The 70,323-nt window shown below is 41.1% G+C and overlaps 5 protein-coding genes across 10 annotated transcripts in view; 1 reads left to right on the top strand and 4 right to left on the bottom strand.

Annotated features, from left to right (window-relative positions):
• fam20b (FAM20B glycosaminoglycan xylosylkinase) overlaps positions 1-9,472 on the top strand; it is a 12,423-nt gene extending 2,951 nt beyond the window's left edge. For all 3 annotated transcript variants that reach the window (XM_069694775.1, XM_069694777.1, XM_069694776.1), the window contains exons 6-9: positions 2,839-3,010; positions 5,691-5,882; positions 8,279-8,338; positions 8,428-9,472. In XM_069694775.1, the coding sequence (XP_069550876.1) occupies positions 2,839-3,010; positions 5,691-5,882; positions 8,279-8,338; positions 8,428-8,659 (656 nt within the window). In that variant the 3' untranslated portion in view covers positions 8,660-9,472. The remainder of the gene's footprint in view (positions 1-2,838; positions 3,011-5,690; positions 5,883-8,278; positions 8,339-8,427) is intronic.
• Positions 9,473-42,412: 32,940 nt separating this feature from the next.
• On the bottom strand, positions 42,413-44,438 carry faslg (Fas ligand (TNF superfamily, member 6)). The gene is made up of 4 exons (XM_069694616.1): positions 44,148-44,438; positions 43,545-43,590; positions 43,397-43,456; positions 42,413-43,292 (listed from the first exon to the last, which is right to left on the bottom strand). The coding sequence occupies exons 1-4, from the start codon at positions 44,424-44,426 to the stop codon at positions 42,874-42,876; spliced, it is 804 nt and encodes a 267-aa protein (XP_069550717.1). The 5' UTR covers positions 44,427-44,438; the 3' UTR covers positions 42,413-42,873.
• Positions 44,439-46,291: 1,853 nt separating this feature from the next.
• On the bottom strand, positions 46,292-48,689 carry LOC138618704 (uncharacterized). 3 transcript variants are annotated; one of them, XM_069694613.1, is made up of 5 exons: positions 48,590-48,689; positions 48,340-48,380; positions 48,181-48,255; positions 47,893-48,094; positions 46,292-46,892 (listed from the first exon to the last, which is right to left on the bottom strand). In XM_069694613.1, exons 1-5 carry the CDS (start codon positions 48,654-48,656, stop codon positions 46,342-46,344), a joined length of 936 nt encoding a protein of 311 aa, XP_069550714.1. In that variant the 5' UTR covers positions 48,657-48,689; the 3' UTR covers positions 46,292-46,341. The 3 variants fall into 3 exon arrangements, with proteins under 3 accessions (XP_069550714.1, XP_069550715.1, XP_069550716.1); XM_069694614.1 differs by having other exon boundaries at positions 47,905-48,094; XM_069694615.1 differs by having other exon boundaries at positions 46,822-46,892; positions 47,898-48,094.
• A 2,043-nt stretch (positions 48,690-50,732) lies between these two features.
• On the bottom strand, positions 50,733-54,375 carry caiap (CARD- and ANK-containing Inflammasome Adaptor Protein). The gene is made up of 4 exons (XM_069694611.1): positions 53,205-54,375; positions 52,906-53,089; positions 51,573-51,795; positions 50,733-51,482 (listed from the first exon to the last, which is right to left on the bottom strand). The coding sequence occupies exons 1-4, from the start codon at positions 54,373-54,375 to the stop codon at positions 50,733-50,735; spliced, it is 2,328 nt and encodes a 775-aa protein (XP_069550712.1).
• Positions 54,376-61,625: 7,250 nt separating this feature from the next.
• jun (Jun proto-oncogene, AP-1 transcription factor subunit) lies at positions 61,626-63,689 on the bottom strand. Of its 2 annotated transcripts, XM_069694774.1 has the most exons (2): positions 63,531-63,689; positions 61,626-63,299 (listed from the first exon to the last, which is right to left on the bottom strand). In XM_069694774.1, exon 2 carries the CDS (start codon positions 63,246-63,248, stop codon positions 62,373-62,375), a length of 876 nt encoding a protein of 291 aa, XP_069550875.1. In that variant the 5' UTR covers positions 63,249-63,299; positions 63,531-63,689; the 3' UTR covers positions 61,626-62,372. The 2 variants fall into 2 exon arrangements, with proteins under 2 accessions (XP_069550875.1, XP_069550874.1); XM_069694773.1 differs by having other exon boundaries at positions 61,626-63,689.
• Positions 63,690-70,323: the final 6,634 nt, after the last annotated feature.

The following is a 70,323-nucleotide window of genomic DNA, read 5'->3' as shown; positions in this document are numbered from 1 at the left end:
TGTATAAAAGAAAGTTATGTTTGTGGTTTTGTCTGGCAAAAACTACCGGCCTGATTTTCATGAAACATGGTGGAAGAGTGTGGGAGAAACCATAAGATGATCATTAACATTGTCAGATTGGACATTTGGCTTTCAAAATGGCATATATCTTGAATTCCAATAGATGCAAGCAAAGTTCAAAAGGGCAAAAACATAGGCCATTCTATAAATACAATGACTTCCCATCACAATCCACATTCACGGGCGTCATCGTCTACACGCGTACTTGCTTGAACTTAATGCAGCAAGCAGTCTTTGTGGAGCGTGAACAAATGTGTTTTGACATCATCCTAAAAGTTTTGGAAACATTTTCAGTCATACGTCGTGGTCGCTGTTGGAGATTTGCATGTTATAGAAGAGTGGACGGTCTGCCTTGTTGGAGGTCTGCGCTCTCTCGTTTATCCTGTTATAGCTGGCTCGTCGTTAACTCGTTGTTACGTCACAGTGTGATAACATTGCCACCACAACGACAGCAGAGTGAGGTTACTGTCTGGTTGCATTCATTGTACTGCCGTGACTAGTAGCTCCCAAACACCGCCTCCCGTTTGAGTCGTCTTGTAGATGTGTTCAGATAACCACACACCACAGTGGAACAGGCTTCAATGAAGACAAACTTCAAAGGGTTGGTTCACCCTAATCCAAAACCAAAACCTGCTTTTATATGCGGATGGTCATGCACGAATTTTGATTTTATTTGTCCAGATTTACAAATAGCTGACGAGTAGCTGACTTTCTCTGCTAGCTTGAGAGGAACTATTTTGTCCTGAAAATACTTCTGAAAAAAACCCGCTGATAACCTGTGGTGCAGATTATCCCGAGCACTTGTGAGAAAATAATTCTTCTGTAATGTGGGTAAAGCAAAGTTTTAAAGCTGCATTAGCGAACACGAGCCGTTGTTCACACGTACACACTCATTAACACTGATCATTATCTTGAGCATTCAAAGTTCAACAAATGTAGCGCTTCTTCGTGTCACAGCACATAATAAATCTTAACTTGTTTCGTAAGAGAAGCAGGGCTTCATGTAAAAAGCCCGTTTCAGAATAAGCTTAATAAAGTAAATCCGCTGTTTGAGAAAGTAAACTCTGAGCAGACTCGAGTCGGGTTTATTTCATTCATTTGAAACGCAGACACGAGACATCCAGCACCATCAGTTCACAGTAGAAACATACATGGAGACGGAGAACTTTAGATTTCATATATTCTTTACCAGTAAAAAGAAAAGACGACGGTAAAATTGAACAAAGCCACTGAAGTAAAAGAAGCAAAAGAGAAAGCTTGGCAGCATGTTGAAGAGCAGCAGGGAGCTCTGACCCGACATAAGAGGAGATCAATTCAGACTTTGAACTCCTCCATTAGCTCTGTTTGCTGCAGCGCTCTCCTCGTTAGTTAGTCTTTGTGGGTTCGAGTCGGACGCATTAGTTGCAGCATTACATGAACCAACCTTGGACCATCAAAGACAAGTGATTTTATTTCATAGAAAGAAAATACAACAATTAACATTTTCTAGTACCTTCAAGCCTGTGTAGAGCAGTGATGAATGTGTGCTCTGAGTTTGTCATATCACAGAAAAATGCGTAAATGTTTTTCTGTGATGTGAGACAGAAAAATGTGTAAATGTGAGGGGGAAAATGTCTGTGTCATATCACAGCATCCTCTCTGGAATGTTTAAAAAAATTTCTTCTGAGAAATCTCTATGTACGGGGAAAGGCCCAATGGATGGCAGTGATCTTCAGCCCCTCAGGACGGCATAGCATTGAAACCAGACACCATTCTCGTGGAAATCATTGCATGGGCTCAGGAACACTTTGGAAAACCACTGTGTGTGAACACGGTTCATCACTGCATCCAGAAATGCAGGTTAAAAAAAAAAAAATCAACCATAGAAAGAAGAAACCATATAGAAACACGATCCAGAGATTTTAATCAGCTGAATTTTGTAATTGGAAGAAGAGCCTGCAAATGGTGAAAACACTTCTTGACATAGTCTCCGATTTAACAGAATTTTCCGCATGTTTATAAACAATCTAGCGGTTAACCCTAACCCTAACCCTAACCCAACCGAGGGTTTGTCCCTCCTCGGACCGCTGCCTGTCCACAGGCTCCCCACGAGCCTCGCTGTTTCAGAGCTCCAAAGTCATTCGTGGCTCGTCCAAGTTCCGTTCAGGTCTTTACACTCGCTCATGTGGCCCACGGCTGCTTTAACGTTTATCACTTCATTTGGTCATTAACGTTTTGGCTCACCGGGGTACAGTGACGACTTCACAGGCAGCCTTTATGCCTGTTCCGCTGAGTCAATAATTCCAAGTTGTTGTAAGATATTAATACCCACAGATTCTGTTCTTTGGCGAACTGAAGTGATGTGCTCTGCTGTGTTTTTGTCACCACTTTCAACCAGTGCTGAAATAATTTTGTTACCACCAGCCAATTAATCACTCAACAGAAATGAAGCAGTGACTGTTTTCAAAACTGATTTCAGTTCCTTGCAATGAGCACACGTGTATGTTTGTTTGACCTCGCCAACAGTTGATAACTCGGTGTCCATGTATGTGCGACAGTGAGAATGCACTCTCTCTGTAGTTCACATTTTTCACTCTTCACACTATCGTTTTTTTTTTTCCCCCTCTCATCGATGTTCATAAACATCCTGTCCCTCGTCAGAATGCTGTGTTTGCATCATTCGCTGTATATAAAAGTTTGGTTCGACTCTCTTTTATATCTCGGCGTTGATGAGACGTCAAGTTCAACTGATTTCATTTTATTACATCCCCCCTTCTCTCTCTCTCTCTCTCTCCTCAGGTAATAACACATGTTTCTACGGAAAGTGTTACTACTGTCGGGAGAGCGAGCCAGCATGTGCAGAGGGAGAGATCATGGAGGGGTCCTTAACCCTTTGGCTGCCAGACGTCTGGCCGTTGCAGAAACACAGACACCCGTGGGGACGTACCTACAGAGAAGGGAAGCTGGCCAGGTGGGTGTTGGGCATGAGCCCAGAGAAGGATCTCCGCAGTTTGTTTTTAAAGTGAGGGGAAATCCTGTTGAACAGCTCCTCCCCAATGAAAAAAAAAAAAAAAAACATTTTAAAAGTTAAACAAAAACAACAAAAATTGGCCTGTACTTTCTAATTTTGAACGTTATAGCGCTCCGCCCATTCCTTTTTTCTGAGAAACACTTCCTGTCGGGGTGAATGAAGGAGGGGGTGTGTGTCAAACATCATTTGATGCAATCTATTACAACTTGTAGTGTGGCAGCACTGAATACTTGTTTTTTGTAATTTATAGACCACAGAAGTGAGTGTAAAAGTTAAATTATGAACACATGGTCTGTAAAAGATGTTCCCTCCGGTTGCATTTTAGGCTGATTCGATGCTTTGATCAGATGACCGACAGAACCGACAGGACAGCCGTCTGATTAGCTCGATTTAAAAAAAAAAAAATTTTTTATCATAGGTAGTTCAGAATTTTAAGTTTATTTATGAATGTATTAATTTTCCTTATTACTTTTTTCATTAAAATATATATTTATTTGTTTTATTGGTCATTGTATTAGTTGATTAAAAAAAATATTTTAAAAGGAACACAGGTTTTGTAAGGATTTATTTCATAGGTCCTTAACTTAAAGATTTTTCTAGTAAAAAAAACATTTGCAGTTTGTTATTGATTACAGGGAACAAACAGTCAGTAATGCAATGATGCTTTTAGTCTATGACAGGAAGGCAGCTGGACATGCAAACATGTGAATTTTATCTATGAATTTAATTACCAACATGTAGGAGCAATAACATTTCCAACAATAAACATTAACAATTAATAAACATTAACTTGAGTTTAAATGGACATTTCTGTTTCGCTCATGGTTACTACTAACTTCTGTTGCTGTTTTAAGGAGACTTAACAGAAAATGGTAAAAGATTACAGGCCTATAAAACACTTCATAAAAGAGCTGCAGCGAGTCGACGGAGCAGCTTTCTTTACTTCCACACACAGCATCCTGCTGACATGTAGTCCTTCAGGGTGAAAAATGTGTAGTTACCAAAGTTTTGGGCTAAAAAGCTGATGATGATACTGAAACGGACAACAGTGTGTCATCCTACGGTTAGATCAGCTGCTCTCGTCGCCACAGTGAACATTTCACAATCGCGTCTGCGCATTTGCTCGTGTGTTATTAGGTTTCTCGCTAAACTCAAGTAGTAAAAGACACTTCGGTCCACCTGCTGTTTCAGATTCCAGATTTGTTTTCTTTACGAACTCATCCTCATTTGCGATCTAATTTTTCTGCTGCTGTAAGACTAAGTTTTCACAATTCGGCAGGGAAAGATGCATAAATGTCAACACTGCGCACACAGCTGCTTTCGCATCTTCAATACAAAGAAACCATCAGCACATTATATTGGCATCCTCAGAGAAAAGTTGCCTTCAGCGCCACAATTCACTCTCACCTGTCATTAAATATTAAGCAGACGCTGACTTTACAGGATACATTTTTGGCAGAATTTCACGCAAAGACTGATTCAGCTTCTTGTCACCTGCTGAGTTAAAGCTGAGTATGTGTGCGGAACAGATGTGTGACAGGAAAAAAAAAAACCTCTGCTCAACCCAGCTGCAGTGATGCTCCCCTCTTAACATCATCACATTTACAATTGCTGAAGTTCAATTGTAGAAATCGCACACACAAAATCACACGTGCTATTTAGCCCAGGCAAGCATTCATATAAATGTTTCACTGAAAATCTCAAAATCTATTTCAGGAAAAGACAGTTACACCAGTGGCTTCCAACCTTTTTCCCTCTGAGAGCTACTTTGACAAGATTAAAGCATCCGAGAAGTACATGAGTAGCTCTCGGACACTCTTAATATTTATTCACATGGCTAGGCTCTACTCTGTAATATTTATTCACATGGCTAGGCTCTACTCTGTAATATTTATTCACGTGGCTGGGCTCTACCGAACCAGATAAATATGCTACTTTTACATGAACAACACAAATTGATACTCCACACACATATATTTAAACCACTACCTACTGGTTGGAGACCCTTGCATTACACATTACAGTGCCAATATTTTAGTTTTCATGCAGTTTAGAGTGGGAAAGTCTAAACAAAGGTGTTTTCTGTAGCTGCCAATCACACACTTCCCTTAAACACTTCACATTCAAGCTTCTGGTAGATGCCGACATATTCTCAGACAAGTGTTTGACCAAAAACAGTTTAAAAAAAAAAAGACAGAAATAAGGTGCTCTGATTTCAGATTGATGTCATATAAGTGAGCCCAAGTAGAGCCTACGAAAAACACTGATGAGATACACTCCTGCACGAACATAACAAAAGTTATGCCTCTTCAAAGGAAAATGTTTTCATGTGAATCTATGTTTGGTGTCGAGACGTTGTCCCGAATAACAAGGCATTCTAAGTTACTGAAGTCTGAGCTTCATTCAGACAAGCGCTTTGATTTCGATGTTCAGGGTCTGTGACTTGTCGTGTATTATTGGCACCAACCTTTCTAACAATTGTGGCTCCATGTTTACCTGCCTCCCCTTTATTTTCTCTTTCTGTGAAAGGCTGTGGGTGGCAGCTGCGCGTATTCATGACAGAATCAAGGCAGATTGTGATCTGATTTCTTAGATGTGCGTGTGTTTGTTTAACCTCCAGGTGGGAGTATGATGAAAGCTACTGTGAGGCAGTGAAGAAAATGCCCCCATATGATGCAGGGCCGAGGCTACTGGATGTCATCGACACGGCCATATTCGACTATCTCATTGGGAATGCTGATCGGCATCACTACGAGAGTTTCCAGGATGACGGAGGCGCCAGCATGCTCATCCTGCTCGACAATGCAAAGAGGTGAGTAATAATGGGAAGGGCACTCTCACATTGTTCCCAAGGAAAAGAATTCGCAAATAAATCGGTAGCCCACACTTACTGGAAAATGCTGCGATATTAACCGACAACAAAGCCTTTCTTTTTCCAAGTTCACTCTTTCATCTTACAGTTGAAGTCTTATTTTTTTTATTTTCGTTTTCAATTACAGTTTGTTTTGACATTTTCCCATATGCCCATCTGTTTTTCAAGAAATCATTATCACCATTGAAACTACTTTATAACTGACTCATGATAAACACCCACTTCCAAACTGTTAAACCGTCTTTGAAGTCGGTTTGGTTTTTTTCTGATCAAAACCCAACAGTGGAAAATCTTCTCTGTAACATTTTTCACATTTGGTCAAGTGAGAAGTGAAGCGTAGGAATAAATTAAGCTTTTGCTGAGAATAAATGCAAAAACTGCCCAAATCTCTCTCACCACTTAATCTGAGTCGTGTCTGCTTGTGCAGGAATTTATTTCCCTTCAATGCTGTCGTTCGGCCCAAAGTAACAACTGATTATTTGATTTCACTCAGAGGAAGTCCAGTCTGAGAAAAAAAATCAACGGCCTCTGTCTGTAATGTAATTTATGTCATTTATTTGCAGTGTTGGAGGCTCAGCGAATTAGAAGTTCTGCTCTGCACGGTGGAAACCCAGTTGTTAGACAAGCCCATTCGTACCATCTGGTCTTTCCTGTGTTTCCTCAAAGTTGTAGCAAGTACAGGAAGTGAAGTGGATATGATAGCATTTCGATGAAACAAACATTCCCTTGATCAAAAAAAACATGTCTCCTTAGTTTAAACATTGTTTGAAAAATCTGGGATAATGTAAGTACACAGCAAAAATATGTAACATGGTTTCCGCTCGTTTTCAGACGTGCTCGAGCGGGAACATATTTTCCTTTTTAGAGCAAAGTAATCCATAATTAATGACCCACAGTGCCATGCGTGACTGGACTAGGTGAAACTCGAGACGATCTGGAAACGTGAGCAGAAAGGACCCAGAACCAACCAAACACTGGCAGGAAATAGTCCTGAACTTTTGAGAGGAAATGGCAGCAGTGTGTCCCATCACCTGTAAAACCACCCTGTCATATTTGAGCATGATGAGTCAATGTCCGAGAAGTAATGACAGAAAACTGCACACAAATGACCAGGACATATTTCAGACTCACTTCATTATGTTGCTCCATATCCTTAAACGTGCTGTAGGTGGGACGAGCCATTATCCTCGTTTTTCATGCTCCGAGTCTGTACAGACAATTTGAAAAGAGGTCCACGCTAATTGTAACCGCTCGGAATAATACCAAAAAAATTCAACTCATGTTGTCATATAATTCAACCCTAAATTAATTCCCTTCCAATGTGTAACAAAACAATGTGACTTTTCACATCATCTCCCACTTGACGTTTTGAGCTTTTCCCAAAATCAGCCTGAAGGCTTTGCAACAAATATTATTTCATGCTCGTAGTGGATGTTTTTGTCGAACTGAAGACTCCTCAGAGGAAAATATGCCATGTGGAAACTGCTGTTGTAACAAACACAATATTTATTGTAGGTCTGGGTAAATCAGAGAGGAACGCTTCTGCTTCCGTTCCGACTTTCAGAGCATACTGTGTGTGTGTGTGTGTGTGTGTGTGTGTGTGTGTGTGTGTGTGTGTGTGTGTGTGTGTGTGTGTGTGTGTGTGTGTGTGTGTGTGTGTGTGTGTGTGTGTGTGTGTGTGTGTGTGTGTGTGTGTGTACACAGTGGTATGGCCAGCAGAGTGTGGCTAATGGATTTTGATGGATTTCTCTAAATCGCAGTACAGACAGGCCTCTGGCTTTAAACGCCTTACTTTTAGTTTTTGTCTGGATCACAACAGCAGGGCGGCCATAAGAACGCAAATCTCCGCGAGGGAGGGAGCGATCGATCAGAGTCGAGCGAGCGACGGTCAAAGTTACGCCATTGCTCGGATGGATGCTGCGACCTCCTGTTTTCGTTTTTTTTTTTTTTTTAATGAAAAGCTCATCTTTTGCATCGTCTAAAGCATCGAGTAACTCAGGCGTTTTGGACCACTTTAACTGGCTCCTCTCAGTACCAAGGAGGAGTGGCTCCACTTTGAATTCCTCCTGGATAGCTGAACTCCTCACCCTGTCGCAGAGACAGAGGCCCACCGCCCTAAAAAGAAAACTTCAGCTGCTTGCATCTGCAGTCTTATCACTTTGGTCTGGAGTTCATGATCAGACGAGAGTGAGGGATGAAGAGCGCCTTGCACTGCGGATCGGCTCCCTCTTCACCACTACAGTCCGGTACAGCGACCGCGTTACTGCTGCCATTGAAATGAAAAGGCCTTTTCGTGTTTGACTCAGTCTCGTTAATTGTTTGTTTTTCTGGTGCAGCTTCGGGAACGCAGCTCTGGATGAGCGGAGCATCCTCGCACCGCTCTATCAGTGCTGCATGTAAGTCAGGAAATGATCAAATCTCAGCCGTTGCTCACGAGATTTCTTTCACTTTAACCTCCCTTTTGTTTTTTTTCTCTCCCCGTCAGGGTCCGTGTGTCCACGTGGAACAGGTTGAACCTGCTGAGAAGCGGAGCTCTGAGCTCAGCTATGCGGCAGGCCCTGGCCTTCGATCCCATCCACCCAGTCCTGGCCGAACTACACCTCGCAGCCCTGGACAGGCGTCTGTCTGGAGTCATAGCAACCGTAAAGCAGTGCATGGAGACACAGGGCCCCGACAACACTCTCATAGAGGACCGAATGAACCTCCCACATCCCTAGAAACAAGGGAGAAGAAGAAGTGACAAAAGAGCAGCCAGGACTTTACTTCCCAAGCCTGAAGAAGAGGAGAGGGACCACACAGATCCGCCTCGGTGTTGAAGGAGGAGGTGCAGAGCGAGTGAAGAATCGACAGGGTGGAACAAAGATCTTGTACTTCTTCGCCCCTTGTTTGTCACTCTGAAAAGACCAGAGTGGTTCTCTAAAAGAGTTGGAACTGTGTCACCTTCAACCGTACAAACTTTCTCTCAGGACTGTTGTGCACTAAAGGACAGTATCTGCTGTAAGAACCCCTTCGTCTATTACTACTGGTTTTAATGATACTCCTACCTTGTGCCAAATCCTCCCTCCAGGTCACGCTTTTAGTTAAGAGCCAGTGAGGGAGGGAGGAAGGAAGGAAGGAAGCAACCCACCCACCCGGGCAGATGAACACGCTCGGGAGAGGAGGAAAGCTTAAAATGAGCCACCGATGTCTCGATGAAAGACGCTGCACAGCCCAGTTAAGGCTGTTTGGAGCTTTCAGTCCGAGAAACTGCAAAGTCGGGTGCTGTTGAATTAAGAGGATTTCTTTTGTTGTTGTTGTTGTTGGGTTTTTTTTCTTCCTCGAATTGAAAAACAGAATAGAGTCAACTCTGCCCCATCAGTGTGTACATATTTAACTACGTAGTGACATAAAATTACGAGACGAAAGAATATAATTGTGATTATGATATTAAAATAAACCTAAGGGGTGTGTGTGTGTGTGTGTGTGTGTGTGTGTGTGTGTGTGTGTGTGTGTGTGTGTGTGTGTGTGTGTGTGTGTGTGTGTGTGTGTGATGTGCGGGCGAGTGCCATCTTGCGCCGTAAATAAGAAAGCTACTGACATGAGAGACTTGAAGCGCAGGGGACACGGAGGTTGAGTGTGTGTGTGTGTGTGTGTGTGTGTGTGTGTGTGTGTGTGTGTGTGTGTGTGTGTGTGTGTGTGTGTGTGTGTGTGTGTGTGTGTGTGTGTGTGGTTTCGTCTTCAGCATTAAACTAAGATCTATTTAATTGTGCTTTCTCTCTGTCTATCTTTTCTTCTGTGCGTTCACCACTTTAAAGGACTAAAGTCTGTTGTCAGATGCGCCAGTGCCAAAAACGTTGCGATGAAAACATCATTTGGCTTTGTGCAGTGCAGTTTTCATGCTGGAAAGGGCTTTCATTTTACTCTGATTTGTTTGAATTTTTTTTTTTTTTTTTTTTTTTTTAAGTCAGACTTGATGATGTGTCACAAGTCAAATCTGGAACATTGGCGAAAGCAAGCACTGAGTTTGCAATAACAAGTTTTATTTTTCATCGTTTCTCATCTCACTTTCGATAAATGTTGGTTTTGATCTTTCCAAATATGAATTTCCTCTAATGCCTTGAATGTAGTTTAGATTTATGGCACCCGAAAATGTTTTTAGTTCCACATTAGTCAAAATAGAATTTATGTCTCATTGTCTGATTTTCGTCTACAGCTTTCACTAAAGGCTGGTTTCATTAATGTTGTCAAGAGAAGATTTATATAGACACAAAGGCGGGGGCCAAGAGTTCAGAGACTGTTCCTGCCGTGCATGAATGGAGCGCAGCGCCGTGAAGTGGAGGGGGGGAACTTTGACATGTTTTTGTGATGACTGTTACGTGTGCATTTGCAATTTCACCGTGAACCGAAAACTTGAGCAGAGAGTGCACATCGGGGTTTTGTCCTTTTTTGGGGGGCGGGGGGGGGAAAGAGTGAGGGGGGCAGAAAGAAACAGAAAGAAAGTCGCCGGGGGACGTAGATGTATGTGGTGAGTCGGGGTGGTGTCGACAATTGCGTTGTTAAGGGCAGGAAACGAGTGTTTTCATTGCATTGCGAACAGGCTTGTTGTCATGTTGCAGAACTTTTGTGCAATGGCGTAACAGTTCGGGTCGTTTGTACCGAATGTTTTCTCAGAGCGTCGCAGTAGAAATCGGTGTTCACAGTCTGAAAACCTTCGGGAATGAATTCATGGGCGGCGATTTAGGTTCTGATGTTGACGGAAAGATGTGACTTGGAATATTTACTTCCATTTGTTATAGCCTCTCCCCGCTCTTAGTGGTTGTGTAGAGCAAGTGCCGGAGCAATTTTCACGTCAAAACAAAAGCAATATACACTTTGATGATCAAAGTGGCGGGAGACTTTCAGTTGTGGTTGGCACACCTGCGCGTGAGTCATCATCATCCAGCTGTCAAAAGGTCTGATCCTTCAGCTTTGTGAAGATGCGAAAAGCAGCTGACTGCAAGCAGGTGCAAAGTGTCTGAATCTTATTTCAACTCTTCACCTTTTTCATATTTCAGAAGAGAGCAAACTTTGATCTTGTGCCGAGCCTTTGTGACGTCTTTGTAAAAGGATGTGTGTGGGCCACAGCTCATTAACCCGATCACACTTCCTTCCACTAATATCCTGACGTATCCGTCAGCTATAACTAAAATACCCAGCGTGCTGTGACAGTACTTCTTTTGCTGGACTTCCCCCATTGAAGCATGAGCTTCTGTGGCAGATCATCTTTCCACCACCGCAGCTTGTCCTTATCATTTGACATTTGCTTTATTTAATTTTTTTTTTTTTTTTTTTAAAACCCCTGGCAGTGGTGATATCATGGCTACAAAAAGCGTAAGCTCTTATCGTCCGCTCTGAGTTGTGTTGCGGCACCCACAGAGAGGAAGCATCATTGTGAAACCATGTGGCAGGTCCCCCCCTTTCCCACAGGCAGATGTTCACTCAGCCGCCTGCTTGTCTTGCTGTCACATCCAGCCTGTTCTGTGTTCATGTGGGGTAGCGAGCCAGATGATGTAGGACACCTGTTTCGTTTAAGCTAAGCAGGTGTTTTACTTGGGACATGTACCAAAACATTGAAACTCATATGAAAAACGCAGTGTTTATCACGTTGGGGCATGTCGGGTCATGTCAGAGTAAATACTGAAGGGGCTTGTTCGCAGGGGCAACAGTTCCCTGATACCTTCATTTTGTGTTGAGACGGAAAAAGCACAAAAGGCACAGAATTTATTTTTTGTCTCCGTAGCAACCGCCGCGCCATGTAAGGTTGGGCTTTTCTTTTAGGAGTAGGCTTTGTTTTCTTCCTGTGTTTACGCCAATTAACAACACCCTCCGATGGACAGCGGAGCAGTGATCACGACGCAAAGTCACCACTGAATGCGACAGATTCTGCAAAAGTCCCAACGCTTACAGGAAGATGAAACCCTGTTTGTGTAGGAGATCAAGATAAAGCCATGAAATGTGACACGGCGAGTGCTGACTCACTTCAAAGAAAGAACAAAGAAATAGAATATAACATTCATGGTTATGTTGTCATTGTTGTATAATCTCATGAAAGTAAGACGGGTCCTCTTCCACCATGTTGTCACTATGTTTCTACAGTAACCCACAAGGGACAAACCAGACACTGACTCTTGAAAGATGAGTTTTGCAAGTTTCCTAGCCACCGCAGGTTCTCTTAAGTCGCAAAAAAAAGCATCAAAAGCCAGCAGTTCAAACCGAAGTAGAGACAGTTGCTGCTGTGGAGACGTTATATTGTCTCATCTGGTTGCTTTGGTGTAAACTGGCCAGGTTTTAGAATGTTGCAACTGTCAAATCGCCTCGTTGCCCATTTGTGGTCAAAACCGGGACTTCCATAGTTGGAATGAGGTGTTCAGTTGTTTGCAATGTGCAACCTTACCACTAGATGGCCCTAAATCCTACAAGCCTCTTCTAATTAAGCATTGGGCTATTACAGTAGTTTAACTTGGTGCTGAGGAATAAAATCCACCTCCCAGCACCTGTGAGGCTCTCTTAACTGAAATGCTACAGTTCACTGCTTTAATCTGTAATCTAAGGCGTAAAATCGACAGATGGTGGTTTGAATGGAGTCGGTCGGTTTCGAGCTTATGCTCCCAGGTATTCTGTATTCGCCCGAAGCACCCGTGTGGAGGATTTAGTGGCACCTTGTGGCGAGGTTTTAGATCTGTGCCGACTGAACACCCCTCACCGTCATCTCCCAAGTGTGTACGAGAATCAAGAGGCAACCAAGCACGGCGTCGCCCGTCGCTTTACGACCTGCTGTTTTTAGCCCTCGTGTTCGGCATTTCGTCCCATCACCATCTTCGGTTTTTAAGAGTCAGAAGTGAACATATTTGGACGTGCGGGTGAGGAGCGTGGATCTGAATGGTAAACCTGAGTACATTACACCCGCCGTGTGCCTGTCATGTCAGACCCCCCCCCCCCCCAAAAAAAAAAAAAAACAACAACCCATAACTCTCTTTGAGGCCTGATATCTAATCAACGATGGAAATATTTTCTGAAGAACCGCCAGAACACTGATCAGGAGTGATTTAGCAAATTCAATTCAATTCAATTTTATTTATGAGGCGCCAAATCACAACAGGTTATTTCGTGGCACTTAACACATTAAAGTCCTTACAGTGGAACTTTACAATATTACACAGAGAAACCCAACAAAACAAAAATTCCCCTCGGGGGTTAATAAAGTAACTACCTAACCTAACAATACAACAATTTCCACATAAGCTTGGAGGGAAATAAAACAAGTCTTTAAGGGAGAAAAACCTCCAACAGAGTGAAGCAAGAACTCCCTCTTAACAGGAAGAAACCTCCCGACAGAACCAGGCTCAGAGGTGGGCGGAGGTATCTGCCTGGACCGGTTGGGTGAGGGGAGAGCAGAGAGAGAAAAGGACAGCATAGAGATACAAGACATGAGCTGTTGGTGGGGACGACAATCACAGCAGAGACGTGCAGCTCCACGGACGGGAAATGTGCAAAAGAAAGAACAGAAACTATGCAAGCGAGGGAAAAGAATGGAGATGAAACAAACAATAAACAAAAACTGCGGGAGAGAAATTAATGAGATGTAATGGTGAGATATGAGTGTATAGAGAGTTAAAGAGTGACATTTATAAGCTGTGGTGGCGAGATATGAGTCTATAGAGAGTGAACGAGTGAGAGGAAAGAACCTCATCTAACGAGGTCCCCCAGCATCCTCGGCCTATGACCTCATCACTGTCCAGCTCTAACTCTAAACTTTATCAAAGAGGAAAGTTTTGAGTCTAACCTTAAAGCTTGAGAGGGTTTCTGCCCCTCAAACACAAACTGGGAGCTGGTTCCACAGGAGAGAGCTGGTTCCACAGGAGAGGAGCCTGAAAACTGAAGGCTCTTCCTCTCATTATACTTTTGGAAACTCTGGGAACCACAAACAGATTGTGTGACTTCCTGGATTAACTGGATTTTATGAGACACATAAAAATCCCACTGATTAAGATATCTATAGCCTTCCGCAGAAACAATAATAGCGGCAATAATACATCATCTACGGTGGTACAAATAGTTTAGTCTTTTAGACCTAGAGGACCTGACCTTTTTGTTACCAGCTGACTGAGCCACTTTACCTCGCTCCCGGTGTTTGTGCCAAACTATGCGACCCATCTGTCGGCTACAGCTCCACACTTGAGTTGTGCATGAGATTAGTTTCAATCTCCTCTTCCAACTCCGGACAAGGGAATAAATGTTGTTTTGTGTGGTTTTTTTTGTTTTTTTTTAACGGTCAAACAACTCCTTCAAATAAGTTCGATTTGCCAGATTTAACCAAAATCATCCTTCACTCGCGCCACCCCGGCGAAGGAACGGTGAAACCCGGATGGTCTGCGCTGCAGAACCACTCGTGTCTCCGGTGTCCCAGAAACGGGTTGTCTTTCAACCTGTTCTTCACACCTCCTGATGAGTTTTATAGGAACAGCGTCGTCAAAAAAAAAAAAAAAAAAAAAAAAAAACAGTGACAGAGAGAGGCCCAGCCGACATGATGTAGGAGGTTTCACTCGATTCGTGTGCGCCTGTCGCCGCGCTGCAGAGCAGACTGAAAGCCAATCAGCTCCCGGTGCGCTGGTTTCACTCCTGCTTTTCTTTTACGCGCGCGCATCTCTTTATGTGTGTACATTGCACGAACTCGCTGCAATCCCCCCCCCCCCCTCCCTTCCTCCTCCTCCGCCCCCGCGTCCTCCCACCCACACACAAACACAGACCAAATAAAATGCAGGTCATGAGCGCATTCTTTCTAGTCACTCCCCTGCGTTCACGCTGAAAACCTGTCGCTGAGCTCCTACAGGATGCTCAGAGCACTGATGGACCAGAGGAGGACGGATGCTGAGGGAGGTCGCGTGCTCCACCAGGGCAAGCGCGCGAGGAAGCTCGCAGTGGTGGTGGCCGTGCAGAGCGTGCTGGTGGCCGCGTGCCTGTTGTTCACTCTTCACGTTTACTGGAAGTTTGACAACGAGGTGAGTGCTGGGCAGACTTGTACTTTATTATTATTATTATTATGTAAAAAAAAAAAACGGAATTCTTAAATCAATTTTATGCAACTTGAGAGTTGTTAGAACAAACTCTCAAATACATCAACGCTGTGTAGATTCATTTCATGCAAGTAGCCTGCACTTGATGATTCAGACAATTTTCTCTGCTTTTATACAATGTATTTAACATTTGCTGTTAAAACTCTCAATTAATGTTAGATATCCGGCACACATTTTTATTTCCACAAAGACGAATTACCTGACATTTTTTGTCTTAATAATGTCTTTGTCGTGCATGTGCTCACAAGAGACAGGAGGCTGCAGAAACTGTAAAGCTGTAACTAAAATATTACACTACAACAACAACAACCCCTGAAATTGAGAAAGGACCAAACTCTGACCAAATTAGATTATCATTCAGAGCTGGAAGTTAATCCAAGCTGTTTTTTTTTTTTTTTCTTGAACTTGTCATTTAATGGGGGCTGTTGTTTTTTTTTCACTGAGGGAACTGAGTAAATTATATGATTATGGCAATATAAAGCTTAACATTAACTTGTGCTGTTGTGAAACAATCAGGGAGGTATTATATCTTAAGTTCCTGCTCACTCACAATACAGATGCTCGTATCAGGCGCTTACTGTTGCAGGACGTTCAGCTCTGAGTTTTTGAACCCATCACTGTGATTACATTGAACTGCCTTTTAAAAGAGCTGTGTTTAATTTTGATTTTAAATCTTTATCTTAAATTTAGACTCAGTAGATTAAGGGTCCATTTTAGAAGGCTGGATGACTGATGATCTACACAGACATATGCGCAGTTACAGTATAATGATGATTATTTTAATGACTAACATTTGTTCTACTTTTAGGCTGTACCTATTGCCTGTCTGCTGCTCTCACTACAGATATTAATCATCCCACTGCGTGACTTTCCCTAGTTTCTGTCACCCTCTCTGTTTCCACACCACATTTCTTAACCACTGCAGCAAACAAACAAGTTAGAGCTTCCCAGTCGAACATCAAGGTATCGCAGAGCAGAGCTGTGACCTTTCAAAAAAAAAAACAGAGATCAACATTTTTAACATTAGTCACACTAGCAGTGAAGACTAGCTAACACCTGGGAAGCTGCTGTAGGAAGTCAATAAACAAAGTGTCTAATGTTTGTTTGTGTCTTCTCTCGGCAGACGTCCTCTCCTTACGAAGACTTTGTGCACATACAGTTTGATGCCATTAAAGGTGAGATAAGACCTTCGAGTTCTGATGTGATCACGTGCCCCCTTTTGTTGAAAAAAAGAAAAAAAAGAAGAAAAAAAGGCTTTTGAGATTCATATCAAGCTAAACAACAGACTTTTTTTTGTTGTTGCACTTTCCACTTCCTGTTTCACACTCCTCTTTTCATCCTCCAGTCCCTCCAGAAAATTCAACGCTGAAGTTTGCACACACTCGTAGCAGTGCTCAGATTGATCTGAACGAGAATAAAGACAAGATCTACATCAAATGCACCGGGCCCTACGTCTTGCATATGGACGTGTGCTATAAGAAAGAGAAGATGGAAGGGATGCTGCAGCTGCAGGTGGTGGGGCGGGACGCTCCCGTCAGCACTTTCCCGCTGCAGGCTTCCCATGAGGTCTGCAGTGGGCTCCACAGTTTAGCTTACCTCCGGGTGAAGGAGGTGGTCAGTCTGCACTTGTACTGCAGACAGTTGTGCAACATCAAGAATGTGACTGTGGGCCTGAGCTATCTGCTGGGGAAGAATTGTGCATATTGATGATGAGGGCCATTAAACGCTCTCGGAAGACGAAAGATCCAGAAGCGCTCGTCTGTGTTCGTCTATCGCTAAGACAGCAGACACACTAAGCCTGATTCACACACGTGGTATGACTTGTGTTGGCAGACTTTTTTTTTTTTTTTTTATAGTTTGTTTATTACCTCAGCCAGGGTCACTGTGCCTTATAATTTGACCGGCAGTGAGAAATCTCAACAGCTTGTGCACATTCCTGGGCGAATGATTACTTGTGTGTTTCGGTTCTTTTTGATTAAGGCTGCAACTGACTATTATTTTCCATTTGTTTATTTCTTTACTAATCATCTGGTATGGAAAGCATCAGAGATGCCCCGGTGCCAAAGGTGGCCTTTTGAAATGGCCTCCGATTGTCCAAAGATATTCAGCTTACTCCTATGTAAGACGAAGGAAATCATTTAAAAAGCTGGAACCACTCTTATAGCAAAAACATCATTTGTTTTCCACATGGGACACGTGTTCACGTGGATGACACATCAACATGTTTACTACATGTTGATAACATGGGATTCTAAATGGGCTTCACGCCACACACAAAATGCTTAATGATTTATTGACTTTATGGGGTTTACAAAAGAAAAGAAATCCAAATTACTGCTTTGTCAGAGTTGAATGAGTGTTTAACTGAATGTTATCCAAAATAATGTAACTCCTGGTTTGCATTCAGGCTGCTGCTTTTTTAGGGGGTTTCGAAGCCTCTGCACTTCTCAGGTGCTCTCTGGTTTATATACATACATACATACATACACACACACACACACACACACACACACACACACACACACACACACACACACACACACACACACACACACACACACACACACACACACAGCATCTTGTTCAATACTTTATTTCACTATAATTTTTTGTGTTGTACCTAATGAATGTATTTGTTATTGGTGCCTTTATCCCCCTGTTAAGGTCTGATCTGAGTCTCATGAAGTCGCATGTGTGCCGTGCAGCTGCCAGACATGAAGTTTTACTTCTCATGGCTTAACAGACATTAGACAATAATATGTAGGTGGCCAAATTTCCTGACCTGTGCTTTCTTTACCTCACATGTTACTGGACATGATTGGATTTGCTTGGTGCTGGTGTCTCTGGAGTTAGACACGTGTCAGACAGGCTTGAAGCTCCTCTGACACAGAGTGCGCACAGGACAGACCAGAAAGGAGATGAGTGAAGTGGGAGTTTTTACTCTTTTGATTGTATCTGCACTGACAGTATGTACATTTCTTTTTAATGTTTTAATAAGTCACCTTTTGACACGTGTTATTTTAAATTATGCATACAGTTGTACAGCATCAACCAAGTGCTTACTGATCCCCTTTCTTTATGCTGTATTTGTTAAGCTATGAGGTTGTCAATGAAAAGTCATGTTTTGATGATTGTGGGATCAAACTCTTTAAAGAATGTTGTGAGGAACATTATACTGTACTGTAACACAGGTTTACCGTCTGGTCCAGTGTTTTAAACAATGCAATGTTCTGTGTTATTTCTTCTTACATTGATTGATTTGATGACTTTGATTTTCAAATAAAACCTTTAATACACTGTAACCAAAGTAGTGTGTTTTAATTAGGAGACATTGCATTTTGATTTTTCATATGGTCAATGAAAACATAAATTTCAGTTCTGCTTTGAATGGTCGCACTAAAGGACTTTATACAATATGCCAATTTATGCATAACTCAGGGATTGTACAGTGTTGCTCACCTGTTGGGATGAAAGTTCAATTAAAATAATTTTCCATTTCGCAATAAGCTTCTTTTCTTTGTTTTTATTGTTCTGACTCTCTCTCTCTCTGTGTGTGTGTGTGTGTGTGTGTGTGTGTGTGTGTGTGTGTGTGTGTGTGTGTGTGTGTGTGTGTGTGTGAGAGAGAGAGAGAGAGAGAGAGAGAGAGAGAGAGAGAGACAGACAGAGAGCGAGAGAGACAGAGAGAGCGAGCCAGCAGTTTCATCATCATTGCCTGATATGTCTAACATGGTCTAACAAAAAGTGAAAGTGAATGGAGAAAGGATCCCTCATACGTCACACTTATTCAACCACTTTACACCGTCAGGCTGCAGTTTCTTTCACACTCACTTAACCACTTAAGCCCAGGACCATTGCTGTGTTCCAAATGATAAACTTTACTTACTGTATACACTAACAATTAGTGCTCTTATATGTCAGGACTCTTTATTTCTCCAGAAATAACCGCACCATGATGCACTGAAGCACACAATTGGTTCAGGATGTGTTGAATAAATTGCTAAATTGCTTACACACACACACACACACACACACACACAACTATGTTTTGGCACGAGGGATGAGAATCAATTGCTGCAGCAAGCTCAAACTTGAACGGTGAGAATTTCGCCCACATCAACGAGTTTATATTTAGTGAGAGGGTGTGAATTGTAAATGAAATGAAATGACATCAACACCGGGGCTTGTCAGATTTGTCTTTTGAACCATATCCCATTCCACATAAACAGGGATTGCCGATGAGATGCTTGAAGAACTCAAGAGACTGTGTCATAAAATGACATCTCTAATTAATACACGTAACTAGATATGTGATTTATTTGTTCAATTTTTTTTTTATCAAGACCTAAATAAACCTCGCTAACAGTAGCAGAAGAAAAAGTGGACACGATGTGGACTCGAGTAGAATGAACTCGCTCCTGGTTTACGCTCCTAAATACTCTTGACAAAGCAGAGAAATCTGCAAGTTGTACCGACTCACGACTCACTTGTGTGTATGTAATGTAATGATATATGATCTGAGTTAGCTTAGCCCTCCTGTTAGCTCCAACCAGTTTGACTGTTCTCTTCTGACCTATCTGATCAACAAATTACTCATTAAAAACCCTGCAGCTGATCCAAAATGCTGCAGCAAGAGTACTGACCGGATTTAGCAGAGAGATCATATTTCTCCAGTTTTAGCTTCTCTTCACTGGCTTCCTATGAAATCAAGAATAGAATTTAAAATTCTCTTGACGATTTACAAAGCCCTACATGACCAGGCTCCATCATATCTTAGAGATCTTATAGAACCATATAATCCTAGCAGAGCACTTCGCTCTCTGTACGCTGGTCTGCTTGGGGTTCCTAGAGTTTACAGAAGTAGAATGGGAGGCAGAGCCTTCAGTTTTCAGGCTCCTCCCCTGTGGAACCAGCTTCCAGTTTGTGTTCGAGAGGCAGAAACCCTCTCTAGCTTTAAGATTAGACTCAAAACGTTCCTTTTTGATAAAGCCTATAGTTAGGGCTGGCTCAGGTGGACCTGAACCAACCCTTAGTTATGCTGTTATAGGCCGAGGCTGCTGGGGGACCTCGTTACATGCTGAGCTTCTTTTCTTTCCTCCTACTCTTTAACTGACTCATACCTCACCATCTTTTTCTCTCCCATATATTTTCCTTATTGTCTGTTGTCGCCGTTCAGTTCCCTCGCTCGCGTAGTTTCTCTTCTTTCTTTTGCAGATGTCCCGCCATAGAGCTGCATGTCTCTGCCCTGCGCTTGTTGTCTCCACCAATAGTTCTTCTCTTCTATCTCTCTGCTCTCCTCTCACCCCAACCGGTCGAGGCAGATGGCTCCGCCCACCTCTGACCCTGGTTCTGTCGGAGGTTTCTTCCTGTTAAGAGGGAGGTTTTTTTTTCTTCAGTTAAATTGAATTTAATTGAATGGGGATAATCCAGGAGATCAGACCGGTTTCTGAAACACTCAAGCCAACCTTTCTGGCACCAACCATCATAAATTGTTCAAGAACAATAAGATTACAGATCCTATCAACAAAAAGCTGCCGGCCTAGTAGTAAAAGGTGTTTATGTTGGTTTTCTCCACTCCTTTCTAGATGGTGAGCCAACGTCATAAAACATCATCCAAGTAAATAATTTTACAGTGAGCTCAAAGTTCAGCAGGTTTGTGTGCATTGCAAGAGATATGAGAAAACATGCATGCTTTACACCTGCAACTGAATTTGATCAAACTACAACTGTATTAGGCAAATGAGAAACATGGTAAAGTCCAAATAAGTATTTGTGCTTCACACAAAGCAACAAATTAAAAACCAACATTTCCACAAGCAAATGGAAGAACTTACAATCAAATAATATACTTTAAACTTTCTATTTAAACTAAACAATCTTTACCAAAGCTGGTAAACTTTCCATCCGGGGACAGCACATGCATCGACTGAAGCATCTTCTCATTTCTAGCTGATGACCGTTAATTTTATGCACAAAAATTTCAACAGTCACTGGCAAGTCTTTTATGTCTTAATGTGTCCAGCTGACTCATTTCAAAACCCCTGAAAGGATCTTAAATATCTACTCAATGGCTATATACATCATCATGCTGAAATACTGAGGCTATCGCTGCATTTCATAAATTTTAGTATTAAATTGTCATATATGTTGAATTTCTATCATGGAACAGATCATGTGCCCTGTAGTACCTTCTGACTGATGAGCATTTTTATGAGAATTGCAGTTACTGAACTCTGAAACCTTATGGTGATACTGCTGTGCACTTCAGTTTTGAGCCGTGCAAGTACAGGAAGTACAAAGGACGGCATATAAAAGCTGAAAGCCGCTAGAAGACAGAGTTTTACAGTACTGTGTTGCATTTTCCTCCGAAACATGGAAAGACACTTGCTGCTAACAACACTTTCGCATTTCTACATGTTGCTGTACACTGTCTGATCATATTTAAAGTTACCTCTTGGCGTATTAACTTTGCATCATGCCACAGTAATCAGCCACGTTTGGTAGCGTGTGTAAAATTGGAAGTCTTAAAACAGACAGGCTAAGTTAATTATTATTACCTTCCTGATTAATTACAGCATGCTTTGTATCATACTTATTCAATACACAAGATGGGTAGATCTGTCAACAGCAGGTATGTAAAAATCACTTGATCACTTTGATCCTTTTGTATTCGATGTGTTTGAACGCACAATTATCCTGTGATAGTGCTGTTCTGATAATTGTGGGAGTGTTGCTATACAGTAAATAGTCTAATTCAACAGCTCTAGTAATCCATATTATGGAAAGAACTACTCAAGCAAGTAAAGAGAAACCACAGTCCATCCTTTACTTTAACATATCAAGATCAGTTCATCTGTGAAAATTCAACAATTTCCTCCAAGTGCAGGTGCAAAAAATAGTGAACGCTGTGATGAAAGTGGCTCTCATGAGGACCGCTGCAGGAAAGGAAGATCAAGATTTACTTCTGCTGCAAAGGAGAAGTTCATTAGACTTACCAGATTCAGAAATTGTCGATTAACGGCACCCTTTATTAGACTGAGTCAACATTAGTGTTTCCTTGAGAGACACGTTTCCACATCAACTGTCCAGTTGTGATGGTGAATGGATGCTTTGCCAGTCCCATTGTTAGAGATTTATGCAGAATTTAAGGCACAGTACTCAGCAGGGCTTGAAGCCTCCAGGCTCTGTGATGGCTGTTTAACCAAGAAAGAGAGTGAAGGAGTGCTGCAGATGGCGTGGCCTCCATTGTTACCTAGCCTAAAACCTGAACTGAGATGGTTTGGGATTAGCTGGATTGCAGAGTGAAGGAAACGCAGCCCACAAGTGCTAGGTGCCTTTTGGGTAAAATAGTTATCACGCAGAGACAGTCAGGCCAAAGAAGAAGCTATTTTATTCATTGTGCATTGTGAACTTGTTAGGGTGGTTGTGGACAAAAATTCTTTCTTTTCTTAATATGTTGGATTTTTTTTTTTAGATGCTGCAGCTAACAGTGGAGGTAACATATTTTATTGTTTTAATATCTCTATAAAAACAGGCACTGTACAGATATAGTCTGGCTTCGAAGAGAACAAAAAACATATTTTTAAACAAAATGGCAGAGGGCTTTTTGGTGTCCAATCCCTGATATTTTGACAAATTTCACCAGAAATCCATGGTGTGTGTGTGTGTTGTTAAACATTTTCAGATTAAGTGTCCGTGACCAATGGAGCATGAGGAAGTTTTTCTGAGAAAATCCTCAGATTTCATGAACAGAATGCACAAATAAACCTGAAGTGGAGCGTTTTTGTATATGTTTAGTGTCGCAAGATATCCTCTTCAGCACATAGAGCTTCAGGTCATCCTGAACTCACAAGAATTTACGATGCAGGACACCACTGGTTTACAGATAAACTCCCAAAAGCTTTCACGTCATAAAACTCCCCTATCAAGCTTGGGTTTGACTCTGTCTCATGCTGTGAACCAGCTGACCTCTGATCCTTCCGTTTGCCCAACAAGGTGAAACTATTCAGACAACTAATGTCTGCTGCCCCATCGTTGAACATTGTTACAACTGCACAATGACACACTCAGTATTCAAGCTGAAACTATAATGCACATATCATGTTTTATTCTGTTTGTTTCTCATGCAAATTAGTAACATTTGTACATATCATTGATGTTTAGAAGCCTTTCTTTCAGGTTGATCTGCATACTCTCTGCCCATCTTTAGTTACTTATATTGGCAAACAATATTAACTTGTACTAAGTATTTGTGTAACTGATATCAACAAGTGTTTAACTTTAGTCATGGTAGATGAATAATGTACTTTTATTCTTAGCCGTATCAAAAATAATAATTAGCCTTTCTTAAAGGAAGCATTCTCCCTGTTTTCAGAGCAGGCTCAGCGAGTGGTCATCTGACACTTGACCCCTCCTCCAGCCTGGCCATTCATAACACTAAGCCTCAGACTGAAGCAGGCATTTTCTGATCAACCTTCATATTTATCATTAGTCCCTCTCTGTTTAAATTAATGTCACACTTTCTGATCGTTTTAGTTACCACGCTCTATACTTTCATTAACCCCGAGTAAACTTTAAGCCGAGTGAACAGAATTAGATAAAGGTGAGCAGAACTCTGAAAGAAATCAACAAACCACAGTCATAGCTTTTTAACTTGTTTCAAGCAGAGTCATTCCTGCTCATCAGTCTGCAGTACGAAAGTGCTCTCTCTGGAAGACGATTTACAACGTCTATATAAATATATAATTAGACTGTGTGAAACTACTTATAAGTTCCTGGCAGGCAATAAAACTGAAGACCTACACACCATTTAAGGAAGTACTTAGGACTGGACTGTGTAAATAGTCAGAAAGATGATAAGGCCAGTTGTTACCTGTGTGTGTGTGTGTGTGTGTGTGTGTGTGTGTGTGTGTGTGTGTGTGTGTGTGTGTGTGTGTGTGTGTGTGTGTGTGTGTGTGTGTGTGTGTGTGTGTGTGTGTGTGTGTGTGTGTGTGTGTCTCCATTCAAGTCTGAAACCTGTCATCCAACCTTGCCAGCAGTGGCCCCAAGCCAGGACCGAAAAGTGTGGGCGGGACAATAACAGTGATGTAACAGCATGCAGTTTCTCTCGTAGAGGAATTTCCTGCAATATGGGTCAAACCCAGAGACTTGAGAGAGACAGTGAGAGTTTTGAAAATGCCGCCTTCATATTTTTTTTGTGCATCTGTGTTTCAGTTAAGCTTTGTGTTTTCCACCCACTTGCTCTTGACTGAAACAGGTTGCATGAACAGATGAGGTTGGGCCTGTGAGAGCAGCTTGTCTGTGCCAAGTGTTGTGATACCATTTGTGTTGCCTCACCTGTGCTGTCATGTTGATCATTTTAATCCCTTTACATGCAAATTCTTTGAGAGGAAGGAATGAAAAGGATGCAAATCTTCGCAGACACCAGAGATGACAATGCAGTGGCTTCGGGTGTTCGTTCATGCTCACTATGCTTAACGATTGCTTTTAATTAACAGAAGGAACTATGTTTAAGAAAGGAAGTAAAAAAAAAGGTCCACCTCCACCCTGGTGTGCATGGTCAGCAGACAGGCCATTACAGAGTTCAAGTTGAGATGTAGGTGTCAGTAATAATAATGAATGAGCCGGTAATCATCAGTCCATCTCCTATAATCCTCTCCTGGAGAAAGGTATGGGGGTACTGCTCTGAGCAGACCTGATCCTTCAGTGGAAGCTGACTGATCCATTCATGATTCCTGCAGCCCAACAGCATCTATTACGTATATCTTTATATATAAAGTATATCAACCTTTTGGATTTCTCTGGTTTACTACATTAACAAGTCATGAAATAGGATTTAATCTTCATCTTGTATAGATTGTAAAACAATCTGCTTAGGCAATATTAAGAACACCCAAACAACACACCCATTAATTATTTCCAGTCCAGGCTGGTTAAACCGCATAAAATATGCTTTGATCTTCATCTTAGTTTAAACTATAAAACAATCTGCTTAGGCTATATTAAGAACACACCCAAACAACACACCCATTAAATCTTATTTTTAGATCGCACAGGACAGAAATTTCAATCATATGTTTTGCAGGACCTGATAAGCTCTGGCAGAGACTCAAAACAATCCGGAAAAAAAACCAAAGTGTAATTATTAAACCGACTGTGCACGGGGAGAGGGATTCCCTTGCTCCTTTCTGTTCACTCTTTATTGCTCTTGGGCGGGATTAACTGAGCTCGGGATTCCCACTTTCACTGTCTGTGTGTGGGAAGACATGGGCTATATTAAGAGGCAAAAACCCTGCGAGTATCACAGTCTGCATTATGGATGAACATCAAGCAGGACAGGAGGAGAAGCTGGTGCAGGTCAGGGTGGCGACAGACAGTCTGGATGTCACTCATCGACCCAGAGGCTCACGTACCTGCTTTAGGTGTGCGGTTGCTTGGGCAACAGTGATGGGACTGCTGGTTGTGGCTCTGATGGCGGCCTTCATCCTTCATTATTTCATGTTTACACCATCATGCAACCAGGTGAGAAACACATCGTAGCACTGAGAGAAAGTCTTCATCCATGTGTGTCCATACATGTCTGTTTATAATAAATCTGTCTATCTACAGGGGGCTCTGGCAGAGAGTGACACAGCAAAATTCAACAGAACATTTAAACTGATAAGTAAGCATCACTTATATTTCAACTGCTTCTGAACTTCCTGATCGCATGTTAATTTTTTTAGTGTGCTGATGGAAAATATTTAATTTTCTTTTCTAGAGAGTGATGAAAAGGGAAGATATGACATCTTCACAACGGATAAAGCTGTCACCTATTTAATCTACGGATGGGTGAGGCTCTCCAGTGTCACCAATGAGGACATCGTTCTCTCTATGCACACGAGGGATAAAGACACCAGAGATATCCAAAGTAAGAAGAGTAACAAGACTGAGATCTTCTTTTTCGAAAAGGTCAAACTGGTTAATGGCATCACAATAAGCATTTCCTTCAGGCCTGACTTCACAGACAGCTCTTTCCATGTCTACGAACTCTGACTGGGCTGATTAACAGACAGTCTGCATGTCAGCAACACAAACTGCCGTCAGAGCCTCATGTTCGCATGTGACTCAGTACGGTGCTGCCGAAACCTGCCGCTCCAGGTGTTAAGCAATTTCAGAGGATCCACATTTGCGCTCTTAAAGAAGTGTCATGTAAAGTGAAGCAGTTTCATGGCTGTGTTGTATTTGTGCTTGATGGAGTTGGCGCGGTCTGTCACAAGAGAGGATGCAGAGCTGAGCTGAGCACACCAAACTAAAGGTGCAGTTGCAGGTGTGTCAGTAGTGAAAGCTGCTTGTAGAATTTGTAATACATATTTTGACCCAAAGAAAGTTAAAACGCTCGGAAAACGGTTAAAATTTTGATGACAACTCATATTGTGCTTTGCTTTCTTGTCATCCACCATTCAGATACCGTATACCACTAAAATAGTGTTAATTTCACTTTCACATTAAAAAAGTTTCCATGCTCCTTAATCATTTTCATCTCTCTGATTGACTTCTCTTACCTGTTAAAATGACAAGTTTTGTTTTCGCACTCCCAACTCTCGGATATATATCTTCTTATATTGAAGGATGTAAAATTGTCAGAGGTAGAAGGTTGATCACTGTAAAAATTCTGTCACAAGTCTAAAGAAAACAGATTTTTAGGACCTTTGCATTGTGTTGGTATGTGAGCCAGTATTGTATTTCATCCGGGGATTTAAATAAACACAGTGTTGAATGTTGTACATATTGAAATAAAATAAACACACTGTTTGAAATTTTGTTTCGTGGTAGATTCAGATGAACTTTTTAATGCATTTTGACAAGACTCTAGGACTGTGGCTTTCTGCCCCTGTCTTACATTGAATTCATTTTTTAAAATACATGATTTCTGTGTGGCCTCCATGGACTGAAGGAACAAAACAACGAACTAAGATTTGTATACACCTCAACCCAAAATGTGATATATTTTTTGTGAAACTTGTCTTTGTCATGGTCCTTTATAGTTTAAATTTAGACATGATATATGACCAGTTTGCAATGTTTCAACTCTGTACATTCCCAAAGTAACTCCAGATATCCTTTTGTATCAAAGTTGAATGAGTTGTTGCTGGTTACTATCATTGCTGTGATATTTTATTTTTCCACCATCCATCATGTATACCCGCTTTATCCTGAACAGGGTCACGGGGGGGCTGCAGCCTACCCCTCACTTTAGGTGAAGGCAGGGTTCACCCTGGACAGGTCACCAGTCTATCACAGGGCCAACAAATAGAGACAGACGGAAACAAAGATCATTCACACCCTCAACACCTATGGGCAATTTATAGAATCACCCATTAACCTGAGATGCATGTTTTTGGATGGTGGGAGGAAGCCGTAGTATCCGAGTAGAGAACCCACGCAGCCACAGAGAGAACATGCAAACTCCACACAGAAAGGCCAAGAACCTTCTTGCTGTGAGTTAACCACTGCACCACCCATATTTGAATTTTATTTATTATTTATTTTACAACATATCTTAATTCATCAGCAATGAATGAATCACTACATTTTGTTCCCGATTAGAAATAATTCTGATATTATGAATATTGTTACATTGGATTTTTTTTTATACATTTCTTTCACTTTATCCACTGCACATGACTATACACCTCCTGATTTTAATGCTCCATTTACAATGTAAGAATCAATGCCTTTTTGTATCTGCTTGCAGCCATAATATTGATTTGTTATGTTGTTTGTCTAATTTATCATGGTTTACTGTGATGTAAACTTATGAGTAATGTAAATGTGTTGGTATCACCAGCTCACCGAGTGGATCAGGACACCAGAAAAATTAATGACTTTAAGCAAGACAGAATTGTTGATATGGTTAGAAACATTTAGTTTTGTTATTTTTGATTCTTCTTAATTTCCTGTTATAATTGTCAGTACAGTGCATCCGGAAAGTATTCACAGCGCTTCATTTTTCCCACATTTTGTTATATTACAGCCTTATTCCAAAATGGATTAAATTCATTTTTTCCCTCAAAATTCTACACACAATACCCCATAATGATGTGAAATATTTTTTTTTTGAAATTTTTGCAAATCTATTAAAAATCAAAAATGAACAAAATCACATGTACATAAATATTCACAGCCTTTGCCATTACACTCAAAATTGAGCTCAGGTGCATCCTGTTTCCACTGATCATCCTTGAGATGTTTCTACAACTTGATTGGAGTCCACCTGGTAAATTCAGTTGATTGGACATGATTTGGAAAGACACACACCGTCTATATAAGGTCCCACAGTTGACAGTGCATGTCAGAGCACAAACCAAGACATGAAGTCCAAAGAATTGTCTGTAGACCTCCGAGACAGGATTGTATCGAGGCACAGATCTGAGGAAGGGTACAGAAAAATGTCTGCAGCATTGAAGGTCCCAATGAGCACAGTGGCCTCCATCATCTGTAAATGGAAGAAGTTTGGAACCACCAGGACTCTTCCTAGAGTTGGCCGCCCGGCCAAACTGAGCGATCGGGGGAGAAGGGCCTTAGTCAGGGAGGTGACCAAGAACCTGATGGTCACTCTGACAGAGCTCCAACGTTGCTCTGTGAAGAGAGGAGAACCTTCCAGAAGGACAACCATCTCTGCAGCACTCCACCAAGCAGGCCTGTATGGTAGAGTGACCAGACGGAAGCCACTCCTCAGTAAAAGGCACATGACAGCCCACCTGGAGTTTACCAAAAGGCACCTGAAGGACTGTCAGACCATGAGAAACTAAATTCTCTGGTTGATGAAACAAAGATTGAACTCTTTGGCCTGAATGCCAAGCGTCATGTTTGGAGGAAACCAGGCACCGCTCATCACCTGGCCAATACCATCTCTACGGTGAAGCATGGTGGTGGCAGCATCATGCTGTGGGGATGTTTTTCAGCGGCAGGAACTGGGAGACTAGTCAGGATGGAGGGAAAGATGAATGCAGTAATGTACAGAGACATCCTTGATGAAAACCTTCTCCAGAGCGCTCTGGACCTCAGACTGGGGCGAAGGTTCATCTTCCAACAGGACAACGACCCGAAGCACACAGCTAAGATAATAAAGGAATGGCTTCGGGACAACTCTGTGAATGTCTTTGAGAGGCCCAGGCAGAGCCCAGACTTGAACCCGATTGAACATCTCTGGAGAGATCTGAAAATGGCTGTGCACCGACGCTCCCCATCCAACCTGATGGAGCTTGAGAGGTCCTGCAAAGAAGAATGGGAGAAACTGCCCAAGAATAGGTGTGCCAAGCTTATAGCATCATACTCAAAAAGACTTGAGGCTGTAATTTCTGCCAAAGGTGCTTCAACAAAGTATTGAGCAAAGGCTGTGAATACTTATGTACATGTTATATTGTCGTTCTTTATTTTTAATAGATTTGCAAAAATTTTAAACAAACTATTTTGACTTTGTCATTATGGGATATTGCGTGTAGAATTTTGAGGGAAAAAAATGAATTTAATCCATTTTGGAATAAGGCTGTAACATAACAAAATGTGTAAAAAGTGAAGTGCTGTGAATACTTTCCAGATGCACTGTACATCTGTGATCCATTTTAGTGTACATATGAAGATGTTAAATATCTGTAAATGAAGCTCTTTTTGTTAAATTTTTTGTATTTTTAAAACCTCAAATGAGTTGGAAAATTGCAGATAATATTTCAGTTGAAAAGCCCTCAGGTGCGAAACAGTTACATGGACCTGTTTTGGCATGATTACACTTCATCCTTACACGCCCACACATGCAAACTTCCTCCACTGTTATGTGCTACAAATCTTTCTTGTTTAAGGAGGAAGTGAAAGTTTTCATGCAGCCTTTGCAGCCATGCAGAGCTTTGAAACGGTGTGGCATCATCATGATGTAATCCCTAAAGTAACACCAGTGATTCTCCTGCCCCAAGCAACCACCCTGACATATGTGAGCAGTTCAGCTTTGTCACACCATAACTAAACACAAATCACAGTATGTATTATCTTCAGGGGACTTTGAATCAGTCGATTAGTGCTGTATTTTTCTGATCAGGGTCAGACTGGGATGGACTAGTCAGGCTTGAGGCTTTGATGAGACAAATGGCTAACACAGTCATCACAAAAAGTTGCACATCTTTGTGTATGATTAAGCTGTTGGGCCACAATGTGCCACCAGAGCAGCATGGCTCGCTGTTACTATAATAAAGAGATAGAAAACCGTTCTTCCTAAAGAAATACTCTCATGATGTTTAGATGATGGTGGGGAAGAGCCAGTCTCACCAAAAAAATCTCAGTTTGATTGAGATCTGGTGAAGGTCAAAGCAAATGATTCACATAACTTTCATAGTCTTCCAACCATCCGGGGACTCTGCGTGCCCTACAAATAGGGCACTGTGTCACTGAAAGAGACCATTCCCATTATAGTTAGATAAAAGTGCTCACTCAGTAGGTAATTGATTGTATTGATTTGCAGTGACCCTTTAGGGGACAAGTGGACCCAAACCATGCCAACAAAATTCCCTCCAGATAAATGCCTCCAGAGCGAGATATAAATATATATGACATCACTGTCATCAGATGTTTGCGGTTATATGGAAAGGCCAAACCATACTGCTATCTAGCCAGACAGAAGGTCAGTGGTGCATCTGTAAGTGTTTAAAAATGATCCACTGGTGTTACCATACTTCCTACATGACCATGAATAGCTCTTTTTCTATAAAAATGCATAACAACATATAAATGCTACAGAATAGATTTACAGCTCTGTACTCCTCAGTAAGAACAGATGCTCACCACCAACATGTCTCTTATCAGTTTATTGGATTATCATTTTTAGTCTTGATCTATTTATGATGTATATTGGTCAACAGTATGGGCTTTTAAAAAAAGAAAACAAATTGCATAATGACTATAGCATTCTTTATTAGCTTTACTTGACTTTATTTTTGATTTTTATCTTTTATCTCCGGCTGGTTGTGGTAATAATTAGTGCCCTCCCTGTGTTGGTGAAATGGAATGTGTTTTACTACCACAAAATATTTGAGGGGAAGGAGTAGGATGCATGTGACGTTGACGAAAGTGGCTCACCTAAAACATTCAAGCAATGCATCAGGCTTTAACTTTATCATAGTTTTGGTGTAGGGGTCATATGGTTTAATTTTGGCATACACAAATAACTTTTTCTGTGTTTTTTAGATACCGTATAAGGATGTTTTGCACAACATGTGTAAAGACTTCCTTTTCTTTCATCAAAATTGAAAGTTAGAAAATCTGAGTGAGAGTTGAATTAAGTCAGGGATGTGATCAGAGTCTGTTACATGTCTGGTCTCAAACACCACTCTACTACTGTCAATAAAGTTTAAGTAAATTTGAAAAAAATCCTGTGGGTGAGGATAGTAATGAACTTCTTTATGATGAATATGCACAAAATACCATCAAGACATATTCGTACCCCATCTGATTCTTCTACTCCTATTGTGTCTCTGTATTCAGATTATCTTTGAATCCTTCTATATGTCATTCTTAAGAGTGGATGTTGATGATTCATGAGGAGGACATGACAGCACCTAACAACATTTCTAGGTGGGAGTTTGCAACATTTAAATTAAAAATAAACTCTGACGCAAACCTAATAAAAACTGACTGCCTTCACGGATTTACTCACTATTAGGAGTATAGTATCCAAACAGACCCAGAGTGAAAACCTGTTTCATGATTTACATTATACCTCAGATGACATTTAGGTTTTCCTGCGTGTGCAGTGCCTGTTAACAATCACTTCTTGAGAAAAAGTTCAATCAGAGAATAATCTGAGATAAGACTTTATACAAGTAGGAGTAAGGATTTTTCCCTTCTGGTCTGTCGTAAGTCTGTGGTGGGCTGCTTCGCGTCACAAAACCATTTCTTTTTCCATACCGCAGTCCATCAGGTTGCCCATCTGATCAGTTTGTCACCCCCCCATCTCCCTGTCTTGTCTGTGTGTGTGTGTGTGTGTGTGTTATGTATGTAAAACTCGCCTACAGTGTCTCTCCACCATCATCCATTTCCTCTACTTTTGATCTACTGGGGGAGGTGAAGCTGGAACACAGTGTTTCTACCAATGTCACTGGTCTGTCTTTCCACTGTGACACATAAACATCCCCTTAATGAGATGAGAGATCAAACCACACAGGTCAGCTGACTTCCTGTGTAACCGTCTGGCGACGAGGGCAGGTGAACAGATCGCCTGTTCAGACACTATCAGTTCACCCACATGTGGTGCAGTCTCAGATTGTGGCTGAGCAGTAACAACATGAGATCATATACTAGTTATTATATGTATGATTATTCTCTGAAGCTACTTTGTTGCGATAAGAAAGAGGTCAATGGTTCAGGTTATATTGAGGTCTGATGTCCATTGGTTAAGGGACAAGACATCAGTGGCAAAGGCAGCTGTCACTCAGGAGCTTGCATTTGATCACTGTGTCTGCATGAAGTTACGAAACACACAGTTTCAAGTTAACTTAATGCCAATTCAAGTGCTAAATTCAAGTGTATATATTAACCTTTTTCCCTGAACTGATGTATGATACAAGCACTGAATGCAAATATTGTCATCTGGAGTTATTCACCTTCACTGTTTTTGACAATCATTCATCTCCCTGTTGTTGCAAAACAATAAAGTTTTAGACATGAAGACATATACAAGAATAGGATTCTGGGAATGATTTTGAATAAAATCAAGTTATACTCTATGAGTCCCAATGGGGGAAGTTTCTTTTGGACTGCACAGACAATAAAAGCCCACAGGGCTTAAAGTAGCACACATCGTACCTGACCATAAGATAAACCTGCAACCTAAGAAATGCTTACATGTTGATCTGTTGTCAGTAACAAAAACAAATAAGTGTAGTGATCCAGGGCAGGAGTTGGAAGTCACTGTGCAGGATGTGCCTGCAGTTAGTTGGACAGTTTTTTGTGCTTGCTTGGTCTGCTCATAAATCAGCTTCAAGGAGGGATACTTTTTTTTTTTATACACACATTAACTTTGATAATTTAGGCTTTTCCCCATATAACAATGTGATTAATTATAGACAATTGAAGTGTTTTATAATTTTGTTGCAGCAGATTTTCTCCAAGCTCACATGCCCATCTTACTCAAGCAGCTATTCACACAAACTCAGATGTACTTTAGTTTGTTGGGTTTCCCCTTTTACTTTGAAATTACTCACCTCTTGTGTCTCTTTTGTTTTACTTCCTGCCATTGTGTTTTTCCCCGCCAATTCTTGCACACCTGTGTCTCATTAGCCTATCAGCTCAGCACTTTGTAATTAGTTCCGCTTGTCCACCTTTGATTGGACCGTTATCTTCATTCTGCTTTGTAAGTTCTTGCTTCCAGGCATATTGCTGTCCCCATGTTTGGATTTTACCGGTTCCTGACTCTTTGCCTGCTCCTTGTGCTTTTTGTTTTCCTGCAACTTGCAGAGCCACGAGGGTAGAGGCTGCAATTCTGAATTTTGCTTCCGGTGTTGGGTGTTAGGGTCCTCTCTCTTGTGAATGTGAACCATGTTAGCAAGCTGATTTTCCAAACAGCAATGCAAACAGTTTAACTGCTTACAGGAATATGTTTGAATGATAAAACATCAAAGTAACAAACTCAATTAGTGTTGGTTGAACAAATGATATTACATTATTATAGAGATGGACTTAAACAAGACATTGTTTGAGGTGAATGTTTTGCTTGTTAAGTAAATGTGTTTATGTGCTAAAAAAAACTTGCAATGCGTCACATTTAAATTCTGTATTATCAGACGGTTGTGACAGACTTAAGGTTTTCCATTGTTTACTTAATTACATTATGTTAAGTGGGTTCTATGGACATATTTGTATAGCTTACCTGATCAGTCAAGTGTTGTTCAATGTTTTTAATAGTTTATCCTGAATGTCTGAAAGCACAAGCTGCTTTGTTGTTTGAGGGAAGTATTATATATTTAATCTGCCTATCTGCAACCCACATTTCTGGTAAATGCATACTTTCTATTTCATTCACATAAGGAGAAGATGGGCACATTTCTTGGACAATCCACCCACACTTTTTGTTACTGTGCTCCCAAAACAGCAACTGTGATGGCTGTGGGGACTGGAGAGCAGTGTGGAACAGCTTTCTGCAGCAGGCTGAGTCATTATGAACCCGTTTATGCCTCAGAGGCCACCGACAGAGGGACAAAGACCTAGATAAACAGCTCACACCTTTTGTAGAGAAAAATCACAAAGTGAACTGTGGTGAGATACAACTGCAAAGAGGATGCTACCATACGCAGAGATTGAAATTGTGAGAGAGGGGAGGAGGAAACGCAGACAGAGAAAATAAAACGGCAAGAATAATGGATTTCCCAATATATGGACAGGGGAGTCCCCCAGGCTCCGCTATGGTGGTATCTTGTATCATGAGTGGGCTTTTGTCAAAGGTGTTTAGCCACGGCTGGCTGTTATTCAGCGTCACCTTCCCAAAACAGGACTCTGAGCTTTAAGGGAACTCCCCTTCGCAGCTCTCTGCCAGCATGCGAGAACTTCTCCGTCCTTCATTAGGCTTCATAGACGTGTTAAATGCATTTGTGAGCAATTCATAGAGAATAAATACATACTGTACAATTCCTGGAACCCTTTATGCTGACTAAAATAGTAAACACTGGTGGACCCCCTTTAGGGTTGTTATTGGTACATTGTTAGAGAAAAGGTACAGTCCCTGCAACAATCAGATGTTGCCCTACGGCTATTATTTGGGAGAAAGTTTCAGTTAAGCAGTGCCACTCACTCTGATAATAAATGAAGTTTTGTTTGAAGGACTCAGATGAAATTACATTGAATATTAGAGGCTCAGTGACCTCCTTGTGGAACAGAGTTAACTACACAGAAAATGATTAGTCAACTGAAAAACAAATTGCTGTCACAGAAATCCTGCACATCTTGTACCAAACATGAATACAAGTGGCATGGCTGACTTTGTTATACATGTACATGATATGGCTGACTTTGTTATACATGTACATGATATTGAATGTCTCCTTCTCATTCACAGTGATAGCCGTGTCCGCTAGCAGTTTGAATGGCTCCTGTCTTCCAGGTACACACCCAGTCTCACTCTAACATAAGTATAATTCAGTTTAATTTACTGTACAAAGAATCAAATTACGACACAGGTCATGTCAGGCTGCTTATACACAATACCTTTTATAATGTTGTAGAGAAACCCAGTAATTCAACCACTCCCATTTGAGCAAACATTTGGCAACAGTAGGAAAAGCTACCATTTATCAGGAAGAAGCTTCCGACAGAACCAGACTGAGAGGTGGGTGGACATCTGCCTCGACCGGTTGAGTTGAGTTCCGGTGAGAGCAGAGAAAGAACACTAAAAAAAGAAGCAGCAAACAAACACTGGAATGTGGTGCCACTAACTGTAGCTCAGAAACAGACAGAGAAAGAAATACTTGCCGGAAGGAGTGAGCAGAGAGGAAAAACACAAACCACATGATGAGTAGATGCTAATTACCTGATTCAGACTTTTGTCATGTCACCTCTCTGGTTAATTATGTGCCTTCAAGAACATTGCAATCATCGGCTGCTGACTTATCAGAGGTTCACTGCAACAGCTAAAGGAAAATCGAGGATGCCATTTTTGTCATTAATGCCCCAAAGCTGCTGAACACACTAACTGTAGATATCAGGGAAGCTAGCTCAGTAAATACTTTGAAAAGAAAGCTTAAAGCATCTCTTTACTTTCGCCTTTAACTAGATCCAACTGAAGAGCTCTTGCACTTGCCTGCACTTTGCATTACTGCACCTTTAAAATGTGTTATGCTTTATCCTACATTTTAACTCTCTTGTATTTTATTAATGCGTTATCTTGTGTTTAGTTTGACCTGTTTTTATGCATTTTATGTTTGTTTTTATGTGCATGTAATTTTCTTGCTGTTAAGCACTTTGAGCTGCATTTCTTGTATGGAAGGTGCTATTATTATTATTACGTTGATTTTTACAAATCGACATGTACAACTAATAATGGTAACATTATCACTAGCTGTAGAAACTTGCAGGTTTAATGGTCTGTGTGGAGAGAAGAAACTATTTACTGTGCGATTTGGGTGAAACCGTAGACAAAGTCCATTTTATGTTTTAATGCTCACTGTTTGAGGATTTAAAGCACTGGAGTCCAACCTTTTTTTTTTTTTCCTGAGAACTCTGCGATCTCCCCAGTACATCCACTGGTTGGACACCCCTGATTTAAAGACTACACCATTAAGTAAACGTGATTATAAGAAACTTAATCTCTGTTTCTAAAAGTGAACCTTGGCTGTGGCTGATTTTATTTGTAGGGAATGAAAGAAGACAGCTTTTAATGTAATTCAAGAAGTTTTGTTCCTGTTTGTTAAATGCATCACCAGTACAAGTGTGTATGTTGCTCAATAAATACATAATCTAACATCTGTAAGTCTGATGAGATGAAGGCTACACTTCTTAACATGAAAACCAAATGATGGTAAAGTGGAAGAAAATGTTCTTGTTTTCAACAGTTCTTAGTTTCATCTCTCTGGTTTCAGTGTCTCTTTGTATGGTATCGCATTGCTCGATTTGTGTGTGTGTGTGTGTAGTGAAGTTGTTGATGTGCTTGTTGTGGTGATTTGCTCTGCTTGAGAAAAGATCTGAGAAAGTGCAAAAATTTACAAGACAAAATGAAAAAAAAAACCCAGTTTGTGTGACTTGCATCTGAGAAGTTCCAACATAAATGAATAAAATAATTCTCAGCAGAGACAGGAGGAGGTCGACTGTATGAAAGTATTTTACAAACTTATTTGTGTCATTGAATGACAAAGGTTTTCCTACCTTTAGACAATGAACTGCATTACCTGACATCCTAAATTCACAACCTCGTTTATGTAACTGATGATTTACGTTCCAGTCATGTATCTTCACCACAAAATCAAACTCGGCAAGCTTTTGTACTTTTCAAAGAGTGTTGCATGCTTTTCATTTTCAGACGATCACATTCCAAACTTTACAAAAATTTCAAGAAATTACTTCAACATCCTGCAGAGCTGAAGTTTTTTTTCAGGACATCCTCTGGATTGTGACTATGCACAACATTTTCTATTTCTAACGTTTGATCAAACCTCACCAAAATATTTGACAATACGCGACATCATTAAAATATGTACACATTTTTTGCAGAATTTTTATCACCAAGATTTCAAGTTTTATAAACTTTTTAGTGTGAACAACCAAAACTACAGTTTTGCACGTCATGTCATTGCCTCATTTCAGTAGAAGTATGAAAGGTGCCGTGTCCCCCTAGTGGCACAATCTGTAAATCCCATTCTCTGGGGATCCAAAGGTTCAAGGGTTTGAATCCGCTCCTGGATGAGGAGAGCTTGTCAACAATGTTTCATTGTGTCCATGTGGTTTTACTGTCATGCGTTTCTCGTCTTCTACTGCTAGCAATTTTCTTGGACTTCGAACAGCACCCATTGCAGCTATATTTAATGTTGTTTTTGAGAATAAACATAATTAATTTTCGCACACACAGTATAACCTTAATACTTAACCTCTATACTTCCTGAATGTCGGGTTGTAGGAGGAGAGTTATTAAATTATACTTTGGCACCCTCTTCTGGCAGAGGTATGACTATATAAAGTAAATAGATGCACAATTTCTACAATAAAAATGAAAGATTTAAGTATTGACTCGACCAGTATTATTAGATACTAATTCTTATTCTTTTGAATGTAGTCACATATGGTAGTTGTCTTTGTTTGACTGTTGGTATAAAGTTTGGTGACCACCTCGTGTTGAAGTTACATCGTTGACTTCCACAGTGTCTTTTCTTGATTCTACCAGTGAAGGGCGCCAAAGTGTTTTAATGTAAATTTGCATCTGTTTTCTCCTCCGTTCTGCAGCATGATGAGGAGTTCTGTAGTGTGATACAGCAACATTGGTGCAGCGTCACTGTCCTCCCCCACCTAACTGGATTTGGTGCTGCATTACGGAGGAGGAGTATATATGGTGAGCCTGTACCCTTTCAGTTAATGCCTTTTGCCTGTTGATGGCAGTGGTGTAAGGTAACCAAGTACATTCACTCAAGCACTGTACTTAAGTACAATTTTAAGGTAATGTACTTTAGTATTTCCATTTAGTGCTACTGTACGTTTCTACTAGATTTCAGAGGCAAATATTGTAATTTCTTCTCAACTACATCTATTTAACAGCTTTACTTTTCATGCAGATTTGGCACAAATGATAACACAACACGCTTTTAAAACACAATACATTGTCAAAGATTAAACCAGTGATTTCCAACCTTTTTGTCTTGTGACAAAATGTGAGGTTGTCGAGGTCACATTTCAGATGTTTATTAGTTAACAGCTGATTTTTTTCCCTCTAAACTGTGCACATGGTTTCACTTCAATAAATGTTAAAATGATCCAATATCTCTCCAAAAAAAAATCAAAGATCAGGGAAAAAAAACCTGAAAACTTTGTGAATCAGAGCTTTGTTTTCTCTTCTTTACTCTCCCATTAATCATCTGACGACCTCTTAAATTCATCTTCTCTCCCTGGATATAAAACTATTAATAAAGTGTATGAACTTAATCCATCTGCAGCAGCTACATACAATAACATGCCACTTACATGCTGATATTTCAGTATTAATAATTCAATGATATCATATATAATAATATATCAGTCAGAGGGACCAAACTGGAACTTTTACTTTAATTTGTAACTACATTTGGCAGCTAATACTTAAGTACTTGATACTTATGTACTTTCCTCAAGTAAGATTTTTCATGCAGGACTTTTACGTGTAATGGAGTATCTACATTACTGTACTGGTACTTTTACCTTCACATTTTTTCACCACTGACTGATGGGGCCAATCACATTAACCTGTGACTGTACTGATGTGTGTCTCACTTTAAACCCACCATTAACAGTTGCCAATACTTTGACTGATTGTGACAGGATGTAAACTTATTTGTGCACAGGACGTGTTTCCAAAGTGACTCGTGTTCATTCAGATGTTGCTTTGCAGACTTCAGACAGACTTTTGTGATACGGTTTCCACTCTTCGACTTGGGCCGTGTTTGTGCTTCAATGCTTTATCACCTCTAATGTGTCAGCTAAACCTTCCTGCAGCTGCTTTGCAGTCATTCAGTGGTTTTGCTGCACCCCTCTGCCCACCAGACATGCTGCAGAGATGCCGGGCAGAAAAGGCATGCTGACATTCTCACCTGAAAGGTCTTTGATCTTTCTCAGGTTCTTAAAGGGCTCTATGGCTGATGAGTGTTGGAACCAGGTTTTAAATGTCTGTAAATTTCATCAGCTGCCTTGGCTCTTGACCTGCTTTACAAGCTGTAAGGAGTCAATTATTAATCAAATAAAAGTAACAGCGAATTAACATTTGAACAAAAGTTTTTTTTTTAAATGTCTGTTTGCTGCAGGGGTTGTATTTACCACTTTTCAATTTTGCCAAATCTGCCAAAGTGGTATCTAATGGGAGTTTTAAGAATTAATTCTACACTCATGACAGGACTTTTTTTTTTATAAGGACAAAAAAGGAAAAGAGCAGTTAACTAGAAATTATGACATGACAACAGAGCAGTGTCCAGGATTAATTGGTCCAAAAGATATCGCTTCTCACCTTTGTTAACGTCTGACTTCTTGCTGCTGTTAGATTAAATGTAGTTCATTAAATATCTGATAGATGGCGCTGAAGACGAAATGAAGAAAGCACAGGTTCGTGTTTTTTTCTATATCAATATGGCAGATCATAGGTTTTGTAGTATAGCAGCAGCTTGTCAAACTCTCATGAACATAAAGACACTCGGGCATCACACTTGTATGAACTTGTTGAACATCTCACTGCTGAATCAATCAGTTACTGTGCTGCTATTAAACATTTCACCTGAAGACTTTCTCCAAGATTTTGGAACTTGGCTGCCTGTTCAGCCACATGAGCCTTAACAGTGTTGACACTGATGTTGAGTGAAAAACTCACACGAAAAAGTCAAACAAAAGTTTAGTCCATCTCAAACGTGTTTGATGGAGTTAAAGTCAGGGCCCTGTGTAGGACAGTCAGGTCCTCTACACCAAACCTTCTTCATAGATATCATTTTGTGTGTGTGGTGTTGTCGTGATGATTGAAGATTGTTCTATGATCCAAAGTCTCTTGTAGGCCTGGTCCTGTTTTTATTATTTTTTACTTTGTTCCTCTCACTGGTTTCAGGATGTTGGGGCTCAGCTGGAAGATAATGATGACAATTGGTAGTTTGGCTACACTACTATAAATACAGGAAGTAGTTGTTTTTTTCATTTATTTTTTAAATACTGGTTTATTTCTTCATGAATATTTAATAATTGTGGAGAAATATATCAGATTTGTAGCCCATTATTAACTGAAACTATGACAGATCTGCATAGAAACAGTTGTTGGTTGCTGTAATTGTTCCCTTTGTCCATCGTGGCTTTCTTTCTAATTTGGTGGTAAACATCAGAGTAACATCTACAGTCTACCCAAAGTTAACTTCAGTTAATGACAGGCCGCTGCTGAAGTAGATAATCAGGTAGCTCTTAAAAAGTTACATTTCTTGGTACAAAATTCCCTTTTTATCTTGTCTTTTCAGCTTTGGTTGATTTGAAATGAATGGAAAAGGACTTGTCCTTCGATGTCTATAGGAAGTCATTACTTCATGGACAGGAGAAAGGATGTGAGCCAGCTCCTCATTATTACAAATGCTACATGGGCTCTGACATGACTGTGGCGAGCAAATATCTGAACTTTGTGTTCAGTTTCTTTACATCGTTTGGTTTGCAAAATATTATACCCTCCCTTTTGTGGTTTAGATAGTCACAGCGAATGTCTTGTAAATTCTTAAAATTACCACACAGTTTTTTCTCAAATTGACGTCTACCTTATCATTTCGCTTTATCTCTTTGTATGGTTTTTATTCAGCAGTAAACAAACCTCTGCCTTGCAGTGTTTGCTCTGGCTCTGAAATATAATGGTCTGCATCTGTTGTAAAACATTTCAGATGCAAATTGATGTACATTGCAAAATGTTTTTCAGTCTGTGCAGGCGGGATCATAAAAAACTTTGCTCATCTTTTAAGTTCAGCAGATAGGAGACTGCTTGATGAGGGAGGGGAGGAAAAACAAAGTAATAGCAAAAATAATAAGCTAATGACGACTGCATGTAAATAGATGCAGATACAGAACAGATCCAGATTAGATGATTGTGCAACACGCTCAACAGTTTTATGTGTCAGGACTGAGATGGACACAGATATATATTTTAACAGTCTCCTTTTGGTCCCAGAGAGGTGGTAGAGGGTTTTATGTCAAAAGAGAGACTTGAAATAGAGCTTCACTTTCAACAGTCAGTGTAGTGATGAGTATTAAGTGAATTTTGGAACAAGATATAACCACAAGTGTATTAAATGTCAACTGGAATTTATAATCCAGATTATGTTAATTACAATGCTGAGTAAAACACTGAACACCCTCAGATTTCTGATTTTTTTTTTTTTTTTTAAAAGCTCTCTTGATATCTCCATAAATCTGCATCAAAATAACGGTTTTGTGAACGGCTGCTTCTTTTTGTTGTGCACTGAAATTCAACTGTTGCCCAGAAAAATTTAAATCCTACATGAATTTTTACTGACGCTTATATATCAGCACAAAAAATCAATTTGTGGTTGGGTCCAAAGTGGCTTATATATGTTTGGTTTTCTTCCATGATTAAAAGGATTATTCTGTCCCTTTGGGTTTCATGACCAAAAATGGTTTCTAAAGGAGTTACCACGACGCCAAAAAGAAGCACAAACTCTTTTACAAAAGTCACAAAGTATGGTTAAGCAAGACCCTCATGATATTCACACAGGAAGGAAATGCACGTCAAACCTACCACAGTTTGGTCCCCTCATCTGTGCCCAGCCTGCACATCGTCTCGCATCCACTGACGTGTGTTTGTGGTGTACTGAAAAAGAGCAGTTGACTTGCAACAAGCTTGTCAAACTGAAAGAAAAGTGCAGCAAATCTTAAAGTGCACTTCAGTGAGGTCTCAAAATCAAGAAAGAAGCTGTAAATTAACCAGGAAAATAAACTTGTATCTAGTTTTTGCTGGCTTGCCGTTTAACTTTGAAATTAAAAACATTCTCCTGTTTTTACATGACTGATGCTGCACTTCAGTGGAATATATGGAAATGAAGTTCATTATCAAGAGCGAATCTGAGTTGGTGTCTTTCCAGTGGTCATGGGTGTGGGTGTGGGTGTTCCTCATGAGACAGACTACCCAAACATAAAACACTTTTAGAAATACTTCATTTATTGACAAAAGCACTTATCTTTCAACATGAACTTATGTCTTTATCTACCTTAAAACAACATTGCTTCTGTTTTATAGCCACACATTTAGATGTATGTAAGATCCAAATATCTAAAATAAATATGTAAATGCTACAACTAAATCAGCACCTTTAGTGTTAACTGACTCTCTCATCGTCAATAGAAGGCACAATATTTTTCTGCGTATGTGTAAAATGCTTTATTTAACTTCACTGCCTCTCTGTATACTTTCCGTTCTTAATTACTAAGCTGCCAATCAACAGAATATGCAACATTTTCCCTGTCTCACATCATGTTGTCCAGTGCAGTTTCTACATATTCTAGAAATCACATTCAGTGAACCATTGGAGTAAAGTGATGAGGGAGTTTCACTCATTCATTCAGAGCAGTTTACATTTTGTCACTGGAGTAAACTTACTACACAAAGCCCAAAACCCTAAAACTCCTCAGACCTTATAGAGACCAAAGAAGTTGGCATCATGTGTATGACTGAGCTCTTGAGGGTGCGAGACATTCACGTAAACTTTGTCATATTTCTTCAGCTTCTGGGCAGAGCCGAGGTAGCTCTCTGTGGTCCAGGCGTGGCCCTGCTGCCGAGAGCAGAAACCCACCCTGTGGGCCTTCATCAGGACCAGAGGTGAGGAATGTCCATGTCTCATCACAAACACGGAGTGACCAAACTCTGAAGTAGGGGAGCAGGATTTAAAGAGAAACGCCACTCGTGAGTAGATGTGGTAGAGTCCGGTCTGGTTGACCTGCAGAGCACCATCTTTAACGTGGTACGCCACTCCTTCGGAGGTGAACGCCTGACCCGTCTTTGGCTCCCATCGCAAAGTTTTTCTGAAGTCCTTTTCCTCGATCCGCCCTGCCAAGAGATAGAAATGATGTTACCATAGGTGTATGTTAGATCACAGAGTTAATTAATGTTTAAATTAAAAATCTTTAAATTCAAATAAATAGAAATGTTACCTATCACATGTGCTCCAGGTCTGTTGTTTTGGTCATCTCCATTTAACTCAGCTTCATTACCTGAAACATCCCTCAGATTAGAGTCACAGCTTCACTTTATTGGGAATACTTCATGCATAGTGAGTGGCGCTTAATGATGGGCACCTACCAATTTGCTTCTGAGGTGACTTAAACTCAGGTTTTGCAGGTTGAACCTTCAGTGAAACGAAAGAGAGGACAAATATAAATATCACATCACACGGATACTTAATCTGCTCTTCTGAGAGCTCTCAGATCACGTGTCAGTGAGAGGATTTCCTGTCACTGGACCGGTGACCACAGATGGAACGATATCATTCTCGGGTTATGAGTTTTAAATGTCAGAGCAGAGCTGAGGTACTTTAACTCTTCAAATGATACCAAACTAAACAGTGAACTAATTATTCAACTTTCCAGCTCTGCTAAATGTTCCACTCTCCCACTTTAAACTTTTCCCTCACCCCCTCTCTGTGCAAAGGTGACAAATTCACACCTTTTAATGTTTTGCTGCCATTAAAACACTCGAACAAGTAATAATTCACAGTGATATAATTAACATAACTTCACTAATTCTTCACCTGCTTCTTGATTTTCTGATATTATACACACATTTTCACAGCCTCCCTGCATTTCAGTCTAAAATCGATTTATTTTCACGCAGCACTGCAGTTATCATTAGTTTGTTAGCTCAATGAATTTCTCCCTGCGTTGTATTTTCCATGTCACCCCTTACCTTTCTCACATCTGCCAGTTCGCGCTGTATGGTCAGAATCTGGTAGGCTTGCAATCCCAGGGCCACAAACACAAGCATGAACAGCAGTAGCACGATCAGGGCCAGCCCAGGGTTAATTCCCATGCAGCCCCTACTCTTCCCACGGTTCCTCACCCTCTCCTGGGCAGGTGGGAAGGACCAGCAGGGTATCAGGTGGGGAGGCTGGGCAGAGTGCTGTGGACCTCCACCGCTGTCCACAAGGAACACCTGTGGGAACGGTTGGCTCTGGTCACAGCTCATGGTGCAGGTCCTACCGTGATGCAAACTGTTTGTGCATCGAACTGCTCTGCGCAAAGGAGGTGTGTACTTGTCTCGGCACGTCTGTCTTAAAAGAAGCAAAACTTTAGCTGTCAAGGCATTCACCACCCACACCCCCTCCCACATCTGCTCTTCAGTAGCAGGGTAGCATTAACGACAAGTCAAGAAACTATCCACCTGTTTATCTCTGGGTTGCTTTGCTGCATCCTATTTCTATATAACTTTAACCTTTATAAAGCTTTATTACACATTTAGGGTTTTATGTACTTATTAGTTTAACTTTGTATTCTGCAGTGTGCATATGGGGAGTTGTAGCCGAGCCTGAACGGAAAGGAAGTTTGAGGTTTCATCTGACCCCCCTCCCCTCACTAACCACCTTGTAGTCATCCTCAAAAAGATGTGACAAATTACACGAAAAGGAAAGATTGAGCACTTACATTCACCTGTACTGCATTTCATGTTGCCCAGATCACAAGCTTTTTTTTTTTTAATTTCTTTTTTTTTTATCATTCCTTGTTCTCCTGCACTGGCCTTTCACGAGGTGTCAAAAGTGCCTCTTCCAAACTGAACCCAGAGGGAGACTCGACACAGAACCTGAATATTTGTCCTTAAGCTTCAACCCATTCAAACATACATTACTATTAAAGTCTATTTTTCTTGCGCATCAGTCTTAAGGAAACACAGCATGTTGGTAAACAGTGATACAGCAGTTTCAGTAGCACATTTAGTGTTCATGGTGGGAAGATGTTGCTGCCACATGAAAAGGACATATGTTTGCATTGGCTTTCATGCTTTCTGTCTTTGAAAAGTTTGTAGCAGGAGGCAAAGCGATACTTTAGAGGTGAGATTCAACCCCAACCAATACCTCAGACATGACTTTACAAGAAAGCTGAACACGCACACCATTTCCCGCCCCAATCAGTAATTAGTTGTGGTCTTTCTGACATTTCAGGGTTTGTTTCCCAGGATGTGGAGCAGCTCGCCGCTTAATTAAACCCATTGTGGTTTAAACTGTTTCCATTGGTTCTTATCGGTTGATTAACCAGAAAATTGATTTATTAATATTAGTGAGTCCTCTTTAGTGGGCTTTTGGTGGTTTTGGATGAATTGCATCTTTCCAGCTTCTTAGAAAAGAACCAGTGTTGTGATGGAGGAGGTGCAGCGGTGAGGTTTCACACGGGTCTGCATTAAAACGGCAAACTGCTCATTTATGATTTACATCAACTGAGTTCTTTGGTAACTCCAAAGGAAGCTCTGCGGAATCAGTTCTGTCCACCGTAGCAAAAGTTTTGTTTCATTTCTCCGGCTTCATGCAGAGACAAAGGGAGAACCCACCTTGCAGTGTGCACACTGCAACTCTCTCACTCCAACTTAACCATAAACTGCACAGGCAGCACTCTACAAGCCGATGTGTCTGTTTCCCAGAAACGTCATGCTGAAAGCGGTCCTTGCAGCACAGTGGGTTAGGTGGGAGGGTGGGGTGTTGGGGTCTAACAAGGCCGCCGTCAGTGCTGCTGCTCCAGTTAATAAAACCAGACAAAGAAACTTTAAATGAATCACTGAATCAGCAATTACACGGTTTTCTCGCTTAGTCTTCTCTTCTGTTGCACAATGGAGGTTGTTGTGGTCATGATGACTGATTCCACAAATGGTACCGTGCCAGAAAATGACAATCAAGTTCTCAACCAGAAATCAATGACGTTACTCATAGTTTGTGGAAACATCATTTTCCTTTGACAGCCCGTTTTATCGAGTTTGGCTTTAATTAAACATTTAAATGTATATTTTCTCTCTAATTATATTTTTTTTTACCAAAATCAATCACAGCTTGACAGCTTAAATACTTGAGAAAATGTTAATGCAATCTGTAGAAAATTGAGGAGTTTGCATGAAAATATCACATGTCACTGTCCTCATCAGATGAAGAGTAGCAGTCTAGTCCCAGGACATGACCAGTCCTCTCCCCTTTAATCCCAGCGTTAGATGCTTTCCAAGGGATCCTCTCTGCTGCTTCACAGTCCGATTTACTCTCCTGGACAGCACCCGTCGATGCGCCGTCATTGTTCTCTGTGTCACTGCTCTGTGATGAAAATGTTTGTCTTGATGGGGAATTATTAAGATTTGGCAGGCGTGAACGCAGCAGTGTGGTGAGGCTGCGTGTTTGAGAGGAACTGAGCTGAACTGATGGCCCCCTGAAAGCAGCAGCAGCCACTGCTAGCCGTGTACGGTCGAAGGAGAGGGGCCGGTCCTGGACTGCACAGACCGCCTCTGTGGTTTCGGAGATCTGGTTGGTGGGGACAAGGGTTTGAAATCTGGTCTCCAGAAAGTCGAGAGGTCTTTCGGTGGGTGAAGATTTGTGACATCCTGTCCAGCTGCTGGCCAACTCACTCTCACCTCGACTCCGCTGACTGCAGCCATCATGTGACTCTGAGGGCCGAGGCTTTTTAACTGTGAACGAGAGAGAGCACACATATGAGGGTGGATGAAAAAGTTCTGAGACTGCTCCTGTTGCGCGTGACTGGTACTGTACCGTACGCCGCACTGTGACGTGCATGGAGCGCGACGAAGTTTTAACCTTTGTAAGTTTTCCATGTATTGTCACTTGATCAACATCAGCATTTTTGTTGCATGTTTTTGTGCCCACTGGTATGGGCACATCGCTGATTTGCTCTGTGCTTAACCCTCCCGTTGTCCAAGGGTCAAAATGACCCGCAGTCGTGTTCAACCGAGTTCTATTTTATTTTATTTTTTATTTTTATAGGAGGCCGTGAGGGTTTCATTAAAGAAACCCTCACAGCCTCCTTGTCACCAATGATCCCAAAAAATATAAAAATATAAAATAGAACTTGGTTGAACACAGCTGCGGGTCATTTTGACCCTAGGACAACGGGAGGGTTAAGTTTCAGGTGGGTAAAACGTCTCCAACGCACCTGCACCACTGCTCACAATAGCCTGTGTAACTAGGGGTGCTGATTTTGATCAAGTGAAGGAAGGGTTGAGGTGAGTTACTGTTTATTTTTAGTCAATGCTTATTTTTAAATGGACATACATGTAGCATGAGTCATATCAAGCTTAAACATCATAATTAAACAGCATTATGAACTAGATGAGGCTTTAAATGTAGTGATTTGTGGCTCTCTCAATAACAACCTGTATTTGTCCTGAACTACCTGGTAAATAAACAGAAGTTAAGAGTTTAACAAGAGCAAAGCCTATGGCTCCTTTTTTTTTTGGTGGGGTCGGGTGGATAAAAATCTGTGCCAGCTGTTTGCTCTCCTGAACACTCTTCACCTGTATTTTGGCCCACATTCTTGGATGAACTATTTTTTTTTATATGAGAATCAAAACAAGAAGCTTGTTTGGGGGGAAAAAAATAAAACAAATGGATGCTGTTGGTCAACAAAAACACATGACATGCTTTCACTGTATGCAGGAGATTAGTCATTACCGAACCACTGACCGACGCTTGGGGAGTCCTGTGTGTCTGCTCTGCGTTTGCTGTATGCTCGAGGAGTCCACGGCTTGTGTTTACATGAGGGGTCAAGGACTCGTAGTTTGGTGATGAAGCTTTTGTACTCTCTTTCTAAAGCTTCAATGCGCAGCTGGAACTCGGCGATCTTCCTCTCTGGGTAATGAGAAAGCTGGGATTGCTAAGAAAAAGACAAAAACTGGGCATCAGCAAACGACGGCAACCCAAGTAGGATCTCTTTTACACTTTTCAACTAAGTCGCTTTACCTGCAGATAGTACTCTATTTCATTCTTGATGCTGGGGATCCATTTGATCACAGAGGAAGCTGAAGTAAGAGTAGACTGTGGAGGGAAAGGGACTGGCTGAAACAAGCAAGTGTCAGCGACTTGTGGTGAGGTGATTCATCTGATTTATCACAACTTTACCAGCTTGGGTCGACGCTCGTTGGCATCTTTGAGGCGTCCCTCTGCAAAGGAAATATTATCACTGCAGTGAGTGAATAATGGGATTTTAAAATCACTGTGGACATTATGGTAGCATTCATTCACAGGGACTTACTGTCGGTAACACTTAGCATAAGTGTGGCTAACCAGTAAAGCTAGCTGTAAATGGGGTGTTTTCATCAGTCAAATATGAATTAAATGGCTGTTTGTGTTACGGTTGCTGGCTGCCTACCTTCTCGCTCTTTCTTAAGCCACAGTCTGTTCAGTCTGCCCTGTTGTTTCTCTTCATTTCGTGCCATTTCAGCTCCCTCCGGAAAGTGTGTCGACTCGGGCAAAAATAATGTCACGTGACACGAGGTAGTCGTGACGTCACACCAACGTCAGCGAGAGCAGCCGCCTCATGCCACGAACAGTACACTTGAAGCGAGTCTATTTTTCCTCCCAGTCCGACAATATAAGGCTTTCAGGATCGGTGACATATTTTTAAATCACTTCTCAAATAGCCTATATATATATATATATATATATATTTACAAACTTTCTATTAATTGAGTATATTGTTTTCAACTGTTAATGTTTTTCTCTGTTGTTGTCTTTTATCTTTATTGTTGACTGATTTTATTTGCGCAAGCCCTGGACTATTTAAAAAAAATCCTGCTTCTACTGTGAAAAGCACTTTCCAACGTTGCTTTGTAAAGTACTTCCCGGTACAAGGTTTATTATCATCCATCCACACATCCATCTCCTTCTATCCCTCCTTCCCTGATTTTGGGTCATGTATGAGGGGGAGGTGTAGCCTGATGTTAAAAGACCCAAATTCACCAGGTGAATATAGCCTAGTTGGATTTTATAGGCCTACAGTCTACATGATGTGGCCCTAATTTAGAAATTTTGAAAGGAGCAGCTTTCAACCAATCGGCATTGACCACCATATCCCCCGAAACTCACTTGACTTCAAAGCTACCACACTTGATCATTCCCACGGGTACGGGATTGGTCCGCCCTTCAGAGTGGTTGAGCAAACATTAATGTGAACAGATTTTCCAGATATGGTAGCCTACCTTTTGTTTGTGAATGTTTTTGTTTGTCAGCATGAGTACAGTAAGATAGAGGCCTGATTTTGATTCGCAGAAAGTATGTTGCACGGGCAAAAGAAGAGCCCATTCAATTTTAGTGGGGGACCATGAATTGTTTTTCACTTCGACTGACATCTCATGGTCAGACATTCGGCCTACTTGATACCGTGTTGATCCTGGATCCCAGTGGATCATAAGGAAAAAACATTTAGGACTGTCAGTCAAAATGTATATTATTCATGAAAGGCAACTATCTAAGGCCTAACATTGATCCATTTTCCTGGGAATAAAGTCATTATACAGACATTTGTTTTATACTCTTGAAAGCACCATCAATAAATCACGTAGCTTACCTCTCACATCACTATGAACAATAAATAAAGTGAGGAACCAAGTAATGAATCATTTGCATTTTTTCCACTCACAATTCTGAAGTCTATGATGTACATTCTATTATGTCAGAGTTGTGTCTGTGCAATATTTTTGTATTCCCTCAGAATGTTTTGCAATGTAGCAAAATGTTTTCCATTATTTCTTTGTAATTAATTTTTTTCAGTCATTTTTCAAGTTAAAAAAAAACTCAAATCCAAGTATTGATTCATATTACAGCAATGGAAAAATTATGTGTGTGTGGAGATGTAAATTACAGAGAAAAGAAAAAAAAAAAAGAACTGTTCATGTTTTTGCAAATGTGAGAAAATGACGGGAGGAAAAAAAAACACCATGACCTTCTCCAGTGGTTTTGGTGTGTGTCACTTTTGGTGTTCACAGATGTGCATCCTCCTCAGACTACAATCATCCAGCATAATTTGTTCCTTTTGATAAAGAGTTTGTTTTAACCTAAACAACTCGTAAAGGACCACTCAGAAACCACAGCAACATCAATCACGAATTACAACAGAACACAGCAAATTGAATGAAAGTAGTACCAAAAAAAAAAACGTACAATCTTTTTAGACATAATTTCTGCACAGAAAAATCACAATCTCAAAGTAAAAAAAAACAACTAAATGCGTCCCACGGAAATTGTTGGCTGTTTATTTGTACAAGCCAATATTTGATAAAGCATCACAAGGTTTTCAGTAATGTATTGAAGAAAAATATCAGTAGATTATATAAGTAGACCCTCAGCTACTATTGCCCCCTTTATCATAAAAAGCTTCTTGAAGGCATTTTGCAGTGTCTAACATCAGTTTTCTGAATTTTTTTTGACCACTCTTTCATGACAAATTCTCAGTTACAAGATATTTGAGAATATTTGATATTTCATTTTCCTTTCCAGTCAATTCCTCTTCTCTCCTACTTGATAAGAAGCATCTTTCTCCTGAGTAAAGTTGCAATATTCTCATGTTCAGATGTCACTTCACTCTCTGCCACCTGCAGCGGTGTCTTTCCCACATTATTTGTAGCCTCCAGATTCACCTTATTTTTCCGTGCTATGTGCCCAGCTTGGCCCCAGTTTACAAGCCTCTTCACTACCTCTTGGTGTCCACTGCGTGCAGCACAGTGCAGAGGAGTGTCCTTACTGTGATCTGTGGTGTTGATCTTTGCACCGGCTTCCAGGAGCAGCACGGCCACTCTATCATGGCCCCTCTCAGCAGCAGAGTGAAGTGGGGTTTTCCTCCATGCATTCCTGTCTTCAATCCCCTTGTTATTGAGTGACTGTAGGAGAGCTGAAACCACTCTGGCATGCCCACCAGCTGCTGCGTAATGTAGAGGCGTGGAGCCATCCATGTCTTTAGCCCCTGCTTTTGCCTTGTGGGACAGCAGTGATTTCACTGCGTCTACTTTTCCCTCCATAGCAGCCAGGTGGAGGGCAGTTTGTTTCTTGTTATCAGTGGTGTTTGGGTTGGCTTTGGCTGACAGCAGCAAGTCCACCACATGGCCCTCGCTTTGTGAAGAGGCTGCCCAGTGCAGGGCTGTCCTCCCCTGCATGTCTTTGACTCTGTGATCTGCCTTGCCCTGAATAAGCTGGATCACTGTGTCTGCATGACCCAGCTGACTGGCTATATGCAGAGGAGTCAGTCCATCCTGGTCTGCTGCATTTACCTAAAGAAATGACACACAGCTCTCAGTTTCCATAAACATACTAAGATATCTATAAAACTGACACCAATCATCAAATGGTTTGACATTTACCTCTGCTCCAGCTTTTAACAACAGACCAACTAAGTCAGGTCTATTACCCTGAACTGCAAGGTGGAGAGGAGTTAGGGCTTTAGGTCCAGTAATGTTGGGGTCCAATCCTTTTTCAAGCAGTGTCTGCACAATGATCAAACTGCCACCATGGACAGACAAGTGCAATGCCGAGGAGAGGTCGGTTAAAGTAGCACCCTGTTTGGCCTGTTTCTCTACCAGCGCTCTGAAATTTAAAACAAAAAAATAAATCACTATTTAAGATACAACATTTGGTTAATCTACTACAAATACAGGAAAAAGAGCTCTTATAGTATATACATAAACTCTGCAACAAAACTGTATAAGACAAAGAGAACTAAGACCACATATAAATAGTCAGTAACAAGAAAGAGCTGCAGTAATGGGCCTATTAAACACAATATTTGATGTTGGAAAAAGGACATGATACCATATCTCCACGTATTTGTGTCATTGTCCATGTGTTATGCGTGTTAAATGTGTTCTGTTGCCAGAATAGTGATTTTACTCCATTGTTACAACATGTTGGACTCATTGGAGAGAGTTTTTTTTTTTTTTTTTTTAAATATAATGTTTATAATATATATATAATATAATGTATCTTCTGTTTCAAAGCCTGGTGCCTACATAAACCAATAATATGGTAAATAACACAGGGTTGCAGTTTGTAGGCTTAGTATAGGTGGTTTGTGTTGCAATAAATAATTTTAAATTGTTGCCTTACATAAGTTAAATTAAAATGGGTTAATGCTGGCTTTTGTTTTCACATAGGGCACAAACAGTGGTCACCTGATTCATCAAACCTCCCCTGACTTCCTCTCTATCCGACTTTTTTAACCTCACATGACTTCCTACTTTACTATTGTCATAATTACAATGACCCTAGAGGTCACAATCAATGCCACCATCAGGCCTGCATACTAGTAGGTGCAGTTTAGTTGGCCCCCGCAAGCCCACACGTTTAGAACAGATGTTTGGAAATATGTATTTGAACCTGGGTGTTTACGAGCTGGGTGAGAATTCATTATAAACAAAATCTGCAGGTCTTTGCATGATCCTGCTTTGACCCCAATACCATTTCTTCACAACAGAAAAATATTTCTAAGGCACTTTTAGAATCAATTTTATGTTTTTTCTAAAAGTCAAATTCAGCTTTTTTTTTTTTAGAGGACGAAAACGGAAAAAACTTTGTGGAATTCCATTTTTTGTTTGTCTATTTTTTATATTGTCTCATGTTGCTTGAATGTGAATGCATCGCAAAGCCAATTCAGTGTGTTTCAGTAACAATGTCGGAGTCCTTGTCGGTGCACGTCACCTGAATACTTGTGTATGTCCCAGCTCAGCTGACAGTAGGAGAGGAGTGTGTCCTTGTTTGTCACAGATGTTCACATCTGCTCCGCTGTCTATCAGTGCGGTCACCACTGCATCCTGGTTCTGTGTAACAGCTGAGAAGAGAGCAGAGCCGAGAGCTTCTTTGCTCACAACTCCTCTGGCATTAGCTGCGGTTTGAACAAAATTCAATGTGAGCTTGATTGTTTGCAGCTTTATATTGGCAGTTAGTGTTTCAAAAAAAAGATAAATTTAAGAAGATAAATCCAAACTGAAGAGACTCACCAAGAAGCTGCTGCAGGATTGTTTCTTGATTGCGCTTAATGGCTTCATTTATGACATCATAGTCAACTTTAGCCCCCGCCTTTAGAAGAAAAGCCACTGTTTTGCAATTGCTCTTCTTGACTGCATAAAACAAAGCTGTTTTTTTATGGTTGTTTATGGCATCGACAGCAGCCCCACTTTGCAGCAGCAGCTCAGCAAGCCTCCAGTTGTCTTCCGCGGCTGCCATGTGGAGAAACGTGTCCTGTGTGTGGCTCTCAGACTGCTCGGCCTCCTCCTTCACCAGGACTTTTACACAGCTCAGGTGCTCATTTTCTGCTGACAGATGAATAGGAGTTTTTCCTTCCAAGTCCTGAGCGTGGATGTGGGCTCCCGCCTTCGCGAGTGCCCTGACTATCTCAGCGTGGCCCCTGCCAGCTGCTCTGTGAAGAGCTGTGCGACCGGTATCGTCCTTCAAGTCCAGCCTGGCTCCTTTTCGAATCAAGAGCTCTATGATGGATAGATGCCCATGCTCTGCAGCTACATGTAACAGAGTCTCATTGGAGGAATTGACAGTGTTGATATCAGTCTCTTTTAACAGCTCCTCTAGTAATACCACCTCCCCATTTGTCGTAATCGTGTAAATGACGTTTTCTGATTGACTTTGCGCTGGTTTACCTTCTAATTTTTCAGGTGGCATGATGCTTCTTCCTTCCTTTTCACTGCTAGATCTCTCCGTTTCTTTATTGGCAAGTAAAGAATTCTGAGTTACAGTTTGATCTGATTTTTTATTCACCCCCTCCTTGTCCCTTTCCAGCAAATACCCAATCAGCTGCCTCCTAGAGTCTAGTATACGTCCATTCACACTTGTCACGTAGGTCTTGATACGCTGATAAAGGTCCGGCTCTGCCAGCATAAGACATGGATGAAAGAATTTGTGACATGCTCTTTCTCCTCTGGCCTCCAAGATTTCCAGGACCCTGGAGTTCTGATCTTTGCGAGTCCTGATAGACAAAATGATGGATCTCTTTGCTGCCGTCATGGCCCCTTCTGTGACGAGTAGATCCAGCAGGTCCTCGGTATGTGAGATCCCATAAACCAGATCCCTTCTCTTTGCCCGGATCACATCCACTGCATAAGGATTTATGTAGTTTGATGTCGCTTGGGCATCAAAACCCCCGAGTATACTGAACATTTTAAATATGCTGGGAAACTAAAGGTTTTTTTTCTTAAGCCTTCACACTCAGCAAGTCATTGTTATAATCCATAGTTCCAGCTCTGTGTGTGTGTGTGTTTTATACCATATTGCTAAGTGAAGTAACCTGAGCAACTAACTACAGAGAGAAGCCATTCACCACACAGGTCTGACCAGCTCAGCCTGCCCTTTGTTATATTATGTGATCAACCAACATTCAGTTTCCATCAGATTTAGCAGTAGTTATACGTTGTTATTACAGTAATGATACACTGTTTTAAATGATTTTAAATTTGTAAACAGTGACAAGAATAACATAGTTTTAAAATGAATTGTTTGGAAATTACATGTTTATGAGAGAGAGAGAGAGAGAGAGAGAGTTTGTGTAAAAAAGCAGTGCCCTCCCTGATCACTTTTTTCTACTTCATCTCTGAATCAATTCTAACCTAAATGTCAGTCAGTTTTATATGTGCTAATTTAAAATATACATTTGCCGTCAGTGGCCGAAGAGTTATACTGATCATTTTCATCAGTAGCTGTGGGCTGCTAAAAATAAGACATTTTACAAAAGTAAAAGTAGGCCTATATAGAGTCCAGAGTGTGATGTCATCATTACTGATTACTGTTTTAGGTTGGAGCGTAATATCCAGACCGCCCCGCTGAGCTCAAAGCTCACGGTGTGTTGATCCTTTTTCAGTTTTTTCATGCCTACACACCGGTGATAGTCATAGCTGTAGATGTTATGTTTTCAAGTTGTTCATACGTATGTACGTACCGTTCTCGTGAACATGATCTCTCTGAGATTTTCTTAAAATTTGTCAAAGACATTAATTTTGACTCAAGGATGAAATTAATTGATTTTGGCGGTTAAATGTCTACGAAAGTTCACTATGAGTTCATCCTTTTCCCACTGTGGACAGGATATCTCAATAACACCTTCATGAGATCTCTTCAAATGCAGCATTTAGATTCGAGAATAAACTGATTTGAATTTGGGGGTTAAAGGTCAAGGTCAGTCACTTCACATTGACCCATACCCGTGACCACGATATCTGGGAATCCCCTTTTGACAGAATGTCATCAATGATTCAACAAATGTTCCCTTGGCCTCAACGATGAAGTGATTACATTTTGATGGTCAATAGTTTGAGGTCATGGTCACTGTCACCTCACATCTTGCCCATTCATGTGACCTGGACATTCCTGTCAGGGACAGAACTGGTTAATGATGGCAGCAGCAGCTTTGAGCATCTGCAGCTTTCTACATTTCCCATGAGCTGGGTGGTTTTCTTTCTTTCTTTCTTTCTTTCTTTCTTTCTTTCTTTCTTTCTTTCTTTCTTTCTTTCTTTCTTTCTTTTTCTCTTTCTCTTTCTCTCTCTCTCTCTCTCTCTCTCTCTCTCTCTCTCTCTCTCTCTCTCTCTCTCTCTCTCTCTCTCTCTCTCTCTCTCTCTCTCTCTCTCTCTCTCTCTCTCTCTCTCTCTTTCTCTCTCTCTCTCTCTCCAAAACATGTAATTTCCAAACAGTTAATTTGGCCATAGCCGGAGGCATTGTGTATTCAGGTTGTCTATCCGTTTGTCCTGTAGCATCCTAATTCTCCGTGCAGTACGAATGGTATATGATTATGAGATGAAGTAGTATGGAGCAATGTTTTGCCTAAAATGATCAAATTGAGTTAATGTACGCACACGTTTTAGTAAATGTATTTATTGATCAAGTGTCAGTTGGCTGGGAGTCATGTTGACAGCAGCGACGCTGGGTTATGCCTTAGTGTTCTCCCTGTGAACAAATAATGACAGGCGCAAGGAGTGATTGAATGAACTGACTGACGGCTCTGGAGCTTTTAATTAGTCATGTGGCCAAAACAGTAATGTTAGTCTATTGCGAAGCTGAAAGTATAACTAATGAAATCATGCAACAACTTATGTTTACAGTGGTGTGAAAAAGTGTTTGCCCCTTCTTGATTTCTTATTTTTTTGCATGTTTGTCACACTTAAATGTTTCAGATCATCAAACAAATTTAAATATTAGTCAAAGATAACACAAAATGCAGTTTTTAAATGAAGGTTTCTATTATTAAGGGAAAAAAAAAAATCCAAACCCACATGGCCCTGTGTGAAAAAGTGTTTGCCCCCTAAACCTAATAACCGGTTGGGCCACCCTTAGCAGCAACAACTGCAATCAAGCGTTTGCGATAACTTGCAATGAGTCTTTTACAGCGCTGTGGAGGAATTTTGGCCCACTCATCTTTGCAGAGTTGTTGTAATTCAGCCACATTGGAGGGTTTTCCAGCAGCCTTTTTAAGGTCATGCCACAGCATCTCAATAGGATTCAGGTCAGGACTTTAACTATGCCACTCCAAAGTCTTCATTTTGTTTTTCTTCAGCCATTCAGAGGTGTTTCCACCTGGTGTGTTTTGGATCATTGTCCTGCTGCAGAACCCAAGTTGGCTTCAGCTTGAGGTCACGAACAGACGGCCGGACATTCTCCTTCAGGACTTTTTGGTAGACAGTAGAATTCATGGTTCCATTTATCACAGCAAGTCTTCCAGGTCCTGAAGCAGCAAAACAGCCCCAGACCATCACACTACCACCACCACATTTTACTGTTGGTGTGACGTTCTTTTTCTGAAATGCGGTGTTACTTTTACGCCAGATGTAACGGGACACACACCTTCCAAAAAGTTCAACTTTTGTCTCGTCAGTCCACACAGTATTTTCCCAAAAGTCTTGGGGATCATCAAGATGTTTTCTGGCAAAAATGAGACGAGCTTTAATGTTCTTTTTGCTCAGCGGTGTTTTTTGTCTTGGAACTCTGCCATGCGGGCCATTTTTGCCCAGTCTCTTTCTTATGGTGGAGTCATGAACACTGACCATAACTGAGGCAAGTGAGGCCTGCAGTTCTTTGGATGTTGTTGTGGGGTCTTTTGTGACCTCTCGGATGAGTTGTCGCTGCGCTCTTGGGGTAATTTTGGTCGGCCGGCTGCTCCTGGGAAGGTTCACCACTGTTCCATGTTTTCTCCATTTGTGGATAATGGCTCTCACTGTGGTTCTCTGGAGTCCCAAAGCTTTAGAAATGGCTTTAGAACCTTTTCCAGACTGATAGATCTCAATTACTTTCTTTCTCATTTGTTCCTGAATTTCTTTGGATCTCGGCATGATGTCTAGCTTTTGAGGATCTTTTGGTCTACTTCACTTTGTCAGGCAGGTCCTATTTAAGTGATTTCTTAATTGAAAACAGGTGTGGCAGTAATCAGGTGTGGCTAGAGAAATTGAACTCAGGTGTGACAAACCACAGTTAAGTTATGTTTTAACAGGAGGGGGCAAACACTTTTTCACACGGGGCCATGTGGGTTTGGATTTTTTTTTTCTCCCTTTGTTTGATGATCTGAAACATTTAAGTGTGACAGACATGCAAAAAAATTGGAAATCAGGAAGGTGGCAAACATTTTTTCACACCACTGTACCTGTTTCATCATCCCAGGGTGTTCGGGCAAACTAGTTCCCAGAGGGCTCAAGAACTTATTTCTAGTTCTGGGAAGATACCAACCACAGGAAGTAGGTATAGGGGAAGTTTAGATTTCTGTGCTGATGTATTTATTGATGTGAAATAGTTATTGATATTTACTATATTTATGGGGAGTGTAAATATGTGTTAATATTGTGTGTATATGTTTTGCTATTGGTTTTAGGTAAATATTTATTGTATATAAGCCTAAGTGTAGTTTTTGGAGGTATAGTTGCCTGTAGATAATATGTGCCAGCTAATTCGAGCAGACACTTGTATAAAAGGAGCTTATCTTGTGTGTGTTGGGAAGGCTGGTAGGTGATGGCAAACTTCTGTTGTGGTGCTTGATGTGAACATAAAATAAAAATGTTGGTAGTTAAATGTGTAAGATCCAGTTTACTGAGAGTTTCTATCCGTTTCCCAATCTGGACATGAGATATCAGCAACGCCTTGAGCGGACCTCTTCAAATACAGCACAAACATTTAGACTCAAGAATAAACTGATTTCATTTCTTTCTTTCTTTTTGTCTTGCTTCTTTATAGCATATACTAAATTGGTGAAATTACCCTGCTTGCCCATCTACAAATTGTGTAATTGTATTGGTCTAAGTTGTTTGTGAATCATCCAGAATTTCTAACTTCTTTGAAGCAACATCTGTGTGGGTAGATATGGATGTAAACTGTGGTTAGTGGAGACATACAGCCGCTAGGTGGTAATTTTAGTTTACAGACATAAAAACAACAGTAAAATGTAAGAAATATGAAAACAAACAGGTCAAAAAACCACAAAGAACAACCTAATTAAAATACAGTACAAAAAGATAGAGATGTTCCTTTATATCTGTTTTCATGTGAAACACTGAATGTAATTGTCTTGCTGCAAAGAACTTTGAGCTGCATTTTTTTTATATGAAAGGTGCAATACAAATAAGGTTTATTATTATTATTATTATTATTATTATCATCATCATCATTGTTGTTACAAATAAAATGTAAATATCAAAGAAAATGTTAAAAACAACATTAAGTAGTGGGCAATGTCAGGAGGGTAAGGGACGGCACAGCGAGCGGAGGATTCAGATCCTTCGAGTTTGCCCTAGTTATACACCTGGTTAAAAAGGTCACCCACTTCTCCAGTATAATTAGGCTGCTGTGGATTCTGACAACGGAAATAGTTTTCATTATTTTGAACATCTAGTTAGTTTCATGGCCGTTTTAATATTTTCACTGATTCGCCCTTGGAAAGTAAATCCAGACTCTCCTGTGGATAATTTCTCACGAGTCTGCGCATTATGCAGACAGGAGATTACTGAGTCGGTTCACTTCCTGTAAAACACGCCTCCTCTGTCGTGACGTAGATCTTCCGAGCGCTCCCTCTCCTTATATGGCAGGAAACGACACCGTATTCCGGGCTGACGTCGTGTTGCTCCAAATTAGAGAAATCAGGGAAGATTTATAGAGAAATCGGAATTCCCATTCAAATTAAAAATGCTAAATGGTAGTATTTGGATATAAACAGGACGAATCTGAGTAAACCAGCACCAGACAATCAACTTTCATGGGTTGTATCGTTCTTTTTTCATAATGCACGCTGATTGCTTATTTAGGCTCCGTTAATTAGTAAAAGACGCTATTGAGGAAAAAATAACCACCTCAATAAAATAAAAATACACAGTTAATTATTCACATTTAAGCACTATAAATGTTGTCAAGTTCATTTACTGTTATAAAGAATTTCCACGTGGATTTAGCCAATAACAAAATATATAGGCATATGACAAGAAGAAGAGGAAAAAAAAGCAAACAACAACAAAAAGAAGAATGGGGGGAAAAAAAGAGGAGACAAAATCCAATAGGGGGGCATTTTGGACTTAAGCTTTAAGCTTCATCATGCATCTAAATTGCAAATATACTTTAAGCTTCCATACTTAATAACCTGCTCTGCTTGTCTGAAGCCTGAGATAACTCTATAATAATTTAAGCACAAAGCAACAACAAAGTCGTTTAAAGAGTCATGAAGACTTTGAGAAAGCAGCATTAGTTCAGCTCTCAGGTCTTTCTAACTCGGTCTATGTCGCCCTCTGGTGTCTCATTGTAAACAGCACGAACTCGTGGCCTGCGACGGTTGAAGGCACAATATCTAATAATCGGTACAGTATGCCAGACCTGTCCTGTCCTGTCCCACCACGTGCACCTGCTGTCTGAGCAGGGATGCTGAGTTCACCGAGGATACTCAGTCAGTCTGTTTCTATCCAGTTTTATCATCCAGTTTGCATCCTCTTATTTTGGTATTCTTTTATTTCAAAGAATGTATAGCCTGTGTTTATATAATTGAAGAGTTTGATAAAAGAAAGAAAACCAAAACACCATGATAATAGCTGTAACCTGCATATTTCTCTCAAAACTAGAAATATTACTCTGACTTGTATGTTTCATCAGCATTATAAAATAGTAACTTAGCTACAGGCTAGTAGAAGTAGACCAGTCATTGATTTTGAAATATAAGGTTCCAGTATTGTGTTGTGATTTATGGTGGTGAAGAATATCCTTTTGTTTGGATTATTGTTTTTCTCAGTCTTTTTTTTTTTTTTTTTTTTTTTCAGAAAGGAGCTTAAAGTAAAGTCACTAATGCTCTGAGATGATATGATAAGAAGAAACAATATATCTGAAGCATCTTTCACCAAACCACAGTGGTTATTTGTGGTAGTAATTTTTTGCCTCAATAATTCTATATTGAGACATTTAGACTACAGGTCCTGAGACTCTGAATTTGTTTTGACATGCTGGGGCTTTCTTTATTTACAACAGGTCAGGGTGTAATGTTGAGTAACTGAATGGGGCAATAGCATTTGCAGCAGCCTGTGTTTGACCTGTTGTTATGTATCAAATCAGTGCTGTCTTCAGGTTACATTCATTGCTCACTTCAACCTGTTTTGTTCTGGGAAAGTTTGCCTTTAAAGCTAGTGCACCTGACTCCTGGAACAAAATACAACATCTCCTTAAAATCAATTCACTTATTCCATTTGCACATTTCCAAAGCTTGATTTTAAAACCAAACCTGTACTTGTAATTGTTTTATATAATTGTATTTTACTTAGCATTTATCTACTCAAACTACCCAATTTATATTTTAATGCTTCTTATACAACCTTCTTATTTTATATTTTTGTTGATTTGAATTCATCTTTCAGGTTAATCCTTCTTCATATGACAGTTAAATCATTAACTGTAAACTCAACTGTGATACAATCTTATCTCTGTCAGCTTGTCTTATTGCTCTGATCGCTACCATCGTTTTTATTTGTTCCTTGCTCTGTAAATGACTCTACATCATTGTAAACGAGGGCCACCCTCAGTGATTTCTCGAGTATAAATGAAGGTTGAATGAACGTATGAATGAATGTTTTAACTGCAGCATTATAATATCAGTATCATGTCGTGTTTACCGAGTGCAATGGGAGGTTTTGTATGGTCGTCATAATCTTCTGGTACCTGTGTGTGCTGTGACTTAAAAGTGGAAACTTCCAAATACAACCCCAATTTGCAGAATTGGCCTGCATCAGTAGAGTGAGCCTGGTCCGTTAGCTGAAACATAATCACTTAGCCTGGATCAATACAAGCACTAATGGAATTTACCTTGAGGTACTCAGAACTGGCAGCTCTTGCAGCATGTTGCAACATGTTTTATTGTTGGAGTTCCTGACATGGCACACCCACTTCTTTTTTCCTGTCACACTCTTACAAGAACACAGAGGCAATGTTGCTTCATTTTATCTTGTTTATTTTTTTCTTAAATATTGATTAGTTTCTGAATAGCTCAGAAAACAAACATAAAAAATAACACAGTATTCTTATTACAAATGGTAAACATAAGTACTCCAAGTTGATCTTATATACATATAACAATGAGTGAAACCCCATTAAACAACTTTAGAAAAAAACAAGTAAATCTTGAAGCTTTTCTAACTTAATTTCTTACAATAAGAAAAAAGTACGTTGCACTGTAACTCAGAAGTCAGGCAGCATTTGTTACAACTTCTCAGCCGTTTAGAGTTGACCAACACGCCCAAATTTGAGGCCATTATGGCTACAGCAAGAAAAGTCTCTATTGCAGGTTCTTAGTCCTCTAATACTGAACTTCTTCTTTGATGGTCGTGATAAGGTCCATGCAGAGCTGGGTGTAAATCAAGAAAACTTCAGTCCTGTCCAGTTCTGTCAAAACAGCACGAAACATAAACAGAAAGGTATCCTGCTTGTTGCCATGTCCCCTCTGGTTCATGGCTAATGTCACTGTCCCGAGCCCATCTCTCGGACGCGCCAACGGGGAGCGCGTGGCACTCAGGAACATCAGCGCGGCCCCCGGTCCTGGCAGTGTCGCGCCACATCATCCCAAATCCCGCCAAGGTTTCAGGAGACGCAGCCACTCACTATCACAGGAAACGTCCGTTTCTTTCAACTACAGTCTTTTCTCTCTCTGCCGCCGCTGACACGCCTCAGAAGGTCTGGAGCTGCTGCGTTAACATGAGCTGGCACCCGCTGTTGACGTGGTTCATCACCTTCTGCTTCAGCTGGGCCACCTGCTCGCGCAACATGTTGGCAGTGGACGCGAGCTCGGAGTTCTGGGACTTGAGATTCTTCACTTTATCCTCCAGCCTGGAGATGCGCTCCAGCTTCCTCTTCCGGCATTTAGAGGCAGCAATGCGGTTCCTCATCCGCTTTCTCTCGGCTTTGATGCGCTCCTGGTTCTCCATATTGATCGGGGAGAGAGGAGGGGTCTCCCCGGGCATCTCAGGCACCGTTTGGGGCTCCTCTTTGAGTGCAGAGAGCCGGGGGATCTGGGCGGATGAGGGCTGGCCGTAGATGGGAAGCTGAGGCGGGGCAGCGGGGAAGGACATAGTCGGGGCTGAGGTGGTGTAATTTGGTGCCGAGACGGTGCTGATGGCCGGGTTGAAAGTGTTCAAATCCTCATAAACCGGTGAGTCAGAGCGCATGGTAGCGTTGTTGCTGTAAACGGTGGCACCGGCAACAGATGAGACAGGCGGCAGGGCAGTGTTGACGCTGGTCTGGGTAGCGGAGGTGACACTCACATTAGTTGTGCCCGGCATGTGCTGGTGGTGCAGCTCGGCCAGCGCGCGGACAAACCCCTCCGCGAAGCCCTCCTGTTCATCGGTGACATTCTTGGGGCACAGGAACTGGGTCGGGGTTGGCGTGGTGGTGATGAGTCCGTTGCTGGACTGGATGATGAGCCGCTCCAGCTCCGGCGAGGCCAGCTTCAGCAAACCCACATCGGGAGAGGTGAGGATGTCGCTGGCTTTGGCGCGGAGGTGAGGTTTCAGAGTGCCGGTCGGGTCGGTGAGGTTCAGTGTCATGTTGTGTTTCAGCGCTTTCGGGTTGCCGTATCCGTAGCCGGCGTTGTCGTGCTGGGAGAAAGCGTTGAGTGAGTCGTCATAGAAAGTAGTTTCCATCTTGGCATACATAGAAGTGAACCAAAAACAAATGTAGCTCTAAAGTCTTCTACAAAACAACTGTCCGTCCCCCCTTCTCTTCTTCCTGGTTACTGAGGAAAACACTGGTTTCCAAACGTCCTCTCTGTGCGTAAAGACTTCCAAACTTTGAGTGCGCACTTTCTTGACACAGGAATCAGGACTTACTTCTGTCACCCAGCGATGGTCGATTGTTCGGTGTTGAGTTGTAACAGTTCACAAAGTTTTTGCCAAAGTATCCAGACTTGCACTCAGTCCGTGAGTAAAAATGGTCTAACTTTTCGGATCGGACACCAGCAGTGTCTCTGCCGCTGCCTCTGCTTGTAGTGTGTGTATACACTCTGAGCTGTGCAGCGTGGAGGCAAAGCTTATCTGCTGCCTCTGCCACTCTAAAAATAACCATGATGTCATGACGGGGCTCTCTCATTGGCTGGAGGGCGGAGCTCGGGGCGGGGCACGGGGCGGGGCTCAGTCTGCCGATAAGGCGCGTTGCCTAGACGACCACCCAGAAGATTCTTAATCTCGCTGTGGATATGTGGGATGAGGTAATGCTGTAAAGAGAACGTAAGGGCAGTGCATTGTGGGATGACGTATTGTTTTTGAATATCTGGTTACCCGCTTAACTGTCAGTGGCGGGACAGCCAGTGTTCAGGACAACAGCTCCAGAGCTTTGTGTTTATCTTCTGACAACAACTTTATTGTGAAACTGCTGCAATACATATTCATTTTCTGTCAGTAGTTTTAATTACTACACTTTCATTTTCTTAAACATTTTGTGCACATACAAGTCTTTTCATGTGGCCTTTCTAAAACCTTTAAAGTACAAAATTAGTTTCTATTCTCTTCAGCTGAGGCTTCTTTCAAGTTTGACCTCCTTCAAAATAATAGTTTTTGATAGTCCTAAGAAAAATGGCTCTATCGTTTCTATTCTGCAGCTAAATCAAATCTAATTTGGGTTAGAACTGGAGAAATCTAAGCACAAAGGCAAACTCCAAAGTAAAATGAATGACAACCTTTATGTGAAAACGAATGATATATTTTTCCGTGTATGTGTGCACTCGCCATGGAAAGTCTCGGGATATCGTGGTGGTCTCCGGTTGGTGGTCCCATAAGATTTGTCTTAAATAGAACACATTTGACTGTAATGTGTAAATGCTGAGAGAGTACAAATTTGACACTTGGGCAGGTTAATAATAATACAGATATTTTTAGTGTAAAATTCATTAAAGTTCAGTTATTTACCTGAAGGGCAGTGCTGGGTCTTTACTGAGTCATGCACATTTATACCAAGCAGTCTCTTGAGGATAAAATCATCTGCTGTTAACTCAGTTAGAGACAGATTCAATCAACGACGAAGACCCAACATATGCAAGGCCACATTTAAGACCATTTAGAACTACAAATAAAGATAGAGATAGATCTACAGACGTCTGTTCGTGCTCATCAAGAGCAAGCACATTCCCTATTATCCATGTCAGGGTGTGTAATTAGTGTACTGTAGTCCATTGTCCCCTGGCCCTCGGTCAGAAATCACTGCTGGTTTAATGGCAGGAGGTTAACCGCCGTCTTACGTGTTCCCCTCTAGTCTTCCACACTCCCACTGTCTGGGTCATCTTCTGCCCTGCCAGCTTTACTGCCCACTCTTTCAGGCACATCCAGTCTAAATATGTCCCCCTTGTGTGACAAGTAAATCAGTCCCCTGGCGCTGGCTGGCTCAGAGAGACACCTAAGGAGGATGAACCGGATCATAAAACACCACTGCAGTCTGACTTTTTATGGCTACTAATGTTCACTTTATGTACTGCTGTATGTGTCAAACTGTGGTAATCAATGAAGTCAGATATAATCTGATCTAACTGGTTGATATAGCTCATCTCATACAGTTTCCTTTTTCATTTAAATGTATGAGAGAATATCGCTCTGCTTTATGGTCAAAGCACACATTAAGAAAAGGTTACGGTGAGCCTTGTTGTACAGTAAAGGTTTGCAGTATTTCTTATTCTTTCAGTTTCATTCATTTTGTCGTAGGTTTTATAACAACGACTCTGGGGATGAAATAAGAGGGAGCAGTATAAGGACAAGTTGTTTAGGTGCTTGTTTACACTCAATGTTCCACTGACGCATTTTGAAATATTTATCCTCTTTGGCTCATTCGTCTATTCATGAGTTCTTCTCACCCAAATTAAAACTCATGAGAGAATCACAGGTGGTCTGGTGCACGCCACCTGACAGCAGGGATCCGCATGTATAGTTTCACCCATTGTCCAAATAGACATATGAAGTCAGTTAAAGTTATTATCCCATTTAAATTAGAGCTCTTTTCAGAGTCAAAACCCATGGCAAGAGTCAGACCCTGGTTGTATGCTGTTTTATATACTTTCAAATGGTGTTTAATACATTACCCCTAAATGTTTCAATATGAGTGGAGTGCTGGGTGAATCGGGTCTGCTTTTCTTCCCTGGATGCCATGTGTAAAATTATAAAAGGGGTAACCACAGCATGATAGTTTGCCAAAGTCATTTTAAGTGGAGGAATGTATGGGAAAATTAGCACGGTGGAACCCTACTGTTTAAGTGAGTATTGAAGATAACCCACTATTGCCTGGTTCAAGGCCTGGACAATTGGTCAACTGTGGTCATACAGTACTGACTCAGTATTGCCCTCAAATGTAATAGGATAGAGGTATGAGGAGAATATAAGGTAGCTGTAACCACAATAATGAAAAATAGATGTGATGTTTGTAAAAATAAACCCTGATGATATTCATTTTTAGTTTAGGCTTTTGTGTTCATTGTCTTACAAGCTCTAAATTAGCCAACAATATTTAATGGATTAGTTGAAAGGTTGATAGTTGATTCAGTAGAACTAACCAGTGACTTTATTCTAATTTGATTATGTGTGGTATCAAGTTTGTACTCAGGCTGATTACAAACTTAAAGTATTTATATTTCTTTCTACAACTTCACACATTTTTTTTTATTTATTTTTTTTTGGGAAGGGGAGGGGGTTATGCAAGAACCTCATACGATTTCTGTTATGTTCACTTGACCAAAAACATTACAGATTGAAATGATTACAGATATACAGGTAAACAGGCTAAAACATTAACACTTGCTTTTTAATTCAATGCAACTCAAACACTTTCCGGTTGCCTTCTGAAGTTTATTTTCAAGATAAAGAATCAACGCTGTCTCACAATAACAAATTTTTTGAGCATTGTGTTCCTGCTCAGCTGCATCCTGACCTGACACGATACAACTGGGCCTTCTAAGTTGTCTAGTCTTCAGCCTTTCCTCCAGCCAACTAACCCCTTTCTTCTTACTGAACTTCTTTTTTTTTTTTTAAATCATTACCTCTTCCTGTCTCCCCTTTCTTTCACCTCGTCCACTCCCTTCACTCTGACGTTCCCCTGGACTAGATCCCAAATGTCCTCCTCTAATATCCCCTCCACAGTTTGCCTTTCTCTTATCTTTCTCCTCCTCCTCTCTCCCTCTCCCTCTCGTCTTACTCCTATCAGTGGCTGTCCAGGCAGCAGGATTTCCCCTGTGATGGAAACAGGCTGTGTCCGAATTGTATTGTTTCAGCAGTTCTTTTGAGCAAAATCTCAGGCCGCTCTCTGTGTTTGTGTTGGTATCAGTAAGTTAAACTAGTGCACTGGTCAACGCTCTTTACGGGGCAAGGGAAAAGTGTGAAACCATGTGAAACATTGAAAGAATACGTTTGCTCTTTACGTCAGACTGAACATCCCTTGACGGTTGCAGGGTGAGGGAGAGACAGAGAGACAGAGAGACAGACTGTTGAGGCTTTTGAGACAGTGCAAACTCCAAATGGTCTGTCCCCGAGAACAATTGTTGTTTCAGCTGTTATGAGAAGGAAAAAAGCACTCAGCTGTGTGGATTGTGTGGGTCGGACTGGACTGCAAGCAAGCTCGCTCGCCTGTGTATGTGTGTGGTGTATATGAGGGTCTGCCTTTATCGTCAATGCACACACGTTTCACTATGTGAGCGTGGAAAGCAGGTAAAGTGAATTAGCACCAATATTTATAGCTATGTGAATTGTCTACATCATTGATGCCCAATCAGAGGTCCCCCTGACCTGATAAACTGGAGTAGCTTGACTAATTTGATAAAACTGAAATTACAATTTGATATTGCGGCAGCAATAACACCTGAACACCACATTGTGAATACAGTGCGAGTGCATGAAAACAGTGACGAGGCGAGAGGGCAAGTTTAAGAAGTGAGCTAAAAGTAACTGATAAATACAAGCAATGGATACATGGTTAAAATAATTATTTCGATAAATGGTTGGGATAACTAGCTCGATTAAAGATTAAAATAGCTATCTAAAAGGAATGAATGAGTAAATGGTTGAAATTCTTACTAAAAGTAATGGATGGATGATTGAAAAAAATGACTATACAAGAAATGAACGTGTACTTGAATGAACTCCCTACACAAATAATGACTTGGTACTACATTCAATAACAATTTCAATTTTGTTAGTTTTTTTTTCTGTCAAACCAGCATGTTATTTTACCTTCATTCTTGTGTTGTCTTCTTCATCCTTATCCAACACCACATCTTTCACGTTCCCTTGTTGCAGTTTTATCTGCTTTCCTGAATTATGTGAAATGTGCACACACACACCCGCTCGTGGACCATGCTCAGACACACACACACCCATCTTCACTTATACATTAATAAAATACTGAGGCAGCCATATTTATAATGAAAAAGGAAAGACGCAGCTCAATGACAAATGTCCCTCTTTCCCTTCTGGATTTACAGCGTCGTGTAAATGAAGCAATCTTTGTGTTTGATTATTACACACACTCAGAGACGCACATTGAATCTCGCTGACTGATGTCTCTTTGTTCCACCCTTCACTAAGTGTAGAATGAGTGTTTGATGCCCGACCTGACAGGGTTTTTTTCAGGCGCCGTTTTAATTAATTTGCTCATAAAATCAAGCATGATTCCTAGCAGCCTCTCTGGCACCCTCAGCCACAGAGGACGTTATTAGCTTTGACAATTAATCGCCACTAACTACCCAGACTAATCACACTTTGGATTTATTGGTCAGAATCATATAGAATATCGATTGGCTCTCGCTCGTTTTGACCCTTTCAGTACACCGTAACTCGCAAGTGTTCAATGACATCATTGGGTGAGGGTGGGCACTGCAGGATTTTCTGACTTTACTTTTCCTTTTTAGGCCACAGATCCCCTTTTATCATGGCTAAAATGAGAGATCAACTCTAGTCAGAGGGTCACATAGGCTGGGATTTGTATCTTTGCAGGGGTGCTTGTCTGCATTCGTTTTTATTTGTTGTCTCAGGGTAATTCAATCTATGAGAGTGAGTCTGGGCCTCATTATGTAAATTAAATAACCTCATCTAAAAAGAGAGGCAGAGTGAGCCACAGCAGGACACACACACACACACACACACACACACACACACACACACACACACACACACACACACACACACACACACACACACACACACACATACACACAAATTCAAAGGCAGACAAAAGCACTAATATACATACACACATACACAGCCAGGCAAAGTAAATGGTCTTTTTGACACCGTATAGTAGATTGTGTGCGCATTTGCTGTGTGTGTGCTGTGTGTGTGCTGTGTGTGTGCTGTGTGGGGGTGTGGGTCTTTGCGTGCATACACTCTGGGACCTGTATGAGTCCTCAGCTGGCTCTGTTCTGCCTGTAACAGGGAGGTGAGTGTGTCACCAGGGAGAATGATCGATAGCTATTAAAACCCACCAGTGCCCCATCCAGATGGAGCACTATTTGTGTGTGTCCGTGTCCATGTGTGTGTGTGTGTGTGTGTGTGTGTGTGTGTGTGTGTGTGTGTGTGTGTGTGTGTGTGTGTCTGTTTAGCTATGATCAAGCACTGTGTTTGTACAGGTGGGACATTATAAGGCAGCAATGCTATCCTGTTCCACTCCATTTACCTCTGCAAGCTGGGGAACCCTACAACCACAAGGTGTGTGTTTTTGTTTTACTATGTCTCCTGCTGCATTTGTGTGTTTGTGTTGTTTGTGTGTGCAAGTGTGACTGGGAGGTTGTCAGCGTGTGTTTGGACTTGCTGGTTATTCTAGCCTGGCTTTTCAGAGGCAATAAAAAGGTGCAGGGAGCAGAGGGGGGAGGGAGGAAGAGAGTGACAGGACTGAGCGATTGTTTTAAGTCGAGCAGCAGTTCCAATCTGTGGGTGAGAGGGAAGCTTAAAGAAGGAAGAATAGGAGTTTGTTCTTTAGCATTTACTAAAGAAGAGAGAACAAAAATAAGGGGCTTGTCAGAAAGACAGAGAAGTATATAACATGACTCGGGGTGCAGTGAATATTAGACTTAAATTATATTCAGGCTTTACTGGAGATATGATCAGCATAAGTAACTGGATATGGCAGAATGCAGTCCTATGAAACAAGAGACGTGCAACAGTAAAGACAGACTCTGCTTTCTCCTCCTGTTTTCTTCTCTCCTTTTCTTTATCTCTTTCTCATACACATGTATGCAGGCCAAGAACACACTCAAGCACAGAGAGATCATCCTCACAACCATCCTCTGAGACAGCTATGAAACCTGATCACAGATCAATACTGGGTGGTGTTCTGGTTGAAGGGGAGGAGGCTCTGATGGTTCCTCTGTCCAGGGATTTTATAACATTTATAATGAGCAGCTAACACCTCAGAAAATACTCCTGTCCGGCTTACAGTTGTGCATTAAAATGATATTCTACCAGTTTAAGTTTATTCGAAAGCAAGCCGATGTATCTTTTAGGAAACGGTCTCCGATGTGGCTATAAGTGACAATTAGAGTAAATGGTTAAACATTGTAAAGCAGTACAAGCAACTTGACGAATCAGCGGCACTCACACAGCAGTATCTATCTAGAGTTTGCTCACATTCGCCTCTCCAGGATGCTTGTCATACCAG

Source organism: Brachyistius frenatus, unplaced genomic scaffold (assembly GCF_029030835.1).
Source record: "Brachyistius frenatus isolate BFR_SWC_R1_liver_20210118 unplaced genomic scaffold, ASM2903083v1 Contig_18, whole genome shotgun sequence".
NCBI classification, from domain to species: Eukaryota; Metazoa; Chordata; class Actinopteri; family Embiotocidae; genus Brachyistius; species Brachyistius frenatus.
This window is presented reverse-complemented; position numbering and strand designations above follow the sequence as displayed.

What these genes read in the sequence shown, in the direction of transcription:
- faslg (XM_069694616.1), bottom strand. Translation starts at nt 44,426, where the DNA reads ATGAGCTGTGACCAGAGCCAACCGTTCCCACAGGTGTTCCTTGTGGAC. An exon ending in AACTGGCAGATGTGAGAAAG is followed by an intron (nt 43,591 to 44,147) that starts GTAAGGGGTGAC and finishes GTTTCACTGAAG; the next exon opens with GTTCAACCTGCAAAACCTGA. An exon ending in ACCTGGAGCACATGTGATAG is followed by an intron (nt 43,293 to 43,396) that starts GTAACATTTCTA and finishes ATCTCTTGGCAG; the next exon opens with GGCGGATCGAGGAAAAGGAC.
- LOC138618704 (XM_069694613.1), bottom strand. Translation starts at nt 48,656, where the DNA reads ATGGCACGAAATGAAGAGAAACAACAGGGCAGACTGAACAGACTGTGG. An exon ending in GCTTAAGAAAGAGCGAGAAG is followed by an intron (nt 48,381 to 48,589) that starts GTAGGCAGCCAG and finishes TTTCCTTTGCAG; the next exon opens with AGGGACGCCTCAAAGATGCC. An exon ending in ACGAGCGTCGACCCAAGCTG is followed by an intron (nt 48,256 to 48,339) that starts GTAAAGTTGTGA and finishes TTCCCTCCACAG; the next exon opens with TCTACTCTTACTTCAGCTTC.
- caiap (XM_069694611.1), bottom strand. Translation starts at nt 54,375, where the DNA reads ATGTTCAGTATACTCGGGGGTTTTGATGCCCAAGCGACATCAAACTAC. An exon ending in AATCCTGCAGCAGCTTCTTG is followed by an intron (nt 53,090 to 53,204) that starts GTGAGTCTCTTC and finishes TTCAAACCGCAG; the next exon opens with CTAATGCCAGAGGAGTTGTG. An exon ending in GGACATACACAAGTATTCAG is followed by an intron (nt 51,796 to 52,905) that starts GTGACGTGCACC and finishes TTTAAATTTCAG; the next exon opens with AGCGCTGGTAGAGAAACAGG.
- jun (XM_069694773.1), bottom strand. Translation starts at nt 63,356, where the DNA reads ATGTATGCCAAGATGGAAACTACTTTCTATGACGACTCACTCAACGCT.